Source organism: Hordeum vulgare, chromosome 3H (assembly GCF_904849725.1).
Source record: "Hordeum vulgare subsp. vulgare chromosome 3H, MorexV3_pseudomolecules_assembly, whole genome shotgun sequence".
In the NCBI taxonomy this organism is placed as follows: domain Eukaryota; kingdom Viridiplantae; phylum Streptophyta; class Magnoliopsida; order Poales; family Poaceae; genus Hordeum; species Hordeum vulgare.
This window is the reverse complement of record NC_058520.1, coordinates 326,368,049-326,440,137: the sequence shown is the minus strand read 5'-3', so window position 1 is coordinate 326,440,137 and position 72,089 is coordinate 326,368,049. Positions and strand designations below refer to the sequence as shown.

The 72,089-nt window shown below is 44.4% G+C and overlaps 1 protein-coding gene across 1 annotated transcript; it reads right to left on the bottom strand.

Annotated features, from left to right (window-relative positions):
* Window positions 1-33,996: 33,996 nt before the first annotated feature.
* On the bottom strand, window positions 33,997-42,437 carry LOC123443749 (protein ROOT HAIR DEFECTIVE 3). The gene is made up of 23 exons (XM_045120271.1): window positions 42,203-42,437; window positions 41,109-41,258; window positions 40,932-40,998; window positions 40,721-40,823; window positions 40,201-40,271; window positions 40,046-40,109; window positions 39,867-39,932; window positions 39,679-39,726; window positions 39,528-39,590; window positions 39,377-39,433; window positions 39,117-39,275; window positions 38,971-39,039; window positions 38,795-38,886; window positions 37,886-37,964; window positions 36,950-37,112; window positions 36,098-36,222; window positions 35,718-35,980; window positions 35,547-35,643; window positions 35,306-35,467; window positions 35,082-35,186; window positions 34,810-34,904; window positions 34,620-34,716; window positions 33,997-34,523 (listed from the first exon to the last, which is right to left on the bottom strand). The coding sequence occupies exons 2-23, from the start codon at window positions 41,254-41,256 to the stop codon at window positions 34,302-34,304; spliced, it is 2,415 nt and encodes an 804-aa protein (XP_044976206.1). The 5' UTR covers window positions 41,257-41,258; window positions 42,203-42,437; the 3' UTR covers window positions 33,997-34,301.
* Window positions 42,438-72,089: the final 29,652 nt, after the last annotated feature.

Here is a 72,089-nt window from a genome sequence, read left to right as displayed (position 1 = left end):
TCCATTTTGATTGGTATCCCTCCTCTTGACAAGGTTATTATTTCCTATCTTCACCATGGGTTGTCACAAGCGTTGGTTCTTAATTTTTTATTAGTAAGCTTGTGAACCCATTTGCTAGTATTGTGTGTCGGAAGGATGTGTATTGCACTTTGTGTCTCATTTCATCAAGACTATGTTGATGAGTAATGTCCATCCATATCTTAGTCCTCTCAAGTGCTTTTCCATGACTCACACACATCATTTTGATTGAGCCTATTCTTAAGTTGCCCCTTTTACATGTTTCTCAACCATATGTTTTGTGCAAGTGATATGCTTATTTTCTTATGTAATTGCTTGCACTTGTTGTGTGTTTTTATTAATTTTGGGGGAGCAACAATCCTATTTTGTGCACTTGCAAATACAAAAAATTCTTATTAGTGCACAATTCATAGGGGGCTTCTCTAGTTTTGATATAACTCTTTTTCCCATATCATAATATCCTTTATTCACGTGGATCGAAGGACCATGTGATTGTTTGTTCCAATTGGTATCTTTTGATTGTTTTCTTGCTTCTCTCTTTTGTATGTCTTGGTGCCATACGATCCTTCTTGCAATCTTTGGGCCCTCGATATAGTTCGTTTTCCTCCAACTAATTATCATTGTATATGTGTATTTATTTGCACTCTTTTGTCAAGAAGTACACACTTTTGGGAGGACCAGCTATTATATTGGCTTTCTAAACTTTTCGTCCATTTTAGCAATCGATGCCAATGGGGAGAAGTTTAGAGAGTTTAGTTTGGAGATGTTTAGAGAGTTTTGCTTTTATTGCTTAAGTATTTGCATCTCTAACCCATGCATTATTGCTTTGCATGTGTGTGCTTGGTTAGGCTTATTTCTTTATATAAACTCTCTTGTAGGGATTGTCATTAATTATCAAAATGGGGGAGATTGTTAGAGCATATTTCTCTGTATGTGGTTTTGGTACTTGATAACAATCCCTATGGACTAATGGTTGCCTTAAGTTATATTCGAAGGATTTGTCCATATGCACTTCTTGAAGTCCATCTGTTGGTTTCAAGGAGTTTATATGATTACCAAGGTGGTATTCAAGGTATTATACAAAGAATGGTCATGAAGACACAAGGTTGATCAAGACTAAGTCAAAGAGTAAATCAAGTTGATCAACGCACAAAGCGTACAAGATGTACCGAGAGAGATCAAGTGATCCCATGGTATGGTAAGCATTGTCCATTACGTTTTTGTGTACTAACCCATGGTCTTTGTGAGAGTTCTATGTGGGGTTAGGTGTGTTTCCTTGGGCTTGAGTCAAGAGTAAGGTCTCATACAACCCATGGAGGATGACTTCAAGTGGTGATCGTCATCAAGATTGCGGTGTGCAAGTTCAAGTGGAGCATCACGAAGATATCTTGCTTTAAGCTTGTCGTCCATTGTGGTGGCAATGGACTTGTGAAAATGTTCTGAAGAGTGGCTCACCCATAGTGGAGTATGGGGGAGCAATTTACAAGTCTTGATCGAGCCAGCGCAATCAAGAAAGGTGGTCCACCTTGAGGAAGTCAAGATCGTCATCATCTAGCTCAAGTGGACTATGTACAAAGTATAGGATTGTCCTTGATAGGGTTTCTATTTTAAGATAGATTGTCGTACTATCAAGGGGGGATTTCAAGTGAGTACCTTGATATTATCGTTCGTTGAGAGCTCAAACCATTTGCATCCTTCCATCATCTTTATGGGTTCTTGTTTGGGTGTTCTCTTTCTGAGTTTTAGATCTTATGGTCATCTTTATGACAAGCTCGAGTTCATCGAAAACGGAGTTCATGTGCATCTTCTATGATGTTTTCGATGCTGGAGTTTTTGCCGATTATTCATTCACAGAGGTTCACATCTCTATATCATTCGCATTTTTATAACTGCATGTTCTTAAGTTGTTCCTTTCCGTGTCGGATAGGTCTTGTCGTCCTGACTCCAACAAGCTTGACTTTGCTCAATTCAGAGCTCGTATGCGAAAGTTATGGCAGTTCTGGGGAGGTTCTTTGTTCCAAGCGGTAGTACCGCTCCCACGAGCGGTACTACCTCTTATCACCGGTAGTACCTCCCAGGCCAGTGGTAGTACCGTTCAGAGCGGTAGTGCTCTGCTGGTACCGCTGGCATGTACCGCTGCTCGGAAATGCAAACAATGTTGTGGTCGGACTTTGTGGTAGTACTGGGCGGTAGTACCGCTCGTAGGGCGGTAGTACCGCTTGTTAGTACCACTCTGGGTGGTACTAGCTGCCCTGCCTCGTCTCTAGCTCGGCCTCCCTCTGCCTGAGTGGTAGTACCGCTCCCTTGAGCGGTACTACCTCTTATCATCGGTAGTACCGCTCCGAGGAGCGGTAGTACCGCTCTGGCTCGTGCTGAGGGGGTGGGTAATGGGAAAATTCCTCCCCCCCTATAAAAGGGGGTCTTCTTACCCATTGGTTTTCTATCCATTGAGCTCGTGTTCTTCCCCCATTGTTGACCTTCTTTGAGCTTGCTAACTCTCAGTCCCTCCAATGATTCTTGCTAGTTCTTGAGGGAAAATAGAGAAGAGATCTATTTCCACATTTCCACGAATCACTTTCTCCTCTACGTGAGGGGAACCCCTTGGATCTAGATCTTGTAGTTCTTCATGTTCTTCTTCGTTCTTCCTCTGTTTTCCGTCCATAGCATTAGTTGTTGTGGATGGATTTGGGAGAGAAGGACTTGATCACTCTGTCGTGGTTTTACCACGACTGATGTCCTCATGAAAGGACTTAGTGCTGAGGCCATCGCAACTCTATGGCGACTCAAATGGGTTAATCGGGAACAAGAAGCGAGTTTATCCAGGTTCGGCCCCTCGCGATGGAGGTAAAAACCCACATCCTACTTTGTGTGTATTTATGATCAAATCGATTACAAGGGTGCGGATTCGTGTGACCTAGCTCTCGATCTGTGGTTACTTGAATTTATTGGCCCTAGAGACTCACCTTTATATACATGTTGAGACCCTAGGTTTACAAGAATTCGGGTCGCATTATGATTCGTGACCTGGTATGTCTCTAATTCGCCTTGCCTTTCAAGCAAGGCATGTCTTCTGCCTATCTTCTACCTCGTGGGCCTTGACCCACCGTCTACATAGCGAGAACCACCACGCGACTTACTAGAACAGGACGCCTTGCACCTTTGCTCTTGTTCATCTAAGCCCATCTTGAGTACATTCTGAAGTCGGCATAATCATGACCCGGCCCATAGGGTGGGTTATACGACGGGGTAATATCCCCAACATTAGGCCCCAGATTGACTTTGAATTTATTCATGTCAATATTCTTCACTTTAATCTTGGCGGCTTGTCTACAATTTATGCCTTGTCTCGTGAGGTAGAAATGTCGGCTTTTAAAAACCTTTATGAGATATTGCCCTGCTCACCAGTGACGTCACCCGCCCAGGATTCTAGGGACTTGATGATATCATTCTAACGGTTCTTTGCACTTATCCATTTATCTCTAAAATCAAGCCGCCCCTCGCTCCGAAATCTACTGCGCCTCCTTGATTCCCCGCCTGTCGTTTGCACTTCGGCTTCTCGTCTTTAAATACCCACAAGGGTCCTTCTAATTTTCACCTTGCTCCTCCGCTTCTTCTCCTTGCTCCAGCTCCGGATTTTCACCACGCCACCGCCACTGGTGTCCCAACGTCGGCCGATCAGATCCAGGACCAGCACACTGCATGGCTTCACCTTTGTCCTGTGGATCTCCTCCGCCATCGTCAGCATCATCAAGTAAGTTCTCTTGTGCCCGTTAGATCTATTTGTGTGCCATTACCATTAATGGAGTTCGTCGAAGTTCATATTGTGCTCATCGTCATTACCGTTCTGTTTAGACCTTTACTGAACCTCTTCCACAAGTAGATTGCGGTCGATATAGTGATTCGGTTTCATGCATAATATCCTTTAGATGCTTCGTGAGATATGTAGGTAAAACTGTCACCGCTTCCATACCTTGTTGTCTTCTAGGGTTACTGAATTTTTCCATTTCTGAATCATTTGTAGATCCACATTTTGAGGCGATTAGATAGAAACATGTTTGTCCCACACTTGGTAAGAAATCTGAAATCTTCACCCATGTGTAAGCCGCCCTTACTTTATGCCGGCTTTTTAGATAAGATTGCAACCCATCCACTTCGTAAGTCATCTATCCTTTAAATGGCGACTTACATTAAGGTGGTTTGAAATTCATAGATTGCTTTGTCACTGTAAATTAGAATCACCCAAAGTAGTTGCTTCTAAGATCCCTCGTTCGTCAGAAAACCTATTTATTGTTTGAATAACCCGCCAAATACACCTTTGCAGCACCTTTCCTCCTGACCCGCCACCATGTCAAAGCATGTTTCATGCAACTGGCCACCTTCCGGGATTTCTGAAGCCGCAATTCAGCAGTATGTGACTTTATGGGCTTTGTTACCCAAATAAAAAATTAGTTGGCGAACCGCCTTTAGGGAGGAACGTCCACAACCGGGCGAAGGATAAGTAGTAGTTTTCACATATCACCTTGAGTGAGGCTTTACACCTCGTAGATCAAAATTCTTTCGAGATGCTCTACACTTCTAAAACCTCCACCCTCAAGACCTGGGTCCTAACTTTGTCAGCAACTTATGCCAATTCCAAGTCCTTTGTGAAGTGTACTTAGGAATAGAGCCCACAATTATTTTGTTTAGGGAGTTCTTTTACCTCAACCGCCAAATAGAGTTTTCTCATGGGCCCAGTTTGGAGCTCGGCGGAGGGAAAATTCACAGACGAAGAGATCGTGGCTTTCCTGCTGCCGCCTTGCCCACTCACCCTAATGGTTGGGGAAAGACTTGGTTTTACTACAAGAACACTAAACCTGTTGATGAGAACCCCATGCCAGGTTTTAGAGCGGAACACCTTCAAATGGATTTCGAACTCCCCGACTCACTATCTTCGGAAGAACATGCCACAATTGCCCCAATATTTCCCAAACTTAGAGCCCTGAGAGCCAATGGTTTAACCGGGATAGATCTGATCCGGTGTTGGGTAGAGTGGCGGATCATGCCCATGAGTCATCGTGGCGCCTTGATGTGTGAATACGATGGTGACATGAACAATGTGCAACGCTTCAACAACATTATGCTTGATCCGGATGAAGTCAACAAAACTATAAATAAGCTATCAGGTGAACCAAAAGACGTCCGCAATAAAATTGGACTGAAACCTTCCTATACTCAAAACCCGGCTCCTCAGGTAAATATCCTTTAACATCTTTCTGATATGCTCATCTTTCTTTTAGTGCTTCACAACTCGTCTTTTATTTTTTCAATGATATTGCAAAGGAAATCGTCCTTCTGGAAACAGAGGCCACAAAAGGTGACGGACAAGAAAACCAAAGCCGCCTCGAAAGAAGAAGAATAAGGCGGCCATTGAAGAGTCATCAGCCATGGGCGAGTCACAAACTATTGATGACCAATCTGAGGTAGACCTTTCTTTTTACTCTGTTTCTAACTTACACTTACTAATCACTTCTTTGGTCTCAGGATGATGATACTGATAGCTAGCACGAAGATGTTGAGGTAATTTCAATCTCCTCTGATTCAGATCTCTCCTTTCCAAGGCCGCCAAGGCGGGTTGTTAGGAAAATTCCTTTGTCTCATCCGGAATCTCATTTGCCGATTTCCTTATGAAGAAGACTTTATTTGCCCCAAGGAACTAGACACAAAACTTTCCAGGTGATCTTGCAACGGGTTTACCTGACGAAACCTCCACCCGTAAACGTCGAACAGAGGTACCTGCTAACCCATCTTTTTTTCTTTTTAAGATAATCCTCATTCAACAACCTCTTGAATCTTTTGTCTGAATTTACCAGGAGTCGCCACCTTCATCTGATGGCTCAACTGTGTCAAAACTACCACCTCTTGTCTGCCTTCCATGGTAACTTTTTATTTTTGTGTCTAATACTTGCTTTAGTACTCTTAATCCATTGTATATGCCTTAACTTCTATTCTTCAGGGCCGAGAACAAGGCAAGAAGAGGAAAACTGGCATGTTAACACATAATTCTGAAGCATGTGAACAGGAAGAATTAGATTTTTCTATTCCTGAGACTCATGTTGAGTCGGTTGGCACACGTGTTGATCTTCCTAAAACTCCTCAACGCGTCCTCCATGATCTTGCTGATGTTTGTGCTGATCCGACGGGTGCTGATGACACAGCCATGGAGACAAGTCCGAAGGCCAACCCTAACCCGTCTAGTCCTCTCAAAACAACCAACGACACTACATATGACGAGGAAAGGGTTGTTATTACTAGTACGGGTTACACAAAACCGGTCTTCACTATGTTGACTAAGCAACCTGCCACAGGGGCAACACCTGACTTAGAGAAAGGGAAAGCTAAACTTGAGCTTCCCAATATTTAAAAACATAGCTTTGAGAACTGCACTCCGGATATCTAAGTCGTATCAACACCAGCTGGGATATGGAAGCCAGCCTGGTTGGTATGATGAGGAAAATATATGAGGTATGTTGAACTCAATCATGTACTCCATATATGCTTACGTATCCCCCAAGGGTCGAGTCATGTTCTTGAAGATGAATCACGTCTTGATGAATTTAAAGAGAAACATCATGTAGCCCCCAAGGGTCGAGTCATCTTCTGGAGGATGAGTCGGGTCTTGATGAATTTATGAAGAAGCAACATGTAGCCCCCAAGGGTCGAGTCATCTTGTTGAAGATGAGTCGGGTCTTGATGAATTTGTGAAGAAGCAACATGTAGCCCCCAAGGGCCAAGGCATCTTCTTGAAGATGAGTCGGGTCTTGATCACTCTTATGTGTGCATTTTCAACCTATAGCCCCAAAGGGCCGAGTCATCTTTTTGAAGATGATTCGGGTCTTCATGATTTTTTATTTGTGAAATTTTGACCTGTAACCCCCAAGTCCGAGTCATATTTTTTGAAGATGAGTCTGGTCTTCATGTGGTATATATGGTTGGAAGAACGGATATGCATTAGTGAAAGTGCGTTATATCGACTAGAGGGGGGTGAATAGGCGATTTTTAGAATTTCATCGTTGAGGAAATTCCTTGTGAGGAAACTACTCAATGATGAATTACGTGCACCTGAAATAGCATAGGATCAGAAATGCAAAGACTACTACACCAGATTACTTGGTGAAGATTATGAGAATCGTTTTGCACAGTACGCACGTACACAGAACGCAGGTGAAGAATAACTTGAGTGAAGAATTTGAGGTTGAGGAAATTCAGAGAAAGTATTCAGACAAATTCTTCAAACAGTACAGATGAAAGTCTTCAACATACAATTTTGAGGAAATGAAAGAGTTGAAGAAATAGAACCCGTAGCTCGATGAAGACAGTGGTTGATGACCCAGTTCCAACTGATGTGACAGTTGTACGTCTGGTTTGGAGTGGCTTGGTATTGAAACCAAAGGTCACACAGTCTCGCGACACACAGTCCCTACCGTATTCTCCTTGAGCTAAGGACACATAGTCCTCGCCCAACACTCGTGGTAAGTCTTCAGGACAGACTTCCAAACCCTCACAAACTCGGTCACCCGGCAATCCACAATTGATTGTTGCATGCTCAAGAACATGACGCCTAACTGTCTAGAGGATGCATAGTCCTCAAAGGTAAAAGGCTTCAGTTCCACACAGGAACAAATTCCTCAATGATGCCTAATAACTTGGTTTTTGGTTTGGGGTTTGGTGTTTGGGGTATTTCCTCACTTGATTATTTTCTCTCGAAGACTCTGAGGAATTTGGGTTGCTCTAAATGACAAGTGTCAGTTTCTCTCGGAGCAGCCAACCAGCTAGTGGTTATGGGGGCGGCTATTTACAGCTTGGGAGCATCCCGATATGATTTTAAATAAATGCCCTTAACTATTGTGACCGTTGGATGGATAAGATCAGTGAGGTGGCGCGTGTCGCGGCAACGGTCAGAACTTTCAACTATGAAAGTCCTCATGTCTCTCATATTCCTCACTTGAGGCTTTTGTAGGTTTAGGCTCGGGTTGAGCATCATGAGAAAATTCATTCCATAGTATTACTTCGACCCCCTTTAACAGTACGGTGTTCCTATGACTCAAGAGTAAAGAAAATGAAACAGAAAGAGTAAATCTTCAAGCTTCAAAGTCTTCAGACTGTTTTTCTTCAGGACACACCGAATTCCTCATCTTCAATATCTTCATGAGGAATATCAATTTCATCGCAATTTCTTCGCGATCAAAGTCTTCAAGTTAATAAGATTTTCTTCAGCCGAAGACGTTCATTTTTAGGGGTCGATATTCATTGTATAACTCAAACTCATCAGCGACTTATAGAGCATGTGTACACTTACAAACACATTAGGTCCTTAACCTATAAGTCTTCAAACCACCAAAATCCCTAAGATCACTAGATGCACTTACAATCTCCCCCTTTTTGGTGGTTGATGACAATTAGGTTAAGTCTTCAACAGGGATAAAAAATATGAAGTGTAAATACTGAGTTTGAGGAATTTGAAATCAAGATACTGAGAGACTCCCCCTGAAGATGCGCATATTTTGAGGAATTTGCTTTGCACAAGAGATGCACATTGATGATTTATATCATGGAGATCTCCCCCTGTATCTTGTAAATCATGCATACATTTGACATATAATATGAGGAATTTGAAAATGCATGATGAAAAATGGTGTCTAACAAATTTCAGCATGCGTGCATTAATAGACTTTGAGGAATAAGCATGCGAAGAAAAACGTTCAAAAGAGTCGGAGCACCATCGGGCTTAAGTTACAACTCATTACATCAAAACACTTCATAAGAACCAAGAGTTTGTAACTTAATAATGTTTATAAGCCCCAAAATAGATCATGTTTGAAGACTAACTCTCAGATTTCTCCCCCTTTGTCATCAAGTGACGAAAAGGGACAAAACTGAGGACTAACGCCCTTTGAAGAATTCACTTCTTGGTTGATGAAGAGACATGAGGATTCTTCGAGACATGCTTCTTCCTTGGACCAGTTGCAGTGTCTTATGGTTCTTCATCTGACTCAGAAGTGCGGAGTGAAGAAAATGAGGTGTCCACCAAGTCAGGAACTGGAATTGGCTTGAATTTCTTCTTTGGAGGCCACGACCAGTCGAAGTCTTGAGTAAACTCCAATTCCTCAAGTTCTTCTTGAGTCTTCAGATGAGCCAAGGTGGCCCAGGTTCGATCAAACACCTCATGAAGATAATAGTATTTTTCTTCACTGCATTCTAAGTTTCATTGAGGGTTTCACAATGGCACTGAAGTGATGTTTAACCCACTTGTGATTGTGATTGACCTTTTGAGGAAGACTGAGGAGTAGCTCTTTGTTATTCATCACTTTGGGGGCAGTCGGGCTTGGTTGATCTTGGGTAGCAGTGTCATTGTATGAAGAATATGAGTCTGCCTTGCGAAATTGGCCATCAAGGGGCCGATTTCCTTCATCAATTACAGATTTGCCTTTGCCTTCAACAGGCTCAAATGATTTCTTGATGACTTCGATCGGCGGCAGATATCCTAGGTCATTCTGAAAATCAGCTTGGTAGTTGATGCCTGACCTGTTTCTGATGAATCTCATAATCCACAGCGCATAAATCTTCAATTCAAATGGCGACAGGACATTGTCAGTCAAAGTCCTCAAGAAGAAATCATGAAGGTTCATCGGTATGCCATGGATGAGATTGAACAGGATATTCTTCATGATGCCTATGACATCTTCTTCATCATCATGCCCTTTGCTAGGAGAAATGGCATAAGATAAGATTATGTAGACAGTTATTGGTTCATACTTCAAGTCTTGTACCAGAAATCGAGTCCTTGGGGGTTGGTCCTTGGTCAGAGGCTTCATGGGGACTTCCATCATCCTATTGGGCAGTTCACGTTCATCATACATCAGAACTGCATCCTCTGAGGGAATTGAGATTGGAAGAGCTCGAAGCAATTCAGTGGCAGGCACTTTGTAGTGCATGTGCTGAGTCATACAATCCAAAACCCAAGTGCTGACATCCTTTGGGTCACCAGAGATGTGCAGAGTGGCGTAGAACTGAAGAATGATGTTAGTGTTCCAATCGCCAATTTCAGTGTAGAAAGTCAGTAATCCAGCTTCGTGAAGAACGTTGAGGACTAGAGCAAAGCAAGGTATTTCCTCCATATCACAGTGAGGAATATGGGTATGCTGAAATTTCTTGTTTCTCCCACAGAGCACTGAAGCATAATAGTTAAGTTGATTTCTTGTCCAAAACTTCTTGTGCGTGATGCGAAGCTTCTCATATGGATTTTCGCCGGTGAAGTACATGCGTTCTTCATAGAAAGCCTCTTTATGAAACTTTGGCCTTTTGGAAAAAGGTTGATTCTGCTGTGGTTGAAGATTATGATGTTGTTCTTGAGGAGTAGCCACTACCATTGTTGTTTCTGTGTTTACCACAACAATAGCGGCTTCAGTGTTGGGCGCAGTAACATTTTCTTCAGATGGAGCATTTTCCTCAGTTTGAGGATTTTTCTTGTTGGAGGAGGCAATTGCAGTATTCATCGCTGCATTGTCTTCTGCTGATGCAGCTGATTCTTTAGCACATTCCTCACGAAAGGTTTTCCCATCAGAACGTGTGAGGATTTCAGTTGCAGCAGGAATCAGAGGAATTTGAATTGACCTGGGTAAGCGAGGATGAGTCTCTTCCCAGAAAACATCATGAATTACTGGAGTGTTGCACCCAGTGTCATCATCTCCCACTTGCTCTTCAGTGGTTTTTGGAGGAATGGTGGACTGAGGAATAACATCTATCTGTATTTCCTCATCCATTATTTCTTCATCTTTAGCATCCTCCATTTCTTCATCATCTTCAGGAATGACATATTCAACTCCGAAGGGAACAATCAAGTAATATGGAGCTACATTCAGAGGAGTAGCATCCACAGGGGCTGATGAAGACTCAGACTGAGTAACCTTCAGGCGTTTGGCCTCTGAGGTTTCTGAGGCTATTGAAGCTTTCCTATTTTTGGCTTCTTTGTCAGCCGCTTTATTCTTCTTTACGTCTGATGTAGACGGAATCATCTTCTTCACCTTTGAGGGTTGTGGTGAATGAATAGTTTCATCAAGCACTGGTTCAGTTTCGGGCCTGGCAGTTTCATCAGCTGGAGCATTTTCTTCAGCTGGAATATCTTGAGTAATTTCCTCAGAAGCTGGTACATCAGTTTCATCTTCCTCAGGCAGCTGAACGGTGCAGCTTCACTGAGGTGCTGGTTGCTGCTTTGGAGGGGCAGTCCTCTTATTGTATTCATCAACTCTAGCTGATGCAGCCTTGATGAAATTCACCTTGACTCCTTCACGATCAGTGTGAAGACTTGTATACTTATCTGTTAGGGTTTTAAGTTCAGCCTGAGTTGATACAAGTGCTTTAGTCGTCAGCTTGAGGAGATTCTGCTTGAGGAATTTCTCCTTCTTGATTTTTGCAGCCTTTGCTTGTTTGGCTTGCTGCTCTTTCCACTTTGCCTCATTGATGAAAGTGGCCACCATGTGGCTTACACCAGGGGGAAGTTTTAAGTCATCAACAGGAGTGTTTGGATCTTCATACCAGAGGTCGATGAAGTCCAAAAAAACCTTCGGGTCCATGGCTAGAGGAATGGAGCTGCCTGAGGCTTGAGCAACTCGTTCCTACTTGTTTCTGATGATAGCTTGAAGTGTCTCCTCATCAAATTCTTCACTTCCTTCTGATGCAGAAGGAACGTTGATGACTTTGCTAGGACTTGGCCTGATGCCTCTTCCAGCAATCATTTTAGTCTTCAATAAAGGTGGTGAAGACTATGCGGCGGAGCTAGTGGCAGACGGCACTGAGGAACTTGATTGAGCAGGGTGATGCTTAATGAGTTGCTTCTCTTGAGGTTGTGAAGACTGTGGTGGTGTTGAAGATTTTGCTACCGTTGCAGCCTTCTGAGGCATTTGCTCTTTTGGCAATGAGGCTTTGGGTTTCTTCAGTACATTCTTCTTCTGAGGAATTGTTGTAGCGGAGGCCTCGGCAGCTGAAGAGGTGGCGGTTGTGCCTGCAGCAGCACAATCATCATTGAATTTCTTCACATCTGCTTCCGCCTTCTTTTGTAGCTTAGACAGATATTTGCTCTTCTCATCTGGATAATCCTCAATGGTTTCAACACTTGATGGATGAGCAGCTTGTTGATCACCCTGAGGAGGCCTCTTGCAAGGTGGCTTGAGGGCGAATTTCTTCGCATACTTAGGAGTAACATATTTGTACTCCTTCCACTCCTTAGCCCACCTACGTTCAATTTTCTGACGCCTTATCTTGCGCTTCGCCATGGTTTCTTTGCCATGAATGTCCTCATATGGAGTGAAGTAGTCAGCATATATGTCTTCTGGTATTTCAAAAGTTGTATTATGTTCAAGCTTCTTTCCTCCCTTCTGCTTCCGGTCATCCTCCATTTTCTTCAACTCAGGCTTTTGCTGAGGAATATGAACTCTTGAAGATTCTAATGACACGGGTAAAGTTTCTTCGAGGAATGCTGCAAATGAGTTAAGTTGATGAGAACCTAGTGATTCATCAGCTGACATTTTTGTACCTGTGAACAGAGTATAGGTGCGAAGAATTTGGAGAGGTCATATGTGTTCTCAGATTTGAAGAAATTCAAAATTTTAGTAGTTGAGGAATTTGACCATTGGGTTGACGAATTTGACTAAGCATTCTCATCTTGGGTTCTAGAGTTGTGCAGATTCGAGAATTTACACAATTGAGGAATCACATGAAGAATTTGAGTGTCTTAGTGAAATTCATCAAGTGTTCGGGGAATGAGTGTGCATGGCTGACAGACACTCTGAGGAAAAACAGATTTTCGAGTCTAAAGTGAAATAATAGATCAACAGAGGCAGTAAAATAGGATTTTAATTACCCTGAGCAAAGAAGAGGAAGAACTGGAGCAGTAAAAGAGGGAAGTTCCTCGGTTCAGATCTTCAGCGCCCTAACTTGGCAACTGAAGACAGCTACGGCGGCGGCGAAAGACGACTTTCTGCACCGAGTGTGAGCCCAGCGACGACGAGGGCAAGGCAGCGAAGCTTTTCCTCACCGGTGACGAGATTTCTAGCAGTGGCTCTAGGGTTGACCTCCAGCGGAGAAGACGAGAGGACGAAGAGTTTTGACTAAGGGGGGTAAGGGCCTATTTATAGCTCAGGTGAAAAACTTTCAGACCGAACTTCCCTTGCCCATTTGTCTCAGCATGACACGTGGAGCTCACGACTGAAGCAGTGGAGTTTGTGGTTATCCGATCGTGAGAAGTGGGTCCAGTTACTGTGTAACGTTATGAAAATGATTTTTGAATTTTTGAGGGTTTCGTTGCAAAGTCCTCAGCTGACAAGGAAACAATGAGGATTTTGAACAAGTGTCAAGTAGAACGCATATGAAGAAATGAATAGACTGGGTTGAGGTTAGCATAGAGCGCAGTGGGATCCGATCACATTCACTTAGATGAAATATCAAATTGAAGACTGAGCTATAAGTGAATGTTGTTGAGTACTTTGAAATCTAAGTATATATATATATATATATATATATATATATATATATATATATATATATATGTAAATGAAAATCATCAAACGTTTTGAAGAATTTGGAGATTTTGAAGATTTTTAAAAACTTGAGTATTTTGTGACAAAGTATCAGATTGATGAATTTCAACTTTGAAGAAAAGGAGCTTGAAGAATTTCAAAGTTGGGTGGTGGCGTGACCCACCGTATAAGAATGATGATTTCAAGCGCCGCGTACAATTGGCGTAGGGCCCTGAGAACCAAATTCTTCATTAATTTTCTCACACTAAGAGTGATATTCTTCATTGATTGAAGAAAATTGATTCTTTGTGTGTTGCACATCTAAGTCATCAATTTTGCATAAGTGTTAGGATGTGTGCATGTTTTCACAAAACATTTGAAGACTCTAGGATATTTAGCTCACACCGCAACTTGCAAAATCTTTTCTCATCCAAGGGCTTAGTGAGAATATCTGCTAGCTGATTGTCAGTCTTCACATGATCGATGATGATATTGCCCTTGAGGACATGGTTCCGAAGAAAATGATGACGAATCTGGATGGTCTTCGAGTGTTGTACTGGGTTTTAGGTAATCTTGATTGCACTCTCATTGTCGCAGTAGAGGGGCACATTCTTCATGTTGATGTCGTAGTCTGTGAGGGTTTGCTTCATCCATAGGAGTTGAGCACAGCAGGATCCAGCAGCAATGTACTCAGTTTCGGAAGTGGAGAGAGAAACACAGTTATGATTCTTTGAGGACGAGCAGACTAATGATATTCCGAGGAAATGGCAAGTTCCAGATGTTGACTTGCGATCCACATGGTCAACAGCATAATCAGAATCAGAATATCCAACGAGATGAAGATTTGAGCCCTTGGGGTACCATAATCCTAGTGTTGGTGTGTGAGATAAGTATCAAAGAATATGCTTCACAACCTTATGGTGTGATTCCTTCGGCTTTGCTTGAAAACGAGCACACATGCAAACGCTAAGCATTATATCTGGCCTAGATGCACACAGATACAATAACGAGCCAATCATCGAGCGATATACCTGCTGATCGAAATCTTTACCATTTTCGTCACTGCAGAGGTGGCCGTTGGTAGGAATAGGAGTCTTTACGCCTTTGCATTCATGCATATCGAATTTCCTCAGAATATCCTTGAGGTATTTCTCCTCTCATATGAAGATGCCATTGCGTTATTGACGAATTTGAAGACCTAAGAAGAATTTCATCTCCCCCATCATAGACATTTGTTATTCTTCACTCATCGTGTAAGCAAATTCATCACTGTAACATTTGTCAGTACAACCAAAGATAATGTCGTCGACATATATTTGACACACAAATAGTTCATTATCATAGGATTTTGTGAAAAGAGTTGGATCGAGTGAACCAGGTTTGAAGCCTTTCTTCACGAGGAATTCCTTCAATGTATCATACCACGCCCGAGGGGCTTGCTTGAGGCTATAGAGTGTCTTTTTGAGTCTGAAGACTTTTGTCTGGATGCTTCAGATCCTCAAAACCAGGGGGTTGAGCAACATATACTTCTTCCTCAAGCTTACCATTGAGGAATGCACTTTTCACATCCATTTGATATAGAGTAATGTTACGATGATTAGCATATGCAAGTAGTATTCGAATAGCTTCAAGTCTAGCAACAGGTGCAAAATTTTCATCAAAATCAATTCCTTCAACCTATGTGTAGCCCTAGGCTACAAGTCATGCCTTATTCCTCACCACTTGACCGTCCTCATCTTGCTTGTTTCGGAAAATCCACTCGGTGCCGATGATATTGTGCTTCTGAGGATCTAGTCGTTTGACGAGTTCCCACACGTCATTTAGCTTGAATTGAAGAAGTTCATCTTGCATGGCTTGAATCCACTCACGTTCCATGAAGGCTTCAGCAACTTTTGAGGGTTCTGTGATAGACACAAAAGAGCAATGCCCACAAAAGTTAACTAAATGTGAAGCTTCTGAGCGAGTGAGAGGACCTAGCGCATTGATGTCATCGAGGATTTTGTCAAGTTCTACTTCATTTGCGATCCTTGGATGAGTTGGTTGAGGATTTTGTCTGGGCTGAGGAATTTGATCTGGAGCAATTTCCTCGGGTGCATCTTCTTGAATTTCATCAGTGCTGGGGATGATTTCTTTAGCAATTTCCTCAGTAGGAACGATGTCTTCAGTAGCTTTGAACTTTATTGCTTCCTCAGGAGATAATTTGTCTGGCACAGGAGGGAATTTCTCTCTTTGCGAGCCATTAGTTTCATCGAACCGCACATCTATAGTTTCGACAACCTTGTTGTGATAGGTGTTGAAGACTCTGTAGGTGTGTGAGTCCTTTCCATAACCAAGCATAAAACCCGCATGTGCTTTAGGTGCAAATTTTGAGCTATGGTGAGGATCTCTAATCCAGCATTTTGCACCGAAGACTTTGAAATAACTTACATTGGGTTTCTTGTGAGTGAGGAGTTCCTATGAGGTTTTCTTGAGGAATTTGTGAAGATATACCTTGTTGATTATGTGGCAAGCAGTATTGATTGCTTCAGGCCAGAAACGACGAGGAGTCTGATATTCTTCAAGCATGGTCCATGCCATTTCAACCAGAGTCATGTTCTTGCGTTCAACGACGCCATTCTGTTGAGGAGTATAAGGAGCAGATAATTCGTGAGTAATACCAAGTTCATCAAGATAATCATCAAGACCAGTGTTTTTGAATTTTGTTCCATTGTCACTCCTGATGTGTTTGATCTTGACACCAAAGTTCGTCGAGGCCCTTGAGGAAAATCGTTTGAAGACTTCCTGCACTTCAATTTTATACAGAATGATATGTACCCAAGTGTATCGGGAATAGTCATCAACGATGACAAAGCCATATAAGGATGTTGCATTGGTTAGAGTATCATAATGAGTAGGTCCAAACAAATCCATGTGAAGCAATTCAAACGGACGAGTAGTAGTCATGATAGTCTTCGAGGGGTGTTTGGATCTGGTCATTTTTTCGGACTCACAAGCACCGCAGAGGTGGTCCTTGAGGAATTTGACTGATTCGATGCCAATGACATGCTTCTTCTTTGCCAGCGTGTGCAAATTCCTCATGCCTGCATGACCAAGTCTTCGATGCCATAGCCAGCCTTCTGAGGTTTTTGCCAGTAAGCATGTGGCTGGTTGAGGACCTGTGGAAACATCAACAATGTACAATTCTCCTCTCCTAAAGCCTTCGAAGACTTTGGATCTGTCAGATTCCATGATGACTACACATCTGTATTTTCCAAAGATAACAACAATATCAAGATCACAAAGCATTGAGACTGACATGAGGTTAAACCGAAGGGATTAGACAAGCATGACTTTGTCCATGTTCCTATCCTTGGAAATAGCCACTTTGCCAAGTCCCAATACCTTGCTTTTACCTTTGTTAGCATACGTGATTTGCTTCAGTGGTGATGGAGTCAGTGGCATATTCATCAGCAAGCTTTTATCAGCAGTCATGTGGTTTGTGCAACCACTGTCAAGAACCCACTCAGTATTCTTGGGTTTGTCATCCTGTAGATGAATTAGTACAGCTTACCATCTCATATGCTTCAAACTTGAAGAATATGATTTCAATTTCATCAGATAGGAATTTCATCATAAACAGTAATTTTGAGGATGTGTGAAATGTTATCATTTCATCACTTCTAGCTTGCGTCCAATCAAGCATTTTCCTCGGGTCTCCAGCAAATTCTTTAGATGATGATTTTCATCTGGAGACCTGATGTGCAAAAGTAATTAGTTCAACTTCTTCACCACCCACATATGAAGGGGTCGCAAAGATTTCATCATCCTATGAGCACCATATGAGAAAGGGGGCATTGAAGCTAATGCACGAGTATTAGCACGAGTATGAGCATAGTATTGACCAGTTGAGGATTTTGATCCTCTTGAAGACTTTGGTCCACCTGAGGAATTTGATCTAGGGTTCAAGTTCTTCACGGGTGGTGTCATGAGGACATTCGCCTCAAGATTTTCCAAGCAACTTTTGGGGACCCAAATTTTCCTCAGGGGTGGTCCATTCTTGCAGTTAGTTCCAACATATCGAGAAAATACTTCGCCAGATTGATTTTTGAACAGTTTATAGTTGGAGTCAATTGAATCATCTGAGGAATAAGACAATTCACATGCAAAGCCTGTTAGAGAGGATGGATCGATCGGAGGACCTTTAGCAGCAACCCATGAGGTTTTGGGATACTGCTCAGGTTTCCAGTATGATCCATCAGCATTCAATTTCCTCTGTAAGGCAATTCCTTCTTTCCTCGGGTTCCTGTTCAAGATCTGCTTTTTGAGCACATCGCAAAGGGTTTGATGCCCTTTAAGAATTTTGTATATGCCTGTCACATACAATTCCTTCAGCCCTGCATTTTTGTCAGTAGCAATTATGGTTTCCTCAAGTGAGGAATTTGATACCACAGGAGAAGTTGAAGAATTTGTAGCGATAGAAGCATTTGATGATTCTGCTGAAGAATTGATAGTTTCACACTCGATGCATTTGAGACATGGTGGAGTGAATTCAACATGAGCGACACTAATCTGTTGAGCAAGCAATGAATCGTTTTCCATTCGAAGATCATCATGAGACATCTTCTACTTCTCAAGATAAAGTTTCCTTTGAAGAAATTGATTGGAAAGTTTCTCATGATCAGCCAAGAGTGTGCCATAACGATCTTGAAGACTATCAAATCTAGACTGAAGACTTTTCACATCTTCAGTGAGGATTTGAGTACAATTAATTTCATCATTCAACAGATCATCACTTCCGTCTAGCAATTTTTGAAGCTTTTCAATGGCGCTTTGTTGTTTAGTTGCAATGTTGGCAAGTTTACTGTAACTGGGTTTTTTATAATCATCAGGCTCATAGTCACTTGAATCAGAGGAGGAAGTGTCATTCGGTACCTTTGAACCTTTTGCCATGAAGCAATAGGTTGGAGCGAAGTCATCAGCATAGTCATCTGTGTAGATAGTATTGTCATTTTCTACAAGGTTGAAGATTGACTTGCTGGCGAATGTGGTGGCCAGTGCAAGACTTGCCACACAAGACTCTGAGTCTTCTTCGGAACCTTCCTCTTCATCACATTCTTCGAATTCTTCCTCAGAATCCATTTCCTTGCCAATGAGTGCCCGAGCCTTTCTCAAACTAGTCTTCTTCTGCGGTGAGGACTTTAAGGATGAGGATTTTGAAGATTTCCTCTTTTTCTTCGAGTCATCAGAACTTTCATCCTTGTATTTCTTCTTCTTAGATTGTTTCATCTAGCGAGGACAAACAGCTATGTAATGACCAGATTTCTTACATTTGTGACAGGTTCGTTTCTTGTAGTCCTCAGATGAAGATTCCGATTTCCTCATATCTCTTCTTAAAGATTTACCAAACTGTCCACGCCTTGTAAACTTCTGGAATTTCCTCATGAGCATTGCAAGCTCCTGTCCAAGTTCTTCAGGGTCACCAATGCTGCAATCTGAGTCTTCTTCTTCAGATGAGGAAATTGCTTTGGCCTTCAGCGCACGAGGTCTTGAGTGGCTTGGTCCATACAGATCTCTCTTTTCTTCCTGTTGGAATTCATGAGTATTGAGTCTTTCAAGTATATCAGCGGGATCAAGCATCTTATAGTCTCCTCTTTCTTGAATCATCAGAACCATTGTATCAAATGATGGATCAAGAGATCTTAGCAGTTTCTTCACAACTTCATGGTCAGTGATGTCTCGAGCTCCCAGTTCTTGCAGTTCATTTGAGATGTCAGTGAGGCGATCAAAGGTATCTTGGCAGCTTTCATTGTCTAGCCTCTTGAAGCGATTGAATAGATTGCAAAGAACATCAACACGAGAGTCACGCTAAGTTGAAATTCCTTCATTGACTTTGGACAACCTATCCCAGATAAGCTTAGTTGTGCCCAAAGCACTCATTCTGCCATACTGACCTTTGCTCACATGGACATAGATGATATTCTTCGCTTGAGAATCAAGTTGCTTGAATTTCTTCACATCAGCAGCAGAGATAGTAGCAGTGATAGAGGGAATACCATGTTCCACAATGTACCAGAGATCATTGTCAATAGCCTCAAGATGCATCTGCATCTTGGTCTTCCAGTAGGGAAACTCCTTTCCTTCGAAGGTAGGACATCCTGCAGTAACCTTGATCATAAATGTGGTCGACATAACTAAAACTCCATGTGATTAAACCAAAATCACACAGAACAAGGGAGTACCTTGCTCTGATACCAATTGAAAGTGCATTATATCGACTAGAGGGGGGTGAATAGGCGATTTTTAGAATTTCATCGCTGAGGAAATTCTTTGTGAGGAAATTCCTCAATGATGAATTACATGCAGCAGAAATAGCGCAGGATCAGAAGTGCAAAGACTACTACAGCAGATTATTTGGTGAAGATTATGAGAATCGTTTTGCATAGTACGCAGGTACACGGTACGCAGGTACACATAACGTCGGTGAAAATTAACTCGAGTGAAGAATTTGAGGCTGAGGAAATTCATTGAAATTCTTCAGAGAAATTCTTCAAACAGTACAGATGAAATTCTTCAACATACAATTTTGAGGAAATAAAAGAGTTGAATAAATAGAACATGTAGCTCGATGAAGACAATGGTTGATGACCTAGTTCCAACTAATGTGATAGTTGTACGTATGGTTTGGAGCGGCTTGGTATTGAAACCAAAGGACACACAGTCCCTACCGTATTCTCCTTGAGCTAAGGACACATAGTCCTCGCCCAACACTCGTGGTAAGTCCTCAGGGCACACTTCCAAACCCTCACAAACTCGGTCACCCGGCAATCCACAATTGACTGCTGGATGCTCTAGACGATGACGCCTAACCGTCTAGAGGATGTACAGTCCTCAAAGGTAAAAGGCTTCAGTTCCACACAGGAACAAATTCTTCAGTGATTCTCAATCACTTGGTGTTTGGTTTGGGGTTTGGTATTTGGGGTATTTCCTCACTTGATGATTTTCTCTCGAAGACTCTGAGGAATTTGGGTTGCTCTAAATGACAAGTGTCAGTTTCTCTTGGAGCAGCCAACTAGCTAGTGGTTGTGGGGGACGGCTATTTATAGCTTGGGAGCATCCCGGCATGATTTAACATAAATGCCCTTAACTATTGTGATCGTTGGGTGGATAAGATCAGTGAGGTGGCGTGTGTCGCGGCAACGGCCGGAACTTTCAATTGTGAAAGTCATCATGTATCTCATATTCCTCACTTGAGGCTTTTGTAGGTTTAGGCTTGGGTTGACCATCATGAGGAAATTCATTCTGTAGTATTACTTTGACCCCCTTTAACAGTACGGTGTTCCTATGACTCAAGAGTAAAGAAAATGAAACAGAAAGAGTAAATCTTCAAGCTTCAAAGTCTTCAGACTTTTTTTCTTCAGGACACACCGAATTCCTCATCTTCAATATCTTCATGAGAAATATCAATTTCATCGCAATTTCTTCGCGATCAAATTCTTCAAGTTAAGACCAATTTCTTCAGCCGAAGACATTCATTTTTAGGGGTCTATATTCATCGTATAACTCAAACTCCTTAGCAACTTATAGAGCATGTGTACACTTAGAAACACATTAGTTCCGTAACCTATAAGTCTTCAAACCACCAAAATCCCTAAGGGCACTAGATGCACTTACAATTAGCCCCCAATTGTCAAGTATATTGCTTGCAATCTTCTTGAGACTTTATAATATCCACCATGGCGACTTAGAGCGACCAATATCGACCTTGTTGTTTTATTATATAGGAAAGTTTTAACCAGGCCGATGCAGATTTAAGGGAGATGAAGAAAAGTCTGCCATAGCAACAAGACGCCAGAGCTCAATCTGAGGAGAAAATTCGAATTTACTTGGAAGAAGTTGAGAAGATCAAAACTGATTTCACCGCATATAAGGAAGCCACCGAAACTGAAAAAGCCGCCTTCGCTAAACGCGTGGAAAACATTGAGGGTCAACTAAAGCTGGTTACTAAAGAGTTAACTCGCCTAAAACGTCATATTTCCAGGATGACCACAACTGTTTTCGGTAAGTCCTTGTTTGCGAGACTTTCATTCTTAATCTTTGTAGAAAACACTACACGCTGGGCGACTCATACTTTTCAATTATTTGCAGGCCCTCGATCCGCCAACCTTCAAGACAACTGTGTACTAAAACTAGAGGCTTTGTAGACTTTAACAGAGTAACTTTTTGTTGGCGGCTTGTTCACCATCAAGGCAGTTATGGGAGACAAAGAACCGGTGAAGTTCATCAGTGATATGTTGAGGCATCTCTCAACCATGCCTAAGAAAATTGAAGAGTTGAAGAAATCAGTTGCTCATAAGAGGGTAATCACTGCACTGAGTCGGGCTCTAGTTTATGCACCAGAAATCAACCCGAAGGAGATAGATGGAAGGTTTCTGAATATAAGGACGATGGATCAGAGTTCACCCAGTAATACTACGCACGTTGCATGAGGATGACTCGTCTACTAGCTAGTCAACTCGCTGAAGGTGCTGATCTAACGAAATATCAGTCGGCTTATGATGAAAACAACAAGCGTGTGCCGCCACCCACATTTGAACCAGTGGATCTTACTCCTCAGTGCCGTAAGCATATTTTTGCCCCTGATGTTGACCCGTCGTCCACCTTGAATGCAGAAGTTGAATTCCATTCTTTAATCCTTTGCAACTGGGATATGGGTGACCTCCATATCCAGGATCCAGAAGGCTCGACGCAGGATAAACCGAAGGCGTCTTGATCAAGGTGTCTGCCCAAGACTGACCTGGAAGATTCTAACCCGGATGAAGTGTCAACCGGGTTGATATATCAATTATTAAAAAACTTTGGCTTTCTGTAGCCATGTAATATATTTAGATGTAAAGACTGCTATTTTGCGTCATGCCTTCGTGCATGTTGAAGCTTTTTTGCATCACCTTAATGTAAGCCGGTTTTCTGAAATTTGTCGTCTTGCAATTTGATTTTTTCTTCGCAAGGTAATGGCTTCATAGACAAAATTATGTGCATAAGCCGGTAAGAATATTGAATTCTTCCCAGGAAAAATAATACCATAGTATGGTATCAAGTTATTTTCAACAAGCCGGCTCAATGAGTCGCGGCAGGCACACGAGCTTGCAAGGCTCTAGTCATACCCTAAGATAGATTTTGCAATAACCTTTATAATTTAGACTGGCAGATCAGGCTCAAGTTAGGCTTCAATGAAGCGGGTTCTATGAACCCATGGTTTTTCTATTTTCCATATGTCGGCTCTCCACGGCACCTCAATGTTTTAATCTTGGTAAGTTCAGGGTCCACGATGGATTGACTCGCCAAGAGTACACGGGGCCAGTAAGGGGAGTCGCTCGAACATACAGTCCAGTATAACCATTGTAATGCGTTAATTTTTCATAGACCAAGAGGGTGAGAAAGCTAAACTCAGTTAGTCGGAAGCCCCCAAATGACCTATGATCAGGAATAAGTCGGGCATAGGATTACAGAAGACAATGCCATTACTACTAAACAATCTAGGGACTAGTAGCCTCCAGATAAGCCGGCTTGATACTCCTAACCACCATAGGCGCCTATGTTTGAACCATATATCATGGCAACTAGTCCTCTTTGGCTTATCAGCATCCATGTTTGAACGATCGCAGCATGGCAGCTCGTCCTCTTTGATACTAATAGGGTCCATGTTTGGATGACCTCCTCATTATGGTTCATCCTCTTGGGCGGCTTAGGAAAAACAATAAAGGTTCATGCTTATCATATAGGCCGAAACGGGAGAGACCCCGAATTTCATGGGCGACGGCTTTATTGTCCTAAATAAAGGGTACAAAAATTTTGAACTACGTACATAGATAAGGAGCCAGTGTCTCTAAGTATAATAATGCCGAAGATGAGCAATGTTCCATGGTGGGGTTGTCTCCTCCTCCGAAGTTGACTTGTCTGGACGAAGGTCTACCACATAATATGAGCCATTATGAAGACTTTTGTTGACGATAAACGGACCTTCCCATGGTGGGGACAGCTTTTGCATGCATGTATGATCCTGAGTCAATCGAAGCACTAAGTCGTCGTCTTGAAAGACCCGGTTGTTAACCCTATGGTTGTGATAGAAACGTAGGTCTTGCTGATATATAGTTGATCGCGTTGCTGCCAAATCACGCTCTTCCTGTAAAGCGTCCAAGGCATGTGTCTGCTTGTTGTCTGCTTCAACATAAGTGGCGACTCGAGGAGAATCATGACGTATATCACATGGTAAAATTGTGTCAGCTCCATAAACGAGGAAAAAGGGCATGTAACCAGTGGATCTGTTGGGCATCGTCCTCATGCTCCAAAGTACTCCAGGGATCTCCTCAACCCAGCAACCCGGAGTATGTTGTAAGGGAACCATGAGTTGGGGCTTGGTCCCACGCAAAATCTCCTGATTAGCTTGCTCGGCCTGTCCAATGGACTGTGGATGCGCTACTGGAGACACATCAAGTCGGATATGCTCCTGTTGGCAAAACTGCTTCATGGCGCCTTGTGATAAATTGGTGCCATTATCAGTGATGATACTGTGGGGATAGACAAATCAAAAAATCAGCTTCTTTAGAAACTTGACTGTTGTCTCTGCTTCACAATTGGTAACGGTCTCCACCTCAACCCACTTGGTAAACTTGTCAACCGCCACTAGCAGATGAGTCTTTTTGTCGGAAGACATCTTGAACGGGCCGACCATATAAAGCCCCCAAACCACAAAAGTCTAAGTGATCGGCATCATGCGTAATTCCTGAGACGGCATATGAAACTCACGGCCAAACTTTTGACACCCATCACACTTGCGCACTATGTCCTCTGCGTCTGCATGAGCTGTCAACCAATAAAAACCATGTCAAAATTCTTTGGAAACCAAAGATCGTGAGCCGGCATGGTGGCCACAGTCGCCAACATGAATTTCGGTAAGGATCTCTCGTCCTTCCTCAAGGGGAACACAGCGTTGAAAAACACTGTTGACACTCATCTTATGCCACTCTCCCTCATGAATAACCATGGATTTGCATCGTCGTACTATCTCACGAGCAATAAGTTCTTCAGCTGGAAGCTCCCCTTGAGTGAGATAAGAAAAATATGGTGTTGTCCAATGAGGGATTGCCCGGAGAGCCGCCACCAACTGCAGTTCTGGGTCAGGGATTTCTATATCTTCCTCAGTTGGTAACTTGACCGAAGGGTTGTGAAGAACGTCCAGGAAAACATTAGGCGGAATCGGCGTGTGTTGAGATCCAAGTCGGTACAATGCATTTGATGCATAGTTTTGAGTTCTCCACAGAGATACGTGGAAGTGAAAAGTTGAGAAGCTTATTAACCTTGAGTGCTTGGTACCCTGGAAATTGTTCTTCGCGGATGCTTTGGCGTCCTAGAAGCTTGGTGGTGCCTCAAAGCTCAATCATTGTGGTGTAAAGCTTCGGGCAAGCGTTGGGGTCTCCAATTAGGTTGCGGAGATTGCCCCAAGCATTTGAGGTCATCTCGGAGCCACGGTCCATTGTGGTGAAGCTTTGTGGTGTTGTTTGGAGCCTCCAATTAGGTTGTGGAGATTGCCCCAACCTTGTTTGTACGGGTTCGGTGACCACCCTCAGGGATCACTTAGTGGAATCACGGTATCTTACATTGTGCGAGGGCGTGAGGAGGTTACGGTGGCCTTAGTGGCATCTTGGGGAGCATTGTGCCTTCACACCACTCCAAACGTATATTAGCATCCGCAAGGGTGTGAACTTCGGGGTACATCATCATCTCCGCGTGCCTGGGTTATCTCTTACCCGAGCCTTTTACTTATGCACTTCACTTTGTGATAGCCATGTTGTTTCTTGTTATATATCTTGATATCACTTAGTTGTTTATCTTGATTAGCATAAGTTGTTGGTGCACATAGGTGAGCCTAGTTGTTTTAGGTTTTGTGCTTGACAAATTAAACGTTAGTTTTATTCCGTGTTTGTTCAAGCCTAAACCATAATTATTTTAAAGTGCATATTCACCCCCCCTCTATGCGACATCCACATCCTTTCAATTGGTCTCAGATCTAGGTCTCTCTTTATTAGGTTTTACCACCTAGAGAGTAAGGATGTCAACTAGGGGATTAGGATTCTATGACACTCATGTCATTCCAGGATGCTCATGAGTCGTGGACAAAGCATAAAGATAAATATGTTGTGTCCAAGATTTGTGGGAATGATTGTTCACCCTCCACCTCCGGTCGTGTGGTCTTCTCAACTTCACCTACTTCACCTACATGTGGATTGCCACAAGGAAATGATATGGTGAGTTGTGGTGATCACTGCAATGATGATAGTGGGCTTATTCTTGATGATCCTTTTTCACTATATTATTGTATTTCTTCATATTTGGGCGTTAACACTTCGAGCACTCTAAATGTTTTACATGCTTGTGTTTATAGTCATCGTCATCTATTGTTTCTTACTTTTGCCTTATGGCTAAGGCTTCAAAGGTATCTCCTGCCTTGAATCCCAATATATCTCTTGATGATGATGAGGATGATGATAATGATGAAGAGAGTGATAATATTGCATCCTTAAAAATTGAGGGTGAAATGATTTTTAAAGCTCTCCATTTGAATAATATTACTCGTTCCAACTTCATGGAAATCATGTCTATTGCCACTGAGGCAAAGAAATATATTGAGGAGTTGGAAGCTCATCCCGAGGAGCATGAGGCTACCATTGAGACAATGGATGGTCATGGGCGTGATTACGCTCATGAGATCGCGGAGCTATCTCAAGCTCTTGAAAATGAACAAACACCAAGGAATCTCTTGAGGAGACCTTTGCTCTAGAATTGTCTAGATTAAGGGAATCCCATGATAGAGTTCTCGAGGTGGATAATGATTTTAGAACTAAAAATGATTAGCTTGAAGTTGCACATGCTAAACTCCTTGAAGACTATGAGCACCTCGAAAATGGCTCAAGGGCTATTAAGAGTTCGCTCATCGAATTCACCGAGTCTCATGCTCAACTTGAAGCTTCATATGCTAAAGAGCTTGCCAAGTTTCCTTCTCCTCTTGTTGTTAATGATGATGCTTGTGCTACTAACTCTATTGCTTGTGAAGCATCCATATTAAAGGATAATATTGAGCTAAGGGCTCAACTTGAGTTGTTATCTAGGAATTATGGGAGATTGGAAGAAAGTCATGTAATGCTCACAAGCTCTCATGATGATCTTCCAGTATCCCATAATGTGCTAAAGTTAGCTCATGAGGCTATTACTACAAAGGTAATATCAAGTGAGTCTCATGTGGACATTAGCACTACTTCTTGTAAAAATGCTATATTGCCATGTGCTAGTCCTCGTAATTCATCTACTCATAATGTTGCTACATCTTGTGATGAATTACTTTCCTTGCCTTGTTACTCTAACAATGAAGCATATACTTCCTCTAGTACTTGTGTTGATACTAACCCTGTAGAGGAAATCAAAGAGTTCAAGGCCCAAGTCACTTCTTTGAACAAAGACTTGGAAAAGAGTCATGAAGGGATGTCCACACTCAACAATGTCCTATGTGGGCAAAAATCCCCAAATGACAAAGGTGGACTAGGATTCAACTCCAACAAGAAGAAGAAGTCCAAAAGCTTAAAGAAGAAGGGCCAAGAACAAGTCAAGAATTCCGCCAAGATTGTTTGCTTCAAGTGCAAAATTGAAGGGCGCCATGTTAGATCTTACCCTTTAAAGAAGAAGACCCAAAGTCACAATCAACAAGGTAAACGGCCACAAGTTCAATCATATACTCAACTACAAGCTGAAGAAAGGCCTCTTCCCAAGAAGACCCAAGCCAACACTCCTCAAGTTGAGAAATGAATTCAGAAAAAGGTAAATGGTAGATGTTGCTACTTATGTCGTGAGAAGGGTCACTTAGCTTGTTCTTGCACGAGAGGTAATTTATCAAACCCAATCATTATTGATTATAACTATTCTCTTGGGAAGGATAAGGTTGGCATTGTGTTTGTCAAGTTTGTTAGTACTCAAAGTGGTGTCAAGAAAGGTACCATTTGGGTTGCCAGGCTTATTGTGACTAACCTCTTAGGACCCAACTTGTTTGGGGACCAACAAGCTCAAACTTGATCAATAGGTGATGGTGGAGGACATTGGAGACTTGGCTACATGATGAAGAATTAAGGGGTCTTCATCATTCATCCTGTCTCAAGCCAAGTCATTTGGATTATCGAGTTTCTATCTTATATCTAATATGCCTCCTTGCGGTAATTGAACTTAAATTGTTTACATTGTTAGTTACTTGCCCATTTGCATGTTGTGGTTTTGTACCTTGCATGTGTTTGTACATGTTGCGCTTCCAACTTGCTTATCTTGATTAATCAAGTATGTGTATATTGGTTTGCACATCATGTACATGTGAGTCTTGTATTGAGCCTTTTTGCATCTTGTTTGTATCATTGTTGGCTCTTTCGAGAGATTAATGGATTATCCCATTTTGGGGGAGTGATGTGCTTTGCGCGCCTCACAATCCTATAAATGTGTATACATGAGTAATACCACTTAGTATTGGTATTACAAGTTTATCTAGTCTCTATGTGGTATGCCCTACTCATAATAAATTTAAATTCTAAATGGTCCATTAATTATCTCTTGTTGGTTTTCATTTGCCACTTGTTAATAAATGTTGGGTTATCACATTATGTGGGAGTAATATGCTATGTGCATATTACAAGCCTAGAAAATGTGTATATTTGAGGTATTGCCACTTAGTGTTGATATTGTAAATTATCTTGTTCCTAGGTGGCATGTTAGCTCTACAAGTGTCATTTGCTTTTGTTTTTGGTGTAAATATGATGTTGGACATTTTTGCAATCTACCAATTGGAATTATTTCCAAATACTTCTTGTCCTTGACAATTGGTATTTCCTTCATGTGGTAGAATTTGCTAATCAGCTTTACATTGGACCTTTTAAACATGTATAGTGCTTCTATAGATATAGATAAAGTGATGATCCCGTCTTGTGCATTCTTATTCAAGTGCAAATTCTATATAATGCACATCTTTTGGGGGAGCTATCCTATTTTCTTTAGAACACTCCTTCTATGTGTTCATCAGAAAATGTTTTGATCCCCATCAATTGTGTGTTGGTGGTAGGCAAGTCCTTTTCTTTATGGTGCTTTGTGCCATCGTGAAAATTTATCAAAGTTTGGTTTGTTTGGAACCTAGCTATCTTTTGGAAACTCGATACATCGTGTTTGTTTTCCTTCAATTGGTATCATGTTTCTCTTTATTTGTCATGTGACAATGGATATCTCATTCCTTGATGTATTTTTTTAATTGGTATCCTTCAAGTGATAATTTTTGTTTGTTCTCTTATTATCACTTGATACCTTGTCTTTTGGTGTCTTATCAACTATGTGTTGATTTCATTCTTGAAAGACTTGAGCATGCATATTTACTATATATAGGTTATTTGGCATGCTTTCTTTCTTTGACCCAATATATAGGAGAAACTCCACCATGTCATAAATTGGCTAAAGTGTGTATGAAATTTAATTTCATATCCATATGCACATATTTATGTGGAGTTTGTCCTATGTATTGTTGGTTTTCTAACTCTTTGTTCCCAATGAGTTTGGGGCCCATTTTGTTTGTGTTGTGGTTCTAGGAACAATTGGAGATGCATTGGATGCTTGGCTCACCTACAAGGAAGGTGTTGACACCATGTGCTTATTGAAGCCAAGCTAGGATGATCGATGAACCATTATCTACTACATCAATCCATATGTTGTCTCGGTAACAAGTATCTACTTCATGCTTACATTTCTTGCATTCAACCTTTCGTAGGTTGCATCGTGGCATGAATTTCTTGATTCATTCTTGTGGTACTTGTTTCCTCTCTCAAAGCATCGCAACGATGATGTATTTTTCTAGTTGCGATGTCTTTGATGTTCGTGAATTGGAAGTTCATTTATGTATAATAAGAAAATATTAGGCCATGTGCTTTGCTTCCAAGTAAAGATCTTATTGGTATATTTATGACTTCCTTATGGATATCTTGTTTGTTCCTTCTTATAACTATTTCGTGTGTACATCCTTCTTTGTGGATATATATCATAATTATTGTATTCTACCTAGAATCCTTTACACATGAGAGAAATTACATCTCTAATTGATATCCTCTTTTCTTTCACGTCCACTATTGCATTTCATTTTTCAGTTTTTGGTAGTTTCGTGAATGGATTTGTCTTGATTGCGGATTGTATATCACTGCACTCATTGGTGGTGAAATTATTTTTCTCCGCATGCTTGTCTTGACGAGGGTTTTGCCACTTTGATTGGTCTCCCTCCTCTTGACAAGGTTATCATTTCCTATCTTCACCATGGGTTGTCACAACCGTTGGTTCTTAATTTGTTTATTAGTAAGCTTGTGAACACATTTGCTAGTAGTGTGTGTGGTAAGGATATGTCTTGCACTCTGTGTCTCATTTCATCAAGACTATGTTGATGAGTAATGATCATCCTTATCTTAGTCCTCTCAAGTGCTTTGCCATGACTCACACACATCATTTTGGTTGAGCCTATTCTTAAGTTGCCTCTTTTACATGCTTCTCAACCATATGTTTTGTGCAAGTGATATGCTTATTGTCTTATGTAATTGCTTGCACTTGCTGTGTGTTTTTATTAATTTTGGGGGAGCAACAATCCTATTTTGTGCACTTGCAAATACAATAAATTCTTATTAGTGCACAAATCATGGGGAGCTTCTTTAGTTTTGATAGAACACTCTTTTGCCCATATCATAATATCATTTATTCACGTGGATCGAAGGACCGTGTGATTGTTTGTTCCAATTGGTATCTTTTGATTTCTTGCTTGCTTCTCTCTTTTGTATGTCCTTGTGCCATACGATCCTTCTTGCAATCTTTAGGTCCTCAATATAGTTCGTTTTTCTCCAACTAATTAGCATTGTGCATTTGTATTTCTTTGCACTCTTTTGTCAAGAAGTACACATTTTATAGAGGACCACCTATTATATTGGATTTCTAAATTTTTTGTCCATTTTGGCAATCGAGCCAATGGGGGAGAAGCTTAGAGAGTTTAGTTTGTAGATGTTTAGAGAGTTTTGCTTTTATTGCTTAAGCATTTGCATCTTGAACCCATGCATTATTTCTTTGCATGTGTGTGCTTGGTTATGCTTATTTCTTTATATAAACTCTCTTGTAGTGATTGTCGTCAATTACCAAAATGGGGGAGATTGTTACAGCATATTTCTCCGTATGTGGTTTTGGTAATTGATGACAATCCCTATGGACTAATGGTTGCCTTAAGTTATATTCGAAGGATTTGTCCATAGGCACTTCTTGAAGTCCATTTGTTGCTTTCAAGGAATTTATATGATGACCAAGGTGGTATTCAAGGTATTATCCAAAGAATGGTCATAAATACACAAGGTTGATCAATACTAATTTAAAGAGTAAATCAAGTTGATCAACGCACAAAGCTTACAAGATGTACCGAGAGGGATCAAGTGATCCCATGGTATGGTAAGCATTGTCCATTACGCTTTTGTGTACTAATCCATGGTCTTCGTGAGAGTTATGTGTGGGGTTAGGTGTGTTTCCATGGGCTTGAGTCAAGAGGAAGATCTCATACAACCCATGAAGGATGACGTCAAGTGATCGTCATTAAGATTGCGGTGTGCAAGTTCAAGTGGAGCATCACGAAGATATCTTGCTTGCAGCTTGTCGTCCTTTGTGGTGGCAAAGGACTTGTTAAGATGTACTGGAGAGTGGCTCACCCATAGTGGAGTACGGGGGAGCAATTTACAAGTCTTCATCGAGCCAGTGCAATCAAGAAAGGTGGTCCATCTTAAGGAAGTTAAGATCGTCATCATCTAGCTCAAGTGGACTTGGAAAAGATTCATGAAGGGATGTCCACACTCAACAATGTATTGTGTGGGAAAAAATCCCCAAATGACAAAGATGGACTTGGATTCAACTCCAACAAGATGAAGAAGTCCAAAAGCTTAAAGAAGAAGGGCCAAGAACAAGTCAAGAACTCGGCCAAGATTGTTTGCTTCAAGTGCAAAATTGAAGGGGCCCATGTTAGATCTTCCATTTAAAGAACAAGCCCCAAAGTCACAAGCAACAAGGGAAGCGGACACAAATTCAATCACATACTCAACTACAAGCTGAAGAAAGGCATCTTCCCAAGAAGACCCAAGCCAACACTCCTCAAGTTGAGAAATCAATTGGGAAAAAAGGTAAATGGTAGATGTTGCTACTTATGTCGTGAGAAGGGTCACTTCACTTCTTCTTGCACGAGAGGTAATTTATCCAACCCAATCATTATTGATGATATCTATTCTATTGAGAAGGATAAGGTTGGCATTGTGTTTGCCAAGTTTACTGGTACTCAAAGTGGTGTCAAAAAAAGTACCATTTGGGTTGCCAAGCCTATTGTGACTAACCTCTTAGGACCCAACTTGTTTGGGGACCAACAAGCTCAAACTTGATCAATAGGTGATGGTGGAGGACATTGGAGACTTGGCTACATAATGAAGAATTAAGGGGTCTACATCATTCATCTTGTCTCAACCCAAGCCATTTGGATTATCGAATTTCCATCTTATATCTAATATGCCTCCTTATGGTAATTGTACTTAAATTGTTTACATTGTTAGTTACTTGTCCCTTTGCATGTTGTTGTTTTGTACCTTGCATGTGTTTGTATATGTTGTATATCTTGCATGTTGTGGTTTTGTACCTTGCAGGTCTGGTGCTCGACACCTGTCTTCCTTACAAAAAATTCATGTCTAAGTGTCACCGTGAATTGCTATCTTACCAAAATTGGTACGTGAATGGTGTGTTGGCTATATCGGCTTTTGTAGTAAACGTGGGTCGCAGGTTCGAGACCCTGTGTACCTATTTGCAGTGCATTGGTTAGATTTTTTGCAAATAAAAAAAAAGCGGGATCGTTTGGTGTAAAAATGTGTTGCAGTGGACACTTTTTCGCAGATAAAAATGGAAGGGTGTTTTGTGCAAATATGAGTCGACGGAGCGCATGGCTCGCTAACTAGTGGCGCCATACATCCGAATACGTTTTCTTCTGACCGTGTTTGTATATGATGTCAAGTTAGATGATTATAAATCTGTATTTTTAAATTTCTAACACTAAACTAAACATCAAGCGATGATAGATATTACCTCAAGATAGAAACCAGGACACCTTGGGAAACAACAACAGCAAGGGAAGCTTTCTCCATGTGGTAGATGCACAAGTAGAGCTAGTAGCTGGAAACAGAATACCGAAGTCAACCTCGCTCCAGCAGAGCTCCGGCTCCGGCTCCGGCAACGACCTCGCTCCAGCCACGCCCATCTTGCCTTCCCTCCCACACCCGACAACAGCCCGCAGTCACATCCCCGCCCAACTCCTTCCCAACGTCGCATGCATCCTCGAGCGCCGCAGCAGCCCCCCGCGCGACAAGGACTCCGTGGCTGCTCCACCAGCGATGCAGCACCGACCAGATGAAGGAAGAAGCCGCACCATCGGAGCAGCAGGGGAAGGGGCGAGGCTATGCTTCGAAACCCACGTTGTTGTCGAGCCGTCACCGACGTGATTTTAAGGATTTGTTGTGTACTTGTGTGTGATCAGGACGATGAGGTGAGGAGAGGATGGCGTGATGAGGACGAGGGAGCTGAGTGTGTGAGCGCTAGAGAGAACCTGAAGCACCTCTCACTAGCACCCGTGCATTGCAAGACAACTTTATTTGCAACGCAACGCAACGCTGCTCCTTTTTCCTTAGCACCTGGCCATAAGCTGATAAGCACCCACCATTATATACAAGACCTAAAAATCCAAGAACACCAAATTTGAGATGTTTCATGTGTACAACAGTTGCGCAGTTTATAAGCTCTGGACGAAACGTGTGCTCTAAGTAGGAACGTATACATACGTCCCGAATAAGCCTGTACAAACATAATATTAATTCAAACTAAGCTAAATCTAATCAAAAGAATTAATTTCCATTCATTCCTTTATATAAAGTGTATTTAATTTTTGATAAAATTTCAATGCAAAGTGTATTTCTTTCAGTTCTTCATAATTTTGTTGTTAGCCTTCATAAAAAGAAAAATATCTCTCTCTTGATTTCATGCATCCTTCTTTTAAAAAGGAAAAAAATAGATATCTTTCTCTTGCTTGTATTATTAATAGTAACTAACCTACACCGCTCTACATACCTAGCTCTAAGAACAGGAACTTCGTACTGAACATATCATCATGTGAAGCTCATATAATAATCATGCAAAATGCAAATGTAGCTACTGACAGATATTAACATAAATATCACAAAAGGCAAACATCCAGAGTTCAAAACATATACAGTTGGATACGCACAAATTACAATCTATGGAACCAACCATATACCATACTGTGTAGAAATGGGCCGCTTTGTTTTTCCTGTCCTCATGGGTTGGGTGGATATAACAAAAATAATCACAAATCATCTATACAACCATCATATATGACATTACCAAAAAAAAAAGATGAAATGGAAGTTATTCTACAACGTTTCTTACAAACGATTCCCAGCCCCAAAATTCCATATATGACAGCTGTGGACTCTTCCACATAATTTTCATACATCAGCTCGGGAAGGGCAAGCGTAGAAAAACCGCAAGGCACTTCAATCTCCTAGGCTCAAACCGTTGCAGCTACAACTGGGTAGAGTTTTCAGCTAAAAGCTAGGGATCCCCTCCTCATTGTGCTACCGGGCTTGAATATTCAGGTCCATTCTCTGAAGAGGTTATGCTGGAGGAACCTGCTGATGTCACGTTGCTGTTTGAACTATTCCTTGGTTGGAGTTCCGTCTCTCTCTGCCTCTCTGGGGCTGCCGGCGCTGCCCCCTCATCAGCTAGTCTCTTCAGAATGTTCATAATTGTCGGAACAAATTTTGTCGACAGCGAAAGGAGAGCTGGAAGCTGTGTAACATTCAAGCAATAAATAATAATAATAGGTCAGATGTTATTTCCTCGCAGGAAAGAGTAGCATGACAGAATTCCCGGGTTAATACTCACAAATCCATTTCGGAATTCGTTGGCAATGTCTAGTTGTACCCACATGGCTTTCCCGACTAGGAAAACTACAAAAATGACGGCCAGGTAAAACGGGTTCCTGTTTTAACAAATGAATTTCCCAGTTATATCAAATGTGTAGATGCCTTAACCAAAACTCATGCATGTTTCTGCAGACAGAAGAAAATAATACCTCAGTAATGTCATAAACTCGTTGAAACCAAGGAGAGCCATCGCAGCGAGCGCCCATGGAGGAGGCAGCCAGTTGTTGTTCCTCTTGTTTGCTTCCTTTGGTGGGGAACAGTAAATGGTTAGTAACAGTGTACACAAGACTTAAAACTATGTAGACCAACCTCAACTAAAAAAAAACTCCAGAAGTAATAAACAGAAGAGCTTTGACATGGAAACAACCCAATAATTTCCACAGCCCAAAATGAATAGCTCAAATGTTGTTTGTGAGGATACCTGAGCAGCTATGGCTTGAGTGACGGTATACTCGGTTTCAGCTTTAAATTGCCTCCAAAGAGACTTGCACTGGACAGGGGAGATTAAAGTTCTCTCCTCTGGAACCTGGTCATAATAATGACAACTATTTAGCAAGTAGCAAAACTTGGTCTACATAAAAAAGAACAATGTATTGCTTCAGCACACAAACATAAATAAATAAATATGGCGCATTGCCCACAAACCCTTTCCCATGAACTGGAGGCAAGTGGATCAAGCGATTGAATACTTCTATCTGTAGTCCCTGGCCTAGCAGCATCTACTAGAGCAAGGGAAAGAGTGGTATCAATGTTGTCACCATCTTCATCCAACCGAATTGCAGCCATCGTAGACAGCAACTTCATGGACTGCAACAGAGGAGTCTCAAGTTTCAGTTCTCAAAACGAGTTCTTCTATTTCAAATAGACAGTATTAACATTTACATACAGCTGAACGAGCAGTTTTAGTAATTGCTTTGATGTCTTCCTTTCCGGTCCATACTCTTGGCATCGAGTCGGCATCACGACTGAATAACGTCGAGAACCTGTAAATTTTTCCACAATTAGTTCCATGCAGAAGATGTCACCTTCTCTGAGTTAGATATGAAGCATCGTTCACCTGTCCTTCATGCGGATCAAGATCCTTGCAGCTTCTTCTCTTGCCTTTGATTCAACAACACTCCTTCCGTGATTCTCCAGCCTCAGGAGCAATTCTTTCTCAGTAGCTTCATCAAGCTCAAAAGTTGAAATAGCAGATTCAAGACCTGAAACGGCGGCTTTTGTCTCGCGCTGAAGAAGCTTTCTAATAGCTGGCCAGGTGTCTTCGCTGGCTGAATCTAGAAGAGCTTCAACAGGTTCTGCAAGAGCTTTGGTAAGTTTGCCCTGAAACAATAGGTCGGAAGTTAAAAAAAGAAGATGGGTGTGCCTTTCGTGACAGACTGCCAGTTACACTGATCATTTGATTAGACAAAACAAACGAAATTGGGAACTTCAAGCAACCTCATATGTGGCACAAAGTTCAGATAGCTTTGTAGCACGAACTGACACCACATGAGCCTCGATGTCACGCTTAAGCTTATCCTTAACTTTTGAGGGATCCCAGTTCACTTGTTGAATGGTAGCATCTGCCAGATTATATCCAGATGTGACAATAAGATAAGAAATAGCATTCGTTAGGTGTAACCATATTATACTTAGAAGTATGTGTTCAATACTAGTAGCTACTAAAGTATGTGTTCAATACTAGTAGCTACTAAAGTATGTGTTCAATACTAGCTACTAAAGCAACTACCAGGAGTAGTAGTATTGCAGTTAGTATTTGAAATGCTATCACCAATTTCATACTTCTAGCAAGAGCAGTACCTCAGACAATCAGTAGTGTATGTATCTCAAAGCTGTCCTAAAAGCCAGAAAAATAACAGCAAACCTTTGATGTTTCTAACAAGTTTTTACTACTCCCTCCATTCAATCGTGGTTTTAGGGGAATACATATTTATGAATTACTCCTAGCTTCGTCTGGCCGGTACCATTTCCCAGCAGGAACGAGAAACATAATGGCCATTTGAGACATTTAAATGCAATTAAGCATAGCATCCAGTGTCGAATAGTTGGTTCCGTGGATGACGGAATTGGAATATCGATTACTCTTTGGGCAGCTTAGTTTTCTACATTTGAGCCTCAAAAGATGCCCGCTAGGTTCCTGTTTAATTGCAATAACCTTCCACACCAAGCACAGCCTAATAACACCAGCAGTACCTGAAATTGACTGGTTTCCTACTTCCTACGGCAGCGGATCACTAATTCCTATACAAACATATGGCAAATACATTAGCAACATTGCTAGAGACATACCTTCAGATCCTTTATCAAACTTCTCCAAGAAAATCCGGGTAGAATCACGAGCAGCAACAGCAAATCCCTCATTTTCAATAGCCTTATCAAAGGACTCTTTGAATGCTTCTAAAGTTCTAGTCCGTAAATGACCAAGAAGAGATTGGTATGCAGGATTGACAAGCTAGCAAGAAATGGGCATTCATGTAAGAATTGTGTCGTGCAACAGAACACTTAACTGTGGGGACAATGCATAAATCCAAAACAGAACAACTAAACAGTGAATGGAACATGAGACAAGAACAATGAACAAAATTTGTAGTCAGGATCAAGCAGAAAAAAAACTATGGACTGAATGGTTTTAGTTTTAGGGTGTATTTGGTTTGACCCCAACCTAATCCACCGAAAATCCAGCTAACCAATATCTTTCGTAAGGTTTTGGCTGCCCATGTTTTGGCTAATGTTGGCAATAAAAATAAACTAGAGTTGGCTATAGAGCATGGGCATGCCAAAATATTGGCAACCATCCAAGCAGGAGCCAAAATATCAGGCATGACCAAAAAAATTGATGTGGCTTAGTTTGGTCACCGTCCATATATCCAAACACACCCTTACTACAAATAATTCCACTCTTCCACTAAGCTCTTACCAAAATATGGCAACCTCTATTAAAATATTAGCATCAAGATTTTCTCGCTGAGTTAGTTTCAAGATTACCGGCATGATGTTGTTCCACTAATACATTACAGAAAATGTGCAACCAGTGTCAAGAAATTAGCATAAATGTTTTCCCTCAGGATTACTGGTAGGATGTATCTGTGTACAAAGATGACTGATTGGTTCATGGCATATATACAACAAAAGTGCATGCTGGCTGTTGATTAAATGGAAGTGAGGAGCAAGTAATTATCAGTTGATACAATGGATGATATATGACCAAAAAATATAAGGAGAAACCTGCAAGAGTTTAGACTCAAGTTGATGTCTTTTTGACGTTCTGACACCTTCATCAAAATAAATAGCCTCCATGTCGTATCTGCAATTAACCAAAATCAAAATAATTTTGAGACCTTATTTTGTACTCCCTCTGTCCCAAAATAAGTGTCTCAAGCTTAGTACAACTTTGTACTAGAGCTAGTACAAAGTTGAGACACTTATTTTGAGACGGAGGGAGTAATTCATAACTGTTGAGGTCTCCCTTACAGTGTTCTATCAAAAAAATATGCACAGCTTGCATCTCAGAAGGATGTTATAACCTGCATAATTCATCTATAGCAAACACCCAACCCTCAATTGGCATGAAATGCTTGCTATCAATGGCACAGGGTGAACCAAATATAAGGGGGGCTGATATTACTTAAGAATCAGCCTGCCTTTGCTAACCGATGATATTAGGCTAACTAATGGGCCATATATCCTGTTAAAGGAGAATTGCACCTTTGTAAAGGTGGCCCAGTGGCCAGAACCCGGGATGGCCAGTGCATGTTATTGATACAAACAAAAGGAACACGTGCAGGGTTCTTAACTAATGGGCCATATATCCTGTTAAAGGAGAATTGCACCTTGGTAAAGGAGGCCCAGTGGCCAGAACCTGGGATGGCCAGTGCATGTTATTGATACAAACAAAAGGAACACATGCAGGGTTCTTAACAGTATGGCAAGCGATAATTTACTGAAAATATGTGTGACTACATATTTCACCAACTTGACTACAATTAGAATCTAGAACCAACTGACTGGTACTTGGATCCCACCACCAACCAGTCTGGCTGATGAATTGCTGTAACCAATGCACACAAGTTTCTGAACAACAGACATACCACAACCAGAATAAAGGGAACACTATTGAACAGGCAATGAACTCACTCTGATAAACATCTATCAAGCAGGCTGCTGATTTTCTTCCCGAAACCTGGTACATAGTCACTTTGAACAGCCTCCTCAAATTGTTGCCATTCCTTTATACATAAATATACAAGTATCAGTTGGTTTTATGAGCCTATGCAGCATTTATTAAGCTTAATAATATGCACTATAATCACCTCGTCAGCTGTAAAAGTGGCAACTTTCTCATGGCCGATTTCTTCACAACGCACAGTAGCCACCATAACCTAAATTGATGCATAAAAATATATTTCAGTATTCATTATGTCGATAGCTCAATTAGAAAATGGAGGATGATACTCACTTTATGAGCAGGTAGATCAAGGTCTTTGTTCTCCTTGATGACCTTCCAGAATTGCTGTGAGCTAAATGAAAAACCTGATGCTGGAACAACACCACGCCGATCTCCAGCAAGTCCGCCAGGAGCAATAGACTGTTGAAACCTATCTCTCAAATTGGAAACCTTCAGAAATGTAATGTATTGTGTTATTCATATTTCTAAGAAAATCAGAAGCAAGCATCTATCTAGTATCATATAGTAATATAGATTGTAGTTACACCAACCTGCTCTTTAAATAACTCTTCCTTTTCCTCATAACTGTTAAGGGCCACCACTTGTACCTGTACGTGGAATACAAATACTCTGGATAGTGAGTAAATCTAGCAGATGCATACAAGTTCAACAAGCAAATATATTTAAGGTAATGGATTTTACATTAAAAAATTCACTGAGTGGAGTATCTTTATGGGCATGGGGTTTAGGAACACCATCCCATATCTGCAAACAGATGAAAACAATTTAGCATACTGAAAACACAACAAATGTCAGATTGAAGTAGGACACAGGCTACCAGGAAGTAAATTACCTTCTGAATATCTTCTCTTAAAATCGGTTCAAGATTTTCCAAAGGTGTCTGTTTAAAACCAGAAAGGTTGTATATATCACCATACACAAAATTAGGTTCAGAAAGTAAAAAAAAAAAAGATTACTAGCAGTTGCTTTGGAAAATATCATAGTTCATAGCATCCTAAAATGCACCCTATCAGCGCTCACCTTTGATTTGTCACGAATAACAAATAGCATTGTTGTTTTGCGAGGACTGAATAATCTCATCATGACCTGTACAGAGAGAAGAAATATTAGGCCATAATAATACCTCCACACCACTAGAGAGTTAACAAGAAGAAGATACGAAATACAGAAACACCCCACTGCGTATTTAACAAACAAACCTGGAAAACAGTCTTCAAAAGAGGCTTGTTCGCAGCCTGTTCTCTCCCAATATCATGACACCACCTAAGGAATAAAAGCAAACAATCAATTAAATATAGGGTCCAATTTAGGGAATAATAGATTAGATATCCATCACTTAGAAAAACAAACTTACATATTGATCAACACAATATCCGAAACAGCCAAAGCAAATAATGCACTCTGCTTCTCAAAGGCTGTGTCATCCTGAAATTTTGTGCATGAATTAGGCAAATACAATGTGGAATAAAAAAAACTCCATAATGCAAAACGTAGTAACTTGCAACCATCTAATAGTCTGATGTGTGCAAGCAATCACAGGGTACAGGGTTAGCTTCAGCGTGTGAGCTTACAAGCAGAAGTCCAGACACAAACATGCAACATATAATAAAGTTCACTCAAACAAGAGCTCTCCTTACACTATAAGTTGGTAATATGATGCAAGAAACCGATGGGAGGGGCCTTACAGGTTGCAAAGCTGGAGGAGCTATAATGTGGCTTACTGGAGATGCCCTAGCTGACCCCCTAACTCAGAACTATGAAATGGGAAGAAACAAATGTTTCATCTAGTAATGAAAGGTGAATCTGAGCATGTGTCTTCTGTGATAATGCACGTTCAATCAAATCTGAATTGGGGGATTCTTGTTTTTCATTACCTCTCCCCTCTCTCTTCCATCAGTGCCTTCCAAATCCATTACAAGGGTGCATGGTTCAATATTATGGGCCTTCGCCATCCATATACCTTTGGTTGTCTGTGACCTGAAGTACCAAATAAACGCTAGTTAAATGGGCACAGAGGATAAATTAATTCCAGCAAGGTGCGAAAGCATATATAGAGAAAAGCATATAAGAAGAATGACAACACACCTTCCTCTGAAAGCATCCATCTCCCTAAAATTGGTGCGGAAAAGATGATTCAGAAGTGTACTTTTTCCTGCAAAAGATTGGGATGGGGCGGGAGTAAGGGATTGAAGACCAATGGTATAACATCTAACGGCTTAAAGTTAACAGGATGGAAAAAATGAGGAAAAGAGTGTCGCATACCACTACTCTGCGGGCCCATTATTGATACAACAGCATATGAGAGCCCGCATTCGGCCAATTTAACTTCCTTCAGGAAACTCTCCAATCCAGAAACATTGAAAACACCATCTCCATCAATAAGCTGCGTAGAAAGACAGGGGTCCTCCATTTCTGCAAGAGAGGAAACGCATGAGACAATATCACATTTAAGCTGGGAATGGGACACCAAGAAGTGATGAGTGATTTTCAACCCATAGAGCCTTCAAATTTTGAAAGAGAAAGAAAAAAGAACAGATGGGATAAATAAGACACGCAGATCCGAGCGCAAGCCTTCAATAATGCCGTTTCTTGAGCATTATACGCAAAAACAATGTCAAGAAGAGAAGTGTAGTAATATTTTTAAATTATCAGGTGATGATTACTCCATTAAGCCTGTGAAAAGAGCGGGAGCATTAAATGGGGAGAGAGAGGTATAGGCAGTCGAATGTTACTAGTGTACTGAGGGAGCAAATTGATGGATGCATGCGCTCATACGGCTTTCCTCTGGGTCAAACTACGATTCACTACTACAATTATTACTACAGATCGCAGACCGTACAAGCTCGCATGCAACCCAGCCAGGGATGCTGCATGTTACGCGGATCAAACAATCCTCCTTTATACACCAAGGAGAGTTCTACGGCAACTTACAGTGACAGTGCTGCCGCAAGTATCCTTAACCCTAGCGAGATCGTACGGCCGGAGAGATCACGAGATCAAGGGGAAGAAAGCTAAAAAAAGGCGGGGCCTTTCGAGACGATCCAGCGGGAGGCGATCCAAGCACGCGCCCCGAACTCCAGGCGAATCGAGCGCCGCGGGTCGGAATCGCCCAAACCAACAGCCATAAACCCCCAAAACCGAACGGGAACCAGCTGAATCTAGCGGTCCGGCGCCACCGACGAGGATTGGAGCAGCTCCCCGCATCGATCTGGTCGCCTATTCGCCAGGAATCACCGCACACCACGAGGAGCAACAAAAAAAGCAAGGGGGGGTATCGAAATCCGGGACCCTGGGACAAGGTCAGGGAGCGATCCGAGAAGCGTTGATCGGATCAGAGAGAGGGGGGGGATACGCACCGTGGAGATTGCGCTGGAGGGCCCCCGTACGGCGGTCGGCGTCGGCGTCGGCGGCGAAGGATGGGGGGAGCGGGACGAAAGGGGGTGGGGGGGGTGGGGGCGAGGAGGAAGAGAGAGGAGGAGCACGAAGGCGTGGCTTTTATGGGGAGGTTGGTAATTTGTGAATTTCGAAAGGAGGAGAGGAGTAAATACGAACGAGAAAGCACAAGGGGAGAAAGAAAGGGAAAATATTCGGACTCGGTGAGGGTATCGCCCGAGGCCGACACGACGCATATACTGGTACTTTGTATAGCCATGCATACAGTATGATCTTATTATACTCGTATACACACACGTATATAAAAATCCAACAGCCATGGATGGTCGGAATTCTAAAAATTGTTTGCGTCATCAAATCTGGGTCTTTGGGTGCCGAAAGGTGGCCGTCCATGCCAACCCGAGCGGCCATGTCACGCTGCGCCGCTCACACAAGCTGTGATAAAGGAGTATTTCGCTAGAGCATTTAGAGCGACTCTAGACCCCGTATAATGGTTCAAACTGTAAAATTTCGACGATTATACGGATTTGGACTATTTTTCCTATCACATCAGAAACTGTAAACGCGGCCCGGTCCGTAAAACTTTTGCGGTGGCCCGTAAACGCGAGCGCTCGAACAGTATATCTACGGGTTTGACTGCTGGATGCGGGTCGAAATCCTATCCCTCCGCCGCCGCGAAAAGTCCCCCCACCTCACCGTCGGCGCTTCCAATCCGCCGCCGCGCACCTCCATTCCGCCGCGTAGCAGCTCCATTCCACGCCCTTTGATGGCCAACTCCGGTAGTTGTAGGAACGACGACCCCGAGAGGGTTCATTGCGTCAGATCCGACGTCGCCTGTAAGCGCGCCGCCCGCCGGTACACGCAGTGGGGCCAGACGCCGCCGCCGTCGCTCCTCCGTGCGAGACAGAGGAGTACGACCGCGCGCGCGGCCGCCTCTTCTCCGGCAGCTCCTTCAAGGCATCGAGCTCACGCTCGTGCTCCTCCCTCCCCCGGTTCTATTCTGTTCTGCAGCGCAACATTTTGTCCCGCAAAACCCCACTTCGTCGAACTGTAAAACGCGTTTGCACGTCGCAATTATACAGGGTTTGCTAGAGTTGCTCTAGAGCATCTTCAATAGGCACCCAAAAACTGCTATGTGCGTTCAAAAATTCGTTTTTTGACGTCGAACAACTCCAACAGACGGTGCAAAACAGTGCACGCTGAAAAGGACGTGGATGTCGCCTAGAGGGGGGGTGAATAGGCGCTTTAAAATAGTTAAGGTTTAGGCTTGAACAAATGCGGAATAAAACTAACGTTTAATATGTCAAGCACAAAACCTACAAACAACTAGGCTCACCTATGTGCACCAACAACTTATGCTAAGCAAGATAAACAACTAAGTGATAGCAAGATATATTACAATAAACAATATGTCTATCACAAAGTAAAGTGCATAAGTAAAGGGTTCGGGTAAGAGATAACCGACGCACGGGGAGACGATGATGTATCCCGAAGTTCACACCCTTGCGGATGCTAATCTCCGTTAGAGCGGTGTGGAGGCACAATGCTCCCCAAGATGCCACTAAGGCCACCGTAATCTCCTCACGCCCTCGCACAATGCAAGATGACGTGATTCCACTAAGGGACCCTTGAGGGAGGTCACCGAACCCGTACAAATGGCAACCCTTGGGGGCGGTCACCGAACCCGTACACGTGGCAACCCTTGGGGGCGGTCACCGAACCCGTACACGTGGCAACCCTTGGGGGCGGTTACCGGTACCCGTACAAATTGCTCGGGGCAATCTCCACAACCTAATTGGAGACCCCAACGCTTCCCGGAGCTTCACACCACAATGATTGAGCTCCGAGACACCACCAAGCTTCTAGGACGCCAAAGCATCCACGAAGAACAATATCAAGGGTACTAAGTACCAAAGGTAGTAAGCTTCTCAACTTCTCACTTCCACGTATCACCGTGGAGAACTCAAACCGATGCAACTAATGCAATGGCAAGAACACACGAAGTGGTCAAGTCCCTCACACTCAAGTCCCTCCACAACAACAAAAGCTATGGAGAAATATGAGAGGAAGAACAAGGAGCTCACAAAGAACTCCAAGATCAAGATCCAAGGGGTTCCCCTCACATAGAGGAGAAAGTGATTGGTGGAGATGTGGATCTAGATCTCCTCTCTCTTTTCCCTCAAGAACAAGCAAGAATCATTGGAGGGATTGAGAGTAATCAAGCTTTAAAATGTCAACAATGGAGGTAGAACAAGAGCTCAACGGATGGGTAAGGCCAAGGGGGAAGAAGACCCCCTTTATATAGTGGGGGAAAGAATCAGACGTTACCCCCACTTTCTGCCCGAGCTCCAGCGGTACTACCGCTGGCACTCCAGCGGTACTACCGCTGGCTGCAGCGGTACTACCGCTGGGCCCCTGGTAGTGCAACGGCACTACCACCGCCAAGAAAGTCTTCGCAAAAAGGTCCGTCCACGAACAACCGCTAGGCAGGCGATACTAAGCTTCCTGGAGCGGTACTACCGCTGACCAGGGGCGGTACTACCGCCAGCCAGCGGTACTACCGCTAGGGCCAGCGGTACTACCGCCAACTCTAGCGGTACTACCGCTAGGTCCAGCGGTACTACCGCTCGCCACTGAAACATACGAGCTCCGAATCGAGCAAACCCAAGCTTGTTGGATTCAGGACGATAAGGGCTATCCAAATCTTAAGACCATGCGGTTATGAATATGCCAAAGATATAGAGATGTGAGATCTCTATGAATGAAGAACCGGCAAAAACTCCAACATCGAAAACATCATAGTAGATGCATATGGACTCCGTTTTCGATGAACTTGAGCTTGTCACGAAGATGACCATAAGCTCTAAAACTCACAAAGAGAAACACCAAACAAGAACCAAGAAGTATGATGCAAGGATGCAAATGGTTTGAGCTCTCAACGAACGATACGATCAAGCTACTCACTTGAGAGCCCCCCTTGATAGAACAACAAACTATCCTAACCAGAAAACCTATCAAGGGCAAACCTATACCTTGCACCTCGTCCTCTTGAGCTAGATGATGATGATCTTGGCTTCCTCAAGATGGACCACCTTTCTTGATTGTGTTGGCTTGATGAAGACTAGTTGATTGCTCCCCCATACTCACTATGGGTGAGCCACTCTTCAGCATATCTTCACAAGTCCATTGCCACCACAATGGACGGCAAGCTTCAAGCATGCTATCTTTGTGCTGATCCACTTGAACTTGCACACCGCAATCTTGATGACGATCACAACTTGACGTCATACTCCATGGGTTGTATGAGATCTTCCCTTTGACGCAAGCCCATGGAAACACACCTAACCCCCACATAGAACTCTCACGAAGACCATGAGTTAGTACACAAACACGTAATGGACAATGCTTACCATACCATGGGATCACTTGATCCCTCTTGGTACATCTTGTACGCTTTGTGTGTTGATCATCTTGATTTACTCTTTGTCTGAGATCTTGATCAACCATTGATGATGATCACAACTTGACGTCATACTCCATGGGTTGTATGAGATCTTCCCTTTGACGCAAGCCCATGTAAACACACCTAACCCCCACATAGAACTCTCATGAAGACCATGGGTTAGTACACAAACACGTAATGGACAATGCTTACCATACCATGGGATCACTTGATCCCTCTCGGTACATCTTGTACGCTTTGTGTGTTGATCATCTTGATTTACTCTTTGTCTAAGATCTTGATCAACCATGTGTCCCTATGACCATTCTTTGGATAATACCTTGAATACCATCTTGGTCATCATATAAACTCCTTGAACCCAACTGATGGACTTCAAGAAGTGCCTATGGACAAATCCATACCATGGGATCACTTGATCCCTCTCGGTACATCTTGTACGCTTTGTGTGTTGATCATCTTGATTTACTCTTTGTCTGAGATCTTGATCAACCATGTGTCTCTATGACCATTCTTTGGATAATACCTTGAATACCATCTTGGTCATCATATAAACTCCTTGAACCCAACAGATGGACTTCAAGAAGTGTCTATGGACAAATCCTATAAATGTAACTTAAGGCAACCATTAGTCCATAGGAATTGTCATCAAGTACCAAAACCACATATGGAGATATATGCTCCAACACACGCGTTAAAAAAAATTGGGCATGCATTGAAAATCGGTATCACGCGCACCATATTTTGGGCGACGGATTGCGCGCGCTTCACGGTTTACACTGCATTTTTTTGGACGTGTTTTTGAGCATCTGCTAAAGCAATGTTGCTCTCGGCGCACTAAAGTTGCTAGAGTGAGACGCTCTAAAACTATTTTAGGACGCGGAATTTTTGTGCGCTTGTTGGAGATGCTATTAGAGCATGTCCAGCCATTTAGCCCGTGAGGCATTTTTTCCGCCGTTTGAGAGCTCTCGATGGAAATTTTGATCTGAAAGGTAAAATTTTTCACTCGTTTGCGTCCTAGAAATCGTGTTTGTGTGTGCATGAAGAAAGAAAGAAAGAGGATGAGTGTGTGTGTGTGGAGAGGAGCACGTGGGTGGGCCACAAAGGGAAAGGGAGGAGAGAGGACAAAGAGACACTGGCAGATGGGCTAGTGCGTGCATGACGGAGATATTAGCCCCCCAGGTGCCACCGAGCTCTGTGGGTTTGCTTTGGGGCCACCGGCGCATTTTTTGGTCAAATTCGACAAAAATTAAGAAGCTAGGATGCAACTAGGCGATTTTTTTACGTCGACGGTTAAAAAGTGTTGTGGAAAGGCCTCTTGGGACGCGGCTCGAGATCCTCTTAGGCCAACTACAACATGAAGAGCATCTACAGCCCGACGTGCCTGCCCCATAAACTTTCACGGCGCATTCCGGGCGCTTCTGCTCGCATTGACCAATCACGTTTTACATGTTAGCTTTTATATCATATCCAATATTATAAACTCATTCAACGCTACGTATAAACATGATCACCATTTCATTGTTGGACAAAAGAAACGTAGTTTATTAGAGTTTATCGACGGACATTGCAAATCAGAATTACAAACTACTTAAAATATAGATAAAACATAAATAAAATGGGAAAGGGCGGAGAAAACACCATTTCCTCGTCGGCTCTTCCCTTCGGTCGTCGATGCGGTTGTGTCCCCCCTACATGTAGGTGTCGGCGTGCGATGATGCGTCGTCGTCGAAGTTGGAGGTGGGGCCATTCGTCACGTGGGAATCCGAGTTGCACATTTGGCTCGACAGCGTGTGGAGCGTGCGGTTTTGCTCTTCGCATGGTTGGTCGCCTTCGCCGTTGCGTCGTTGTTTGCCTCGCGCTCCAACAACTTGATGAAAGGCATTGTGCATCTGTCTTCGTCATCGTGAAAGAGCGTCGGGGGACCGATGCAAGGAGCGCGACATCGGGATCGACCGACACGCGGTCAGCGCCTCCCTCGCCGCCGCCCTCTCCCTCACCCCATGTCGCTCGCGCGGGTTGCTCATGCCTCGGACTCGGGCGTCCTTTGTGGGCGCCAATGGCGCGGACCCAGCGGTAGCTGTGTACCACTTCCAGCAAAGAGTGGTGGTGGGAGGCATACCTAAAGTACATGAGCAAAGCAGGAGGAGCTACGCGTCGGGCGGGACGTTTTGGGACGTCGTTGACGTTGCATCGTCGAAGAGCAATGTGCATTTGTGGAAGATGATTCGCTGCTGCCGGTGATACGTCCATTTTTCATCATGATTTCTTACTAGTATTTATATGATTCTTGGTCATCATTCCACTTTATGATACAATTCTTATGTATTTTCTCTCTGAATTTACAAGGTACATCACAAAGAGGGAAATTGCCGGAATTGGAATTCTGGACCGGGAAACCAAGAAAAAGGTTGATGTCTGATTTCGGGCTCCGCAAAACCCTAAAGATTCAAACTCACGGGCATGTACAAAGATCTGTTGTGGGCTCTCCTCACCTAATTTGCTACTCAATGAAGATGGCACAGAAATCACTCGATTGTGAGGAAGACACAGAACACGACAGTTTACCCAAGTCCGGGCCGCTGAGAAGCGTAATACCCTACTCCTGCTTTGGTGGATTGCCTCTTGTGGAGGTTGGTGGATGAACTAGTACAGTGTTCAAGGCCCTCCGGAGGCTGGGTGGCCTTTGTGTGGTGTCGGTGTGCGAATGAATGGATCTCGTCCCCCTATGAAGTAACCTACTCTCTCTATATATAGGGGCGGCCCCGGTCCTCTTCCCTTATCGTTTCAGCGGGAAGGGATCCCACAATGGCCGATTTTGAAGGGGGACAAGGGAACATGCTCCCGTGCCCAAAGGTGGTCTTTGCCTGCAAAGTGGCCGCCAGCGCTGCAAGGGACGGGTCCATGGATGACGGCTGTCCTGCTGGCGGGCGACGATGGCTTTGTTGCACTAGAAAGGAAACCTTTGGAAGATGCCTTGGGAACCCTAGTACGCCATTGCCCCCTTTGCACTAAAAGGGAAACTGCTCCATCCTGCCGTTTGTTGCTCACATGTCCTTCCTCCGCGTCATCCTTGACTCCTGAGGCTGGGTCTCGCCTCGGAATATCCGCCGCTCCGGAGGGGTCCTGATGAGGACCCCTGCAGGTCTTGACGTTGTTCCTCCTCGTGAGGCTTGGCCCCTTGCGAGGGCCTTGCCTTGAGTGGTACCGTGCCCGATCGTGCTTGCTTGATGAATTGGGCCAACCCTGGGCCATAAGCAGGCAGGTCTGGGTACCCTGATACGTCTCCAACGTATCTACTTTTCCAAACTCTTTTGCCCTTGTTTTGGACTATAATTTGCATGATTTGAATGGAACTAACCTGGACTGATGTTATTTTCAGCAGAATTGCCTTGGTGTTATTTTTGTGCAGAAATCAAAGTTCTCCAAACGTCCTGAAAATTTACGGGGAGCAGTTTTGGAAAATATCAAAAATACCTGCGCCAGAATCCACCTGAGGGGGTGGGCCGGTGGGCCACAAGGCCTGCTCCGCCACCACCCCCCTGGTGGCGGTGGGCAGGCTTGTGGGGCCCAAAGGCACCTGCCGCCCCCAACTCCAGCTCTATAAGTTGTCTTTCGTCCCATAAAAAATAAAAAAGAGAAGTTTTCGTCGCGTTTTCGATGAGGCGCCGCCACCACCTGTTCCTCATCTGGAGGGCAGATCTGGAGTCCGTCTTGGGCTCCGGAGAGGGGAAATCGTCGCCATCGTCATCATCAACCTTCTTCCCTCTCCAATTCCATGAAGCTCTTCGTCGTTCGTGAGTAATCTATTCGTAGGCTCGCTGGACGGTGATGAGTAGGATGAGATCTATCATGTAATCGAGTTAGTTTTGATGGGGATTGATCCCTAGTATCCACTATGTTCTGAGATTTGATGTTGCTACTACTTTGCCATGCTTAATGCTTGTCACTAGGGCCCGAGTGCCATGATTTCAGATCTGAAATTATTATGTTGTCACCAATATATGTGTGTTTTAGATCCGATCTTGCAAGTTGTAGTTACCTACTATGTGTTATGATCCGGCAACCCCGGAGTGACAATAACCGGAACCACTCCCGGTGATGACCATAGTTTGAGGAGTTCATGTGTTCACCAAGTGCTAATGCGTTGGTCCGGTTCTTTATTAAAAGGAGAGCCTTAATATCCCGTAGTTTCCTTTTGGACCCCGCTGCCACGGGAGGGATGGACAATAGATGTCACGCAAGTTCTTTTCCCTAAGCACATATGACGACACACGGAATGCATGCCTACATCACATTGACGAACGGGAGCTAGCCACTTATCTCTCCGTGTTATAGCTGTTGCATGATGAATATCATCCAAACAAATCACCGACCCTATGCCTACGAGTATGTCCTACTACTGTTACTTGTCTTGCTCTGCTACTGTTGCTACTGTTGTTACTTGTCTTGCTCTGTTGCTACTGTTGCTACTACTGTCGCTTGCTACTGTTGCTACTTGCTACTGTTGTCACTATTGTTGTTCCTTGCCACTGTTATTGCTCGTTACACTGCCGATACCCGCTACTTCGCTGTTACTACTTCGCATCCCCTCCACTCATTCCAGCTCCTAGCCTCTTCTTCCACCTCCAGAAAAATTGTTTCGCAGCTCAAACCCGTGTTCTTGCTCATTTGGGTGTGATTTTGGATCTATTTGCTCAAAGCACCATTCTCCGAACCGTTTTGGGGAAATTGCTCCTTGGTAAGTGACTCCTCCATTGGTCCAATTAGTTTTTGCTCTAGTGCTTTATCCTTCGCGAATTCTTGCTACCTTGGTAACCCTGTTCTTGAGCTTGAAAAGTTGATTTTAGTTGGTCCCAAGTAGTTTTAGCGCGTGATACGGTCTCTAGGCACTAGTAGGAGTAGTTGCTACAAGGTATGGTTGGTCTTTATTCACTTTTCTCTTGAACTTCAAAATTTTCAGCAAAAGGAAATTATGTTCAGGAGAAAGTTTCATGGTGGTTTTGTCTTGCTCTGCTGTTGCTACTACTGTTGTTACTTGTCCTGCTCTGCTGCTACTATTGCTACTACTGTCGCTTGCTACTGTTGCTACTTGCTACTGCTGTCACTACTGTTGTTCCTTGCCACTGCTATTGCTCGTTACACTGCCGATACCCGCTACTTCGCTGTTACTACTTCGCTGTTACTATTGTGCTTGCAGATACTAATCTTTCAGGTGTGGTTGAATCTGACAAATTCAGCTGCTAATACTTGAGAGTATACTCTCACCTCCTGACTGGCGTACCTACAAATTGGGTCAAATACTCTACCCTCGAAAACTGTTGCGAACCCACGCGCTGGTGGGCCATCAACAACATTCTTCCAGTTTCATTACCGGGGAGTGCTATCAGCATTCTTCTGGTGCCGTTGCAGGAGAAGGTTAGTTGTTATAAGCATTCATCTAGCTAACACTAGAGATTGCAGGATCACTTTTCTGGAGCCATTGCCAGAGAAGCACAGCTGACGTCATACCCCCATTCCCAGAACGCCGACAGTAGCCCCCGGGCCCACGGCGCGCTCGGGTTGGCTTCTGGGCAAAGCCTCGGGGGCCCTAAATGCATGTGGGCCAGGCCGGTGCGCATCACGCGACTAATGTCGGGTCTCCCTTGCCTTTTGTCTTCACCCGAGCTATTAGGAACCTCACTCATTGCGTTGGTCCATTATTGATATCCATTCTCCCGCACTCGCTCTTCCTCCTCGGTCTCCAACTACAACCGACGTCTCCCTGATCCAGCACCGCGTCGTTCCCTTGTCGGTTCTGCGATGGCGCCCGCCGGCAAGCAGAAGCCAGAGACGCAAGGTCCTGCCCCGGCTCCTCCGCTCGTGGAGTGCGTACTCTCCAAGGATGTGGATCTTACCCCCTTGCTTCCATGGACTGCGGCTGAGTCCAATGAGCACGGGCGGACCCTGATCTGGCACGGCGCCACAACAAAGCAGCCTACATCGAAGGCTAATACCCTTTCTTCCTCCATAGCGTCTTCGCCGGGCTGGCGCCGCCTTTCTCCTCGTTCTTCACCGCCATCCTGAACCACTATGGGATCCAGGCCCTTCACCTCCAGCCCAACTCCATCTTGCTCCTGTTCGTCTTTGCTTTCTACTGCGAGGCCGTCATAGGCGTGCGGCCTTCAGTAGCCCTCTTCCGCCATTTCTTCAGCCTACGCCTGCACGACGGCGCCCGTTTGTCGGCTTGCGTCTCCTTCGTAGCGGCCCAGAGCGGTAATTTGCTCCTGAAGGCCGGGAAGAAGGTGGAAAACTTCAGGCAATGTTGGGTTCTCATGAGCCTCAAGGACACCAACCCTCGGCTGGAAGAGCCGAAGGGGCTGCCGGAGAAGACTTCCGCATGGAGCTCAGCGAAGCTCTCCGACCCTCGGGTCGTGCCCATCCTGGAGCGCTTCTCCCGTGACATCAGTGCCAAGAGGCTGACCGGTGGGATGATAGTGAAGGAATTCTTGGTGCAGCATGTGGTGCCCCTTCAGGCCCATTCCAGACCCCTGTGGGACTACCAGCTCGGTGACGACAAGCTGAGGCTCCGGTCCCACGACCTTCCTACTGAGGAGCTGAACAGGGTCATGGCAATCCTGCTGGGCGGTGCCCCTGGTGATCTGCCCGAGGCTCTAGTTCCGTTGTACCATCTCGACCACCGGGCCGACCTGATCGCCGCGCTGCCTGTATTCGATGAGTGGGGGCTCCTCCCGATCGAGGGCTCTGGTCCGGTAGAGGTGTCATCGGACAATACCTCCGGCGGGGAGGACTCGGAGAAGACCATCGACGACTGCCCGGCGAGCGCGCCTCTCCCGTCGCAGACCGCCCTTCTGCGCGAGCTTGAAGATGATGATGTCATAGGCGAAGTTTCCGTGGTGATCTCCTCGCGCCTGACCAGGATCTTCGGGGGATCCGCGTCGGCCCTGCATGCCACGCGGTTCACGAGCATGCTCGTCCCACAGAAGCACGGGGCTGAGTCGCCCTTGGCGCATCCTGCCTCCGCCGGCGGGAAGCCTCAGGCACCGGGCTCGCCCCTGCCGTCGTCGGGGTGGAGAGAAAGAGGAGATGGGTCGACGTCGAAGAGTAAGTGACTCGTCTTGGCTCGCCTCGCGCGTCCATCGTCCGCGCATGGCTGGTTCCTCTTTTGCTGGATGTCCAGGGGTGTTGCCTTGCTGCGGGAAAAGAAGAAGAAGGGCGGCGTCAAGCCGAAGGCGCCTCCTTACGAACCGCCGGTCCTCCCCAACGCGTTGCCGCCTCCGACGAAGGAGAGGAGGCTCGCGAGGTGACCTCTCGGGCCTTGGTCGCCGAGCCCCCTGAGCCCCCAAAGCATCCTGAGGCAGTTGTGACGACGTCGTTGCCCGAGGGGCGGGCTCCTCAGGGCTCTCAGTCCACTGATGCGCCAATGCTTGCGGTCTCCGAACAACCTTCGGAGCCCCATGTCCCCTGTGACGCTGCCTCCGTGATGACACCGCCCGTGACAGCACTAGAGGCTCCTCAGGGGGAGATCTAGAGGACTTCGGTATATGTCCAGGGCGTCCTGAACCAAGCCTTCGCTGCCCTGGGCAAGGTCGTGGTCGTGATGGCGGAGGGCAAGAAGGAGGCCAAGGTCGCTCGCGTTGCGCGTGTGGAGGTGTTGAGGAAGCCGAATCCGCTCGCGCCGCGTGTGAGGAGGCGATGAAGGAAGTCGAATCCACTTGCGTCACGCACGAGGAGGCGATGAATGGGGCCACTGCGGCTGCCAAACGCTGCGAAGAAGCGGAGGCTCGTCTGAAGGCCTTCCAAGAGGAACAAGCCAAGCTTCGCCTGCGGAAGGAAGAACTTGAGGCCCGTAAGACCAAGCTCGCCGCCCGGGAAGAAGAGTTGTCCCTGGAGGAGACTCGCTTGGGCGTGAAGCAGGCGCGCTTGGATGAGCAGGAGAAGGAGATCGCCTCAAAGAAGGCTCTTCTTGATGCCAAGGGGGAAGCCCTCGCCACAACCGAGAAGGAGAAAGCCGTGGAGCTGGTCGGCTTCCCTGACGTTGAGCTCAGGCTTAGCACGGCGCTCCATACCCTCTGCCGGGATGGGTTTGATGAGCCTCTGGCCACCCCAGAGGGTGGCTTCGCGGCACTCGCGACGGAGCTCGCCGTGGTGTTGGAGGACGTCGTCATCCAAGTGGATAGGATCTTGGACAGTGAGTGTCACGACCTCTTTTCTGAGGCCGCGACACGCGTCTTCAATCACCTTCATCTTCGTGAGTCGGGGTTTGACTTCGGCTCCGTGATCCCGTCGGTCCCTACTGAGGCCCGCGACAGCGCTGCTAAGGCGGTGAAGGGTCCCGTGGAGGCGTTGGTGAAGAGGTTCGCCCGCGTCGTAGTTCCCCATCTCCGGATGTCGCTGAAGCCGACGATAGGGAAGATGACGCCACTGACGACGATGACAAGCCCCCTGAAGATGGAGCGACTGGTGGCGACGGTTCCTCCTGATTCCTTCCCCCTGTTTTTTCCCTGCAATGCACACCGTGCCTCGTGGAGGCGTCAAACTCATTTACATTTTCAAGAACCTGTTAAGGCTTGTAATAACTGGATGACTGCTTGAATGTTTTCTTCGCCTCGTTTCTTTCATGTTTGTTGTGATACTCTGCATCGGCAGGGCCCGACCCGCGCATACCTCAGCCGCCATTGAACCGTCCGGATTCCAGGACGGCCCAAGAGGTGAGGGCCTACGGGTTCAGTTAGGCTCCTCAGTCGTGATGCTCCGGAGTCCCCCTGGACGTGCGAGCAGCCCTCATGAGGGGAACGCGGTGAGGATTTCGAAACTTGAGAACACCTTCAACACTCTGCGTCAGCAGGGCCCACCCCACGCGTACCTCCACCGCGATTGGACCGACCGGATACCAGGATGGCCCAAAGGGGGAAGGGGCTACGAGCACAGTTAGGCCCTTGAGTTGCGATGCTCAGGAGTCCCCCTTGACGTACGAGCGACTTCAATGTCCCTCCTAAGAAGCTGACAATTCGAGACTCCCGAACTCCTTCAACACTCTGCATCGGTAGGGTACGCTCCGCGTGTACCTCCACCGCTGTTGGACCGCCTGGGCGGCCCAAGAGGGAAGGGGCTACGGGCGCAGTTCAGGCTCCTGAGGCGCGATGCTCAGGAGTCCTCCTTGACGTACGAGTGACTCCAGCGTTCTCCCTAAGAGATTTTAAGTGGCTTGTTGAGTGCACTGGGCTCTACATCGGCAGGGCCCACCCCACGCATACCTCCACCGTCGTTGAACCGACCGGATTCCAGGATGGCCCAAGAGGGAAGGGGCTACGGGTGCAGTTAGGCCCGTGAGTCGCGATGCTCAGGGGTCCCCCTTGACGTACGAGTGGCTCCATACCTCCAGTTGTCTGTCCCCCGCACTGGGTGTGTGCATAGTCGTAGGTGGACTGGGTTGACTTCCTGGCCAGCTATGGGCATAGTCATTGGTGGACAGTGTTGATTTCCTTGCAAGCTGAGGGCATAGTCATTGGTGGAATGTGTTGATTTCCTTGCGAGCTGCGGGCATAGTCATTGGTGGACTGTGTTGATTACCTCCATCTTCTCCCGAGCTCGGAGCATAGGGCTGCAACTAGGCATGGGAGGGACCCCTCCACGTCCTCGGGGGGTCCCGGGCATATGCAGCCGCAGCTCGTTATTACGTGAGAGCGTCACGGTTGGGTTGTATCTGGGAGGTCGCGAGGATGCTTTGGCCTCGCGAATGTCCCTACCCCCGAGGCATAGGCGCCTGATTCCTTTTGAGTCTTTACCCAGCGAAGAGCATAGGTCATCCATTCGGCATGGGAGGGACCCCTTCGCGTCCTCGGGGCCCCCCGGGCGTATACAACTGCAACTCGTTATTACGTGAGAGTGTCACGGTGGGGGTGTATCTGGGAGGTCGCGAGGACGCTTGGGCCTCGCGAGTGTCCCTACCCCCGAGGCATAGGCGCCTGATTCCCTTTGGGTTATTGGTAAACCCTGTTGACTTCTTCTTCTTCGGAAGTGAGGCAGTGTGTCTGCTTCCTGAGGAGGCCTGCAAGGATAAGCTTTGGCCGGAGCACCCAAGCGGGGGGCCGACTGCCCAAAGATGCAAGCAAGGTAGAACGTTAGGGTTCGAAGTGGGTGCGACAGAAACAACTGAAGGATGTGTAAATGAAAGTGGCGGCTGGGTGTGCCCTGAACTCCTGGAGGCCACATGGCCCTGCGGGTGACCTCAGATAGAGTGAGACGAAAAGTTACTTTCAGCAGCCAACAAAAAGTCACCTAGCGGCCATGCCGCTCAAGTGCCGAGGGCGCCGTCATCGCCCGATCTCCTGCTTCCAAGATCGCGACCTTCACGGGTCCGTCGTCTCCCGAGGCTCGGGACCTTCGCTTGGCCCAAGCATCTCCTCCTCTTCCTCACCACGCCCCAACAGGCAAGGCACGAGCATGGCCTGCTGGAGCCGCTGATACGTCTCAAACGTATCTATAATTTTTTATGGTTTCATGTTGTTATCTTGTCATCTTTGGATGTTTTATGTACCTTTTATATCTTTTTTGGGACTAACTTATTAATTCAGTGGCAAGTGCCCGTTCCTGTTTTTTCTGTGTTTTTGGCTCTTTTCAGATCTGATTTTGGAACGGAGTCCAAACGGAATAAAATCCCCGAAATAAATTTTTCCCGAACGGAAGAAGATCAGGGGGCTTGAGGGCCAAGCCAGGAGAGCTACACGGGGCCCACAAGCCCCTATCCGCCACCAGGGGCGGCGGCCAGCAGGCTTGTGGCCTTCCTGGCGCCCTCCTGACCTAGCTCCTTCGCCTATATATTCCCTAAAATACAGAAAAAAATCAAGGGATCCACGAAAATACTTTTCCGCTGCCGCAAGCTTCCGTTTTCGCAAGATCTCATCTCGAGACCCTTCCCGATGCCCTGCCGGAGGGGACTCTGGAGTTGGAGGGCTTCTACATCAACATCATCGCCCCTCCAATGACTCGTGAGTAGTTCACTTCAGACCTACGGGTCCGTAGTTAGTAGCTAGATGGCTTATTCTCTCTCTTGGATCTTCAATACAAAGTTCTCCATGATCTTCATGGAGATCTATCCGATGTAATCCTCTTTGGCGGTGTGTTTGTCGAGATCCGATGAATTGTGGATTTGTGATCAGATTATCTATGATATATATTTGAGTCTTTGCTGATTTCTTATATGCATGATTTGATATCCTTGTAAGTCTCTCCGAGTCTTAGGTTTTGTTTGGCCAACTAGATCTATGATTCTTGCAATGGGAGAAGTGCTTGGTTTTGGGTTCTTACCGTGTGGTGACCTTTCCTAGTGACAGTAGGGGCAGCAAGGCACACATCGTGTAGTTTCCATCAAGGGTAACAAGGTGGGCTTTGTCGTAGATATGAGATTGTCCATCTACATCATGTCATCTTGCTTAAGGCGTTACTCTGTTCTTTTGGACTTAATACACTAGATGCATGCTGGATAGCGGTCGACGTGTGGAGTAATAGTAGTAGATGCAGAAAGTATCGGTCTACTTGTTTTGGACGTGATGCCTATAGATATAATCATTGCCATAGATGACGTCATGACTTTACGCGGTTCTATCAATTGCTCGACAGTAATTTGTTCACCCACCGTCTACTTGCTTTCATGAGAGAATCCACTAGTAAACACTACGGCCCTCGGGTCTATTCACACTTATTATTTCCACTTTCGCTTTTACTTTGCTTTGTTACTTTGTTGCTTTCAGTTCTCACTTGGCGAACAATCTATAAGGGATTGACAACCCCTTCATAGCGTTGGGAGCAAGCTTTTTGTGTTTGTGCAGGCACTTGAGATACTCCTTCACTGGATCGATACCTTGGTTCTCAAACTGAGGGAAATACTTACCACCGCTGCGCTACATCACCCTTTCCCCTTCGAGGGAACACCAACTCAAGGCTCCAAGGCCACGGGGGAAATGCTTTGCATATTTGCCTAGGAAGTCCCTTAAGGCGTAGCCGTAGCAGAAGGATTCCTGGTGGCGTTGCTGAGGAGTATCAAGAACAGTCTCCCGTCAGCACATTTCTGGCGCCATTGGAAGGTCTTTTGTTGCAGTAGCAGAAGTATTTCTGGCGCCGTTGCTGGGGAAGGAGAGATCTATCCAAGTAGGTCTCACAAACTCATCTCTTGCATCTACTTTTTTGCCAGTTGCCTCTCGTTTTCCTCTCCCCCACTTCGCATTTGCCATTTTCATTTGCCTTTCTCCTTTGCCGTTTTCTTTTGCCTTTTGCCTTTTTGCCGTTTTCCTTCGCCGGTTTTCGTGCTTGCTTGTGTGCTTGTTTGTTTGTTGAAGTCATCATGGCTGAAAACACCAAACTTTGTGACTTCTCGAGTACCAATAATAATGATTTTATTAGTACTCCGATTGCTCCCGCCACTAGTGAGGAATCGTATGAAATCAACACAGCTTTGCTGAATCTTGTTATGAAAGAGCAACTCTCTGGCCTTCCTAGTGAAGATGTCGCATCCCATCTCAATACCTTCATTGAGCTTTGTGCTATGCAAAAGAAAAGAGATGTGGATAATGACGTGATTAAGTTGAAACTTTTTCCTTTCTCGTTGCGAGATCGCGCAAACACTTGGTTTTCTTCTTTGCCTAAAAATAGTATCGATTCTTGGGATAAGTGCAAAGATGCTTACATATCCAAGTATTTTCCGCCGGCTAAGATCATCTCCTTACGTAACGATATCATGAATTTCAAGCAACTTGATCATGAACACGTTGCACAATCTTGGGAGAGGATGAAGCTTATGATTAGAAATTGTCCCGCTCATGGCTTGAGTTTGTGGATGATTATACAAATCTTTTACGCTGGCTTGAATTTCGCTTCTCGCAATATCTTGGACTCCGCCTCAGGTGGAACGTTCATGGAAATCACGTTAGGAGACGCTACAAAACTCCTAGACAATATCATGACCAACTACTCTCACTGGCACATTGAAAGGTCGCGTGCTAGCAAAAAGGTACACGCTATAGAAGAAATTAACTCGCTTAGTGATAAGATGGACGAGTTGATGAATTTGGTTGCTAGTAGAAACGCTCCTTTAGATCCTAATGATATGCCACTATCTTCTTTGATTGAGAGTAGCAACGCTAGTTTGGACGTGAATTTTGTTGGTAGGAACAATTTTGGCAACAACAATGGTTTTAGAGGAAATTGTGTTCCTAGGCCTTTTCCTAGTAACTCCTCTAACAATTATGTCATTCCTACAACACTTATGGAAATCACAACAAATTACCCTCTGATTTAGAGAGTAATATCAAAGAGTTCATCAACTCTCAAAAGATTTCCAATGCGTCCATAGAGGAAAAACTACTCAAAATAGACGATTTGGCTAAGAGCGTTGATAGGATGTCTTGTGATATTGATGCTTTGAAAGTTAGATGTGCTCCTCCCAAGGTCAACTTGGATGAAACTTTGAAAGCTATGCGTGTCTCCATGAATGAGAGCAAAGAAAGAACCGCCCAAATTCGCGCTAGGCATGAATGGTTTAAAAGGGTGCGTTCTAGTGATGCAAATCACGAAGATCTTAAAGTGCTTGGTGTGTCTCCTCTTGAATCTTTGTTTTCGCGTGTCAAACCTATTGATGGAGGCTCTGGATATGAATCCACTTTGGTTGAAAAACACCCAAATGATTCGGAGTCCACCCATCTTGATTATAAAGGTGTGGAGAGTGGAGTAGAAGAAATCAAAATTTTGGGTAGTAATGAAACTCCCAGTTTGGATTTCAAGGAATTCAATTATGATAATTGCTCCTTGTTTGAATGCATTTCTTTGATGCAATCCATTGCAAACTCTCCACATGCTTATAGCCAAAGCAAAGCCTTTACCGCGCATATCGTAGATGCTATGATGAAATCTCTTGAAGGAAGCTCGAATTAGAAGTCTGTATACCTAGAAAACTTCATGATGAGTGGGAATCAACTAACAAAATCAAGATAAAAAACTATGAGTGCAATGCTTTGTGTGATTTGGGTGCTAGTGTTTCCGCGATTCCAAAGTCTTTATGTGATATTCTTGGTTTTCATGAGATTGAAGAGTGTTTTCTTAATTTGCATCTTGCAGATTCTACTGTCAAGAAACCAATGGGAAGGATCGATGATGTTCTTATTGTTGCAAATAAGAACTATGTACCCGTGGATTTCATTGTACTTGACATAGATTGCAATCCTTCATGTCCCATTATTTTTGGTAGACCTTGTTGGAAATATTCCCTAGAGGCAATAATAAAATGGTTATTATCATATTTCCTTGTTCATGATAATCGTCTATTGTTCATGCTATAATTGTATTAACAGAAAACAGTAATACATGTGTGAATAAATAGATCACAATGTGTCCCTAGCAAGCCTCTAGTTGGCTAGCTCGTTAGTCAATAGATGATCATGGTTTCCTGGTCTTGGGCATTAGATGTCATTGATAAGGGGATCACATCATTGGGAGAATGATGTGATGGACAAGACCCAATCCTAAGCATAGCACTAGATCGTATTGTTCGTATGCTAGAGCTTTTCTAATGTCAAGTGTCTTTTCCTTCGACCGTGAGATTGTGCAACTCCCGGATACAGTAGGAGTTCTTTGGGTGTATCAAACGTCACAACGTAACTGGATGACTATAAAGGTGCACTGCGGGTATCTCTGAAAGTGTCTGTTGGGTTGGTACAAATCGAGATCGGGATTTGTCACTCCGTGTGACGGAGAGGTATATCTGGGCCCACTCGATAGAACATCATCAGGAGCTCAATGTGACTAAGGAGTTAGTAACACGATGACGTACTACGGAACGAGTAAAGAGACTTACCGGTAACGAGATTGAACAAGGTATAGGTATACCGACGATCGAATCTCGGGCAAGTTCTATACCGACAGACAAAGGGAATTGTGTACGGGATTGATTGAATCCTTGACATCATGGTTCATCCGATGAGATCATCATGGAGCAAATGGGAGCCACCATGGGTATCCAGACCCCGCTGATGATTATTGGCCAGAGAGGTGTCTCGGTCATGTGTGCGTGTCTCCCGAACCCGTAGGGTCTACACACTTAAGGTTCGATGACGCTTAGGTTATAGGGAATTGTTATACGAGGTTATCGAAAGTTGTTCGGAGTCCCGGATGAGATCCCGGACATCACGAGGAGCTCCGAAGGTAAAGATTGATATATAGGACGGATGGTTTCGGATACCGGAAGTGTTTCGGGCGTCACCGGGACCACCGGGACCACCGGAGGTGGCCCCGGGGGTCCACCGAAAGGGGGCAACGACCCCGGGAGGCTAGATGGGCCAAGTGGGGAAGGGAACTAGCCCCTAGGTGGGCTGGTGCGCCCCCCACTCAGCCCATGGCGCAGGAAGAGGGGAGAGGGGGGACCCTAGCGCAGGTGGGCCTAAGGCCCACCAGAGGGGTGCGCCACCCCTCCTCCGTGCCCTGGCCGCCGCCCCCTCTCCCATCTGGGGCTGCCGCACCACCTAGGGGGGAACCCTAGGGGTGGTGCACCCCCCTCCCCTCCTCCTAGAAATAGTGGGGGTTTTGGGGCTGTTGGAGATAGACTTTTCCCTCTCCCTCGGCGCAGCCCTGCCCTTCTTTCTCCTCCTCTTTGCCGGTGCTTGGCGAAGCCCTGCTGGGAGACCTCGTCTCTCCATCGACACCACGCCGTTGTGCTGCTGGAGTTCTTCCCCAACCTCTCCCTCCTCCTTGCTGGATCAAGGTGCGGGAGACGTCACCGGGTTGCACGTGTGTTGAACGCGGAGGTGCCGTAGTTCGGCACTAGATCAGAATCACACCGCGATCTGAATCGCCGTGAGTACGACTCCATCAACCGCGTTCTAGTAACGCTTCCGCTTAGCAATCTTCAAAGGTATGAAGATGCACTCACCCCTCTCTCGTTGCTGGTCTCTCCATAGGAAGATCTGAATATGCGTAGGAATTTTTTTGAATTTATGCTACGTTACCCTATAGTGGCATCAGAGCCAGGTTTTCTATGCGTAGATTCTATGCACGAGTAGAACACAAAAGGTTGTGGGCGATGATTTGTCAATTGCTTGCCGCTACTAGTCTTATTCTTTTCCGGCGGTATTGTGGGATGAAGCGGCCTGGACCGAAATTACACGTACGCTTACGTGAGACTGGTTCCACCGACACACATGCACACCGTGCATAAAGGTGGCTAGCGGGTGTGTGTCTCTCCTACTCTAGTCGGATTGGATTTGATAAAAAGGGTCCTTATGAAGGGTAAATAGCTTTGGCATATCATCATTGTGGCTGTCACGTAGGTAAGAAAGCGTTCTTGCTAGAAACCCAAATCAGCCACGTAAAACTTGCAACAACAATTAGAGGACGCCTAACTTGTTTTTGCAGGGTTTGACATGTGATGTGATATGGCCAAAGTTGTGATGTTGCATGTATGATGTATGAGATGATCATGTTATTGTAATAGGTTTCACGACTTGCATGTCGATGAGTATGACAACCGGCAGGAGCCATAGGAGTTGTCTTAATTTATTGTATGAGATGCAACGCCATGTGCTTACTATTTTTACTTAATTGCTAACGGTTAGCTATAGTAGTAGTTGGCGTGACGACTTCATGGAGACACGATGATGGAGATCATGATGATGGAGATCATGGTGTCACGCCGGTGACAATGATGATCATGCGATGCCTGAAGATGGAGATCGAAAGAGCAAAGATGATAATGGCCATATCATGTCACTATATGATTGCATTGTGATGTTTATCATGTTTTTCATCTTATTGCTTAGAACGACGGTAGCATAAAAAGTTGATCCCTCTTAAAATTTCGAGAATGTATTCCCCTAAGTGTGCACCGTTGCGAAGGATCGTTGTCTCGAAGCACCACGTGATGATCGGGTGTGATAGATTCTAACGTTCGCATACAACGGGTGTAAGCCAGATTTACACACGCGAAACACCTAGGTTGACTCGACGAGCTTAGCATGTACAGACATGACCTCGAATACAAGAGACCGAAAGGTCTAACATGAGTCGTATGGTTGAATACGATCAGCATGAAGTTGCTCACCATGGTGACTAGTCCGTCTCATGTGATGATCGGACACGGGTTAGTCAACATGGATCATGTATCACTTAGATGACTAGAGGGATGTCGATTTAAGTGGGAGTTCATACTTAATTTGATTAAATGAACTTAATTGTCATGAACTTAGTCTAAAAGTTGTCTTTATAAATATTGTAGATGGCCAACGTCAACCTCAATTTCGACGCATTCCTAGAGAAAAACAAGCTGAAAGATGATGGTAGCAACTATGCGGACTCGGTTCGCAACTTGAAGCTCATCCTTGAAGCAGCTAAAAAGGCTTATGTCCTTGATGTGCCGCTAGGTGAACCTCCCGCTCCCGCAGCAGCCCAAGACATTCTGAACGTCTGGCAAACGTGGAGTGATGACTACTCTCTGGTTAGGTGTGGCATGTTATACAGTTTAGAAACGGGGCTCCAAAGGCGTTTTGAGCAACACGGTGCATATGAGATGTTCCAAGAGCTGAAGCTAGTTTTTCAAGCTCATGCCCGTGTCGAGAGTTATGAAGTCTCCGACAAGTTCTTTAGCTGTAAGATGGAGGAGAATAGTTCTGTCAGTGAGCACATACTCAAAATGTCTGGGTTACACGGTCGTCTGACTTCACTTGGAGTCGAACTTCCGGATGATGCTATAATTGACAGAATCCTCCAGTCTCTCCCACCAAGCTACAAAGGATTTGTGCTTAACTACAACATGCAAGGGATGGAGAAGACCATTCCCGAGTTGTACACGATGCTCAAGTGTGCAGAAGTAGAAATCAAGAAAGAGCATCAAGTGTTGATGGTCAACAAGACCACTAGTTTCAAGAAGGGCAAGGGTAAGAAGAACTTCAAGAAAGACGACAAAGCCGTTGTCGCGCCCGGTAAGCCAGATGCCGGGAACAAGAAAAAGAATGGACCCAAGCCTGAGACTGAGTGCTTCTATTGCAAGGGAAAGGGTCACTGGAAGCGGAACTGCCCCAAATACTTAGCGGACAAGAAGGCCGACAACATTAAAGGTATATGTGATATACATGTTATTGATGTGTACCTTACCAGCGCTCGTAGTAGCTCCTGGGTATTTGATACCGGTGATGTTGCTCACATTTGCAACTCAAAGCAGGAACTGCGGAATAAGCGGAGACTGGCAAAGGACAAGGTGACGATGCGCGTCGGGAATGGCTCCAAGGTTGATGTGATCGACGTCGGCACGTTACCTCTACATCTACCGTCGGGATTAGTTTTAAACCTTAATAATTGTTATTTAGTACCAGCTTTAAGCATAAACATTGTATCAGGGTCTTGCTTAATGCGAGATGGCTATTCATTTAAGTCAGAGAATAATGGTTGTTCTATTTATACGAGTGATATGTTTTATGGTCATGCTCCGCTGGTGAATGGTTTATTATTGATGAATCTCGATCGTGATGTTACGCATATTCATAGTGTGAGTACCAAAAGATGTAAAGTTGATAATGATAGTCCCACATATTTGTGGCACTGCCGCCTTGGTCATATCGGCGTTAAGCACATGAAGAAGCTCCATACTGATGGACTATTAGAGTCTCTTGACTTTGAATCATTTGACACATGCGAACTGTGCCTCATGGGCAAGATGACTAAGACTCTATTCTCAGGAATAATGGAGAGAGCAACCGACTTATTGGAAATAATACATACTGATGTGTGTGGTCCAATGAACGTTGAAGCTCGCGGTGGCTATCGTTATGTTCTCACTCTCACCGATGATTTGAGTAGGTATGGGTATATCTACTTGATGAAGCACAAATCTGAGACATTTGAAAAGTTCAAGGAATTTCAGAGTGAGGTCGAGAATCAACGTGACAGGAAAATTAAGTGTCTACGATCTGATCGTGGAGGAGAATATTTGAGTCACGAGTTTGGCACACACCTAAGGAAGTGTGGAATCGTTTCACAACTGATGCCGCCTGGCACACCGCAACGCAATGGAGTGTCTGAATGTTGTAATCGCACTTTATTAGATATGGTACGATCTATGATGTCTCTTACCGACTTACCGCTATCATTTTGGGGATACACATTAGAAACTGCAGCATTCACTTTAAATAGGGCACCGTCTAAATCCGTTGAGACGACACCGTATGAACTATGGTTTGGCAAGAAACCTAAGTTGTCGTTTCTTAAAGTTTGGGGCTGCGATGCTTATGTGAAGAAACTTCAACCAGAAAAGCTCGAACCCAAAGCGGAGAAATGCGTATTCATAGGATACCCTAAGGCCTTGTTTGGTACTAGTGTTTTTGAGAAGATTGGTGGGGACAATCCCCCAAGGGATTGGGTGAAACCCCAACCTTCACCCAATCCCTTCAAATCCCCATTTATCCCCAATACACTAGGTAGGGGTAGTGTATTGGATATTGAGAAAAATGCACTATAATTTGGGGATTTGAGGGGAAATGTGGGGATGAAACATGTCGAATACACTAGAACCAAATGGTGTTATGGGATATGTGGGGATTGAGGGGTTTGACCGGGATAATCCCCACAAATTCCCTAAAATACACTAGTACCAAACAAGGCCTAAGGAAACTATTGAGTATACCTTCTATCTTAGATCCGAAGGTAAAACCTTTGTTGCCAGGAACAGATCCTTTCTAGATAAAGAGTTTCTCTCGAAAGAAGTAAGTGGGAGGAAGGTAGAACTTGATGAGGTAATTACACCCCCTCTCGAATAGGATAGTAGCACAACACGGGAAGTTGTTCCTGTGGCGCCTGCACCAACTGAAGAGGAAGTTAATGATAATGATGATGAAGCTTCGGATCAAGTTACTACTGAACCGCTAAGGTCCACGAGGGCACGCTCCGCACCAGAGTGGTACGGCAACCCTGTGATGGAAATCATGTTGTTAGACAACGGTGAACCTTACAACTATGAAGAAGCGATGGCAGGCCCGGATTCCAACAAATGGCTTGAAGCTATGAAATCCGAGATGGGATCCATGTATGAGAACAAAGTATGGACTTTGGTGGACTTGCCCGATGACAGGCGAGCCATAGAAAATAAATGGATCTTCAAGAAGAAGACTGATGCAGACGGTAATGTAACCGTTTATAAAGCTCGACTTGTCGCAAAGGGTTTTCGAAAAATTCAAGGAGTTGACTACGAAGAGACTTTCTCTCCTGTAGCGAAGCTGAAATCAGTCCGAATCATGTTAGCGATTGCCGCCTTTTATGATTATGAAATTTGGCAAATGGAAGTCAAAACAGCGTTCCTTAACGGGAACCTTAAGGAAGAGTTGTATATGATGCAACCAGAAGGTTTTGTCGACCCTAAGGGTGCTAAGAAAGTGTGCAAGCTCCAGCGCTCCATCTATGGGCTGGTGCAAGCATCTCGGAGTTGGAACATTCGCTTTAATGAGGTGATTAAAGCGTTTGGGTTCATACAGGTTTACGGAGAAGCCTGTCTGTACAAGAAAGTGAGTGGGAGCTCTGTAGCTTTCCTCATACTGTATGTGGATGACATATTATTGATGGGGAACGATACATAAATGTTGGAGAGCATAAAGGCCTATTTGAACAAGAGTTTTTCAATGAAGGACCTTGGAGAAGCTGCATACTTATTAGGCATCAAGATCTATAAAGATAGATTGAGACGCCTCATAGGTCTTTCGCAAAGTACATACCTTGACAAGATATTGAAGAAGTTCAATATGGAAAACTCAAAGAAAGGGTTCTTGCCAGTTTTGCAAGTTATGAGATTGAGTAAGACTCAGTCGCCGACCACGGCAACAGATAGAGAGAAGATGAGTTCTGTCCCCTACGCTTCAGCCGTAGGCTCTCTAATGTATGCCATGCTGTGTACCAGACCTGATATAAACCTTGCCATAAGTTTGGTAGGGAGGTTCCAAAGTGATCCCGGTATGGAACACTGGACAGTGGTCAAAAATATCCTTAAGTACCTGAAAAGGACTAAGGAAATGTTTCTCGTTTATGGAGGTGACGAAGAGCTCGTCGTAAAGGGTTACGCCGACACCAGCTTCGACACAGATCCGGATGGCTCTAAGTCACACACCGGATACGTATATGTTTTGAATGGTGGGGCAGTGAGATGGTGCAGCGGCAAGCAAGAAGTCGTGGCAGCATCTACATGTGAAGCGGAGTACATAGCTGCTTCAGAAGCGGCTCATGAAGGAATTTGGATAAAGGAGCTCATCACCGACCTTGGAGTGCTTCCAAGCGCGTCGGGTCCAATGACACTCTTCTGTGATAACACTGGGGCCATTGCCATAGCCAAGGAGCCCAGGTTCCACCGGAAGACGAAGCACATCAAACGCCGCTACAACTCCATCCATGACCATGTCCAGAGTGGAGTAATAGATATTTGTAGAGTACACACGGATCTGAATATTGCAGACCCGTTGACTAAACCTCTTCCATGAGCAAAACATGATCAACACCATAATGCTATGGGTGTTCGATACATCACAATGTAACTAGATTATTGACTCTGGTGCAAGTGGGAGACTGTTGGAAATATGCCCTAGAGGCAATAATAAAATGGTTATTATCATATTTCCTTGTTCATGATAATTGTCTATTGTTCATGCTATAATTGTATTAACAGGAAACAGTAATACATGTGTGAATAAATAGATCACAATGTGTCCCTAGCAAGCCTATAGTTGGCTAGCTCGTTAGTCAATAAATGATCATGGTTTCCTGGTCATGGGCATTAGATGTCATTGATAACGGGATCACATCATTGGGAGAATGATGTGATGGAGAAGACCCAATCCTAAGCATAGCACTAGATCGTATTGTTCGTATGCTAAAGATTTTCTAATGTCAAGTGTCTTTTCCTTCGACCGTGAGATTGTGCAACTCCCGGATATCGTAGGAGTGCTTTGGGTGTATCAAACGTCACAACGTAACTGGGTGACAATAAAGGTGCACTACGGGTATCTCTTCAAGTGTCTGTTGGGTTGGTACGAATCGAGATCGGGATTTGTCACTCCGTGTGACGGAGAGGTATCTCTGGGCCCACTCGGTAGAACATCATCATGAGCTCAATGTGACTAAGGAGTTAGTCACACGATGACGTACTACGGAACGAGTAAAGAGACTTACCGGTAATGAGATTGAACAAGGTATAGGTATACCGACGATCGAATCTCGGGCAAGTTCTTTACCGACAGACAAAGGGAATTGTATACGAGATTGATTGAATCCTTGACATCGTGGTTCATCCGATGATATCATCGTGGAGCAAGTGGGAGCCACCATGGGTATCCAGACCCCGCTGATGGTTATTGGCCGGAGAGGTGTCTCGGTCATGTTGCCGATCTCCCGAACCTGTAGGGTCTACACACTTAAGGTTCGATGACGCTAGGGTTATAGGGAATTGTTATACGAGGTTTTCGAAAGTTGTTCGGAGTCCCGGATGAGATCCCGGACGTCACGAGGAGCTCCGGAATGGTCTGGAGGTAAAGATTGATATATAGGACGGATGGTTTCGGACACCGGAAGTGTTTCGGGCGTCACCGGGACCACCGGGACCACCGGAGGTGGCCTCGGGGGTCCATCGAAAGGGGGCAACGACCCCGGGAGGATAGATGGGCCAAGTGGGGAAGGGAACCAGCCCCTAGGTGGGCTGGTGCGCCCCCCCACTCAGCCCATGGCGCAGGAAGAGGGGAGAGGGGGGGGGACCCTAGCGCAGGTGGGCCTAAGGCCCACCAGAGGGGTGCGCCACCCCTCCTCCCTGCCCTGGCCGCCGCCCCCTCTCCCATCTGGGGCTGCTGCACCACCTAGGGGGGAACCCTAGGGGTGGCGCACCCCCCTCCCCTCCTCCTATAACTAGTGGGGGTTTTGGGGCTATTGGAGATAGACTTTTCCCTCTCCCTCGGCGCAGCCGTGCCCTTCTTTCTCCTCCTCTCTGCCGGTGCTTGGTGAAGCCTTGCCGGGAGACCTCGTCTCTCCATCGACACCACGCCGTCGTGCTGCTGGAGTTCTTCCCCAACCTCTCCCTCCTCCTTGCTGGATCAAGGTGCGGGAGACGTCACCGGGCTGCACGTGTGTTGAACGCGGAGGTGCCGTAGTTCCACACTAGATCGGAATCACACCGCGATCTGAATCACCGCGAGTACGACTCCATCAACCGTGTTCTAGTAAAGCTTCCGCTTAGAGATCTTCAAAGGTATGAAGATGCACTCACCCCTCTCTCGTTGCTGGTCTCTCCATAGGAAGATCTGAATATGCGTAGGATTTTTTTTTGAATTTAGGCTACGTTACCCTAGAGACCTTTCCTAAGGACTATTGGTGTGATCATCGATATGAAGGAAGGGAATATTAGATTTCAATTTCCTTTAAAGAAGGGCATGAAGCACATTCCTAGAAAGAAAATGAGATTGCCTTATGAATCTATGATGAGGGCTACTTATGGTTTGAGCACCAAAGATGACTATACGTGATTCCATCACCTTTTGCCTAGCTAAGGGCGTTAAACAAAAGCGCTTGTTGGGAGGAAACCCAACGAGTCTATCCTTTTTCTTTCTGTTTTGTGTTTTCCACACTTTCATAATTCTCTTATGATTGTGTTTTTTGTGTTTCTTTTTGCGTTTGTGCCAAGCAAAACCGTTATGATTAGTCCTGCGGATGATCGTTTGGTCATGGTGGAAAAGACAGAAACTTTCTGCTCACAAAAAGAATTTTCATTTTTTTATGTAAGAGGTTTTGAGTTGATTCTTCTTGATGCTGATTGCTACGCTAATTCTTCAGACTGTCGTAATTGTTAAGAATTGTTGAAGTGCGAGAAGTATACTAAATATACAGATTGCTACAGACTGGTCTGCTGTTAACAAATTCTCTTTTTGTTGTGTTGGTTGCTTATTTTGATGAAACTATGGATAGTATCGGGGAGTATTAGCCATGGAAGATTGAAAATATAGTAACCCAACATCAGCATAAGTAGAATTTAAGTTTGCTACAGTACCTAAGGAAGTGGTGGTTTGCTTTCTCATACTAATGTTATCAGGAGTTTCTGTTTAAGTTTCGTGTTGTGAAGTTTTCAAGTTTTGGGTGAAGTTCTTATGGACAAAAAGATAAAGAGTGGCAAGAGCTCAAGCTTGGGGATCCCCAGGGCACCCCAAGAGATTCAAGGATGCCGTAAAAGCCTAAGCTTGGGGATGCCCCGGGAAGGCATCCCCTCTCTCGTCTTCAAATCCATTGGTAACGTTACTTGGGGCTATATTTTTATTCACCACATGTTATGTGTTTTTGCTTGGAGCGTCTTATATCGTAGGAGTCTTTTATTTTTGTTGTGTCACAATCATCCTTGCTGCACACCTAGAGAGAGAGACATGCACTCACCGTGATTTTGTCGAGCTTCATTTATATCCTTTGGTAGACAATTCAGCTCACATATGCTTCACTTATATCTTTTGAGCTAGATACTTTTGCTCCATGTGCTTCACTTATATCTTTTAGAGCACAGAGGTGCATGGCTTGGTAGTTGATCTATGCTATGAAAGTAGTCTCAAAAGGGGTAGTTATACAAAGGGATACGAAAACTTCCACCTTCATGTGCATTGAATAGTTAGAGAAGTTTGATTCATCTCAATTAGTTTTGAGTTGTGGTTTTGGTAATATTGAAGTTATGCTAGTAAGGTGTTGTGGATCTAGAAATACTTGTGTTGAAGTTAGTGATTCCCATAGCATGCACGTATGGTGAAACGTTATGTGATGAAGTCTGAGCATCATTAGTCTTTTGATTGTCATCCTTTGTGTGGCGGTCGGGATCGCGCGATGGTTTATACCTACCAACCCTTCCCCTAGGAGTATGCGTTGAATGCTTTGTTTCGATTACTAATAAAACTTTTGCAACAAGTATATGAGTTCTTCATGACTAATGTTGAGTCCATGGTTTAGATGCACTTTCACCTTCCACCATCACTATCTTCTTAGTGCCGTGCAATTTTCGCCGGTGCACAAAACCCACCATTAGCCTCCCTCAAAACAGCCACCATACCTACCTACTATGGCTTTTTCAAAGTCATTCCGAGATATATTGCCATGCAACTACCACCATGACATGTACCACCACTTCTACATTGCCATTGCATGATCGTAAGATAGCTAGCATGATGTTTCCATTAATGTCTATGCCATGCTAGATCATTGTCACGGTACACTACCGAAGGCATTCCATATAGAGTCATCGTGCTCTAAGTTTTGAGTTGAAAGTGTGATAATCATCATTGATGGAGCATCGAACCATGTGAGGAAATAAAAGAGGCCAAAGATGCCCACCAAAAAAAAGAAAAAAAAGAGGCCAAAGATCCCACACAAAAAATGATGAGAGGAAAAGAGAGAAGGGACAATGCTACCACCTTTCCACACTTGTGCATATTAAGCACCATGATCTTCATGATTGAGAGTCTCTCGTTTTGTCACCACCATATAGCTAGTGGGAAATTTTCATTATATAACTTGGCTTGTATATTCCAATGATAGGCTTCCTCAAAATTGCCTTAGGTCTTCGTGAGCAAGCAAGTTGGATGCACACCCACTAGTTTTCTTTAAGAGCTTTCACATACTCTTAGCTCTAGTGCATCATTTGCATGGCAATCCCTACTCATTCACATTGATATCTATTGATGAGCATCTCCACAGCTCATTGATATGCCTAGTTAATGTGATCATCTTCTCCTTATTTTGTCTTGCAACCTCCACCACACTCCACACCACTTATAGTGCTAAAATCATGGCTCACGCTCATGTATTGTGTGAGAGTTGAAAAGGTTTGAGAAAGTAAAGGTGTGAAACAATTACTTGGCCAATACCGGGGTTGTGCATGATTTAAATTCGTTGTGCAATGATGATAGAGCATAGCGAGACTATATGCTTTTGTAGGGATAAATTTCTTTTGGCCTTGTTATTTTGAAAGTTCATGATTAGCTTGCTAGATTTCTTGAATTATTACTGTTTCCACGTCAATAGCAAACTATTGTTTTGAATCTAATGGATCTGAACATTCACGTCACATAAGAGGAGTTACAAAGGACATCTATGCTAGGTAGCATGAAAGCATCAAAAATTCATTCTTTATCACTTCCCTACTCGAGGACGAGCAGGAGTTAAGCTTGGGGAGGCTTGATACGTCTCAAACGTATCTATAATTTTTGACGGTTTCATGCTGTTATCTTGTCATCTTTGGATGTTTTATGTACCTTTTATATCTTTTTTGGGACTAACTTATTAATTCAATGCCAAGTGCCAGTTCCTGTTTTTTTCTGTGTTTTTGGCTCTTTTCAGATCTGATTTTGGAATGGAGTCCA

Coding starts and splice junctions, on each gene's coding strand:
- LOC123443749 (XM_045120271.1), bottom strand. CDS start 41,256: ATGGAGGACCCCTGTCTTTCTACGCAGCTTATTGATGGAGATGGTGTT. Junction 40,824..40,931: donor ATGGATGCTTTCAGAGGAAG/GTGTGTTGTCAT, acceptor TTGGTACTTCAG/GTCACAGACAACCAAAGGTA. Junction 35,468..35,546: donor CTAAAACTGCTCGTTCAGCT/GTATGTAAATGT, acceptor CCTCTGTTGCAG/TCCATGAAGTTGCTGTCTAC.